Source organism: Vigna unguiculata, chromosome 3 (assembly GCF_004118075.2).
Source record: "Vigna unguiculata cultivar IT97K-499-35 chromosome 3, ASM411807v1, whole genome shotgun sequence".
NCBI classification, from domain to species: Eukaryota; Viridiplantae; Streptophyta; class Magnoliopsida; order Fabales; family Fabaceae; genus Vigna; species Vigna unguiculata.
The window spans coordinates 17,321,775-17,393,863 of record NC_040281.1 but is presented as its reverse complement, the minus strand read 5'-3'; the positions used below and the strand labels follow the sequence as shown (position 1 = coordinate 17,393,863).

Below are 72,089 nucleotides of genomic sequence, written 5' to 3'. Positions count from 1 at the left end.
ACTATAGAACCAATATTGAATGACCATTAAGCTAAATTTAATTGAATTTTCGTTTTATTTTCATTAAGGCTAATTAAGCATAGTTAAGTGAGCAGTTAAGGGTGAGGGAGTGTTTTTTTTTTGGACTGCCATTGGTGCATACAGAGAGCAGAGAGGTTTTAGAGTAAACACTATATTAGTAAGTGAGATAAGGAGCTGAAAGGAAGGGAAAGCAAAAGGAGACCATTATTGACCAAGAAGGAACTCTAGAATTCTTGAAGTGTAGCAAGGAATCAAGGTTAGGGGTGTTGAACTCGCATTTTGTAATGATTAAAATAATTATATGAATTGCATGGACTGTATGAATATCTTGCTATGCTATTTTGGATTCTGTTTTGGCTTTTTGGAAATTTTCCAGAAACTGCTTGGCGACGTTGAAGGCTCGCTAGGCGACGCATGCTAATATATGGATGTTTATGGGTTTCTGCAAGAAATCGCCTGGCTGGCAATTCGTGGGTTTTGACATGAACTGCCTGGCGGCGAAACCCAACTACTAGGCGACGCGAATCATATTGACTAGTTTTTGCTATTTTGGGTTTTCTGGGTTGATTTTGATCAGGGGGAAAAGTAACTTTAACTATGAGTTGAATATTAGATGTATTTGGTTGTTAAATTTTGCAGCGGGTTAAGAGAATTGAGTAAATAATGATATGGATATATTTTAGGGTTTGGAAAGGATTGGAATGTTGCGTTTAGGATTAAAGGATGCAGGAATTACCCTAAGGAAACTGGAATTTCATAATTAAATTAGTATTAGACCTCCTTGGCAGCCTAATTGATGGTTGGATCGTGGAAATACTCAGAGGGATGGATTTTAGGGCTGTTGTGGTCTTCACAGGTGTTGGAAATTCTGGGAATTTCCCATAATACTATGCATCACCTAGTAGTACTAATGGAGTCGTCAAGCGCCAACACAATGAATTTAGCAATGCGTGGCTGTGAGATGCAACGAGGACCTGGGGACTCGGTGGTGATATGTTACTTACGTCAATGGAATTAGGAAATTTGGAGTAGGGGAAAATGGAGAATAAAATACATGGCAACTATTATGAATTAATCTATGATTGCATGATAATTGGGAGAAATTGTGATATTAATCATAGTCCAGAATATTAATTAAACCAGTAGTATGAAATGGATTGGCAATAACACAAGACTTAGGAATTGTGGTATCTCTTGGGTGGCCGAGTTAGTCATGGTTCAATTCAAGTAGTAAAAATGTGGTACAATGTGGCAAGAGACTAAGAAAGAATGTAGTAGGGTGGAAATAATGATGTAGTTATGTTTAGAAGGAAGAGGGAATTGTGTATCAGTAATGAATGAAAAGATGAGAATGAATACATGGAAATTTCATAGGTGACTCATTTAATGAATGGGGTATGTGAAGATGAAGTATGATAGTTGTAATTACTTCTTGCTTTTCAACACTCTTGCATCTCGCCTGGTCTCCCATTTTACTATTGTTAAATTATTTTCTTGACTTTATAATAAAAATCTTCTAAATCAACTAGAGGATTGGATTTAGATGATCCTTCTTTTGAGTCATTTTTGTCATATCCATGTATTGATGCTACTTTTGAAAGATTTTTTTCAAATCTTCTTTTGAAGAGGTCGTAACAAGTTCTTCCATTAATTTTTGCTTTTCTGATAAAAATGGAGATTCTTCATTGAGTTGTCATATATGAAGTTCTTTCATTACTCCATTTGTCTTTAACCAAATTGTGATCTTATCTTTACTAATAAGATTAAGATTAAACTTTTTCCATCATCTCAATTTTATTTGTCTTGACTATTCTTTTATATCCACTCCTTCATGTATTTGCATAATTACATATTGCCGTGCTAGTATATATGTGATTGATTGAGATGCTACAGGAGATATTAGTTTGTATCCTTGTTTGAATGACGAATTTTCTTTGAAATACGTATAAATGTCTTGAATAGGCTTGGAAAATATTGTCGTGAGAAGTCGAAAATATACAAACCATTTAATGATCCGTTTTGAAAACTTTAAAAGGATTTCTATTCTAAACCAAATAAACCATGAGTGTTTTTTTGGAAATAGATACAAAGTATTGTACCATGCATCTATATAATCATAATAATGATATTCTTGGGGATTAAAGATTCTGGACAAGGACTGGGTTTGATGCAAAGGTTTTCCCCATTCTTGTGGTGATACTATTTTTAGAATTTTCATTTTGGAAAAAAGGATGATATTTTTTAGTTTTGTCATTTTGGTGTAAGATTTCTACTGAATCGGTATCTATGAGTATAAACTCATATAATCTTCTTGTCTTTAATGTTAGTGCAAGTGGCCTTGATGCAAGGATTTGATGAAGTAAGTGCATCAGATCACATGAGGTTGATGAAGAATTGATCATCAAGCTTCTGGTTTATTAAATATGGAAATTATGTGAAGACCATGAAGTTTATGTGTTGTATTATATTTGTAGACAATATGACATAGGTTAGATGTCGTTTTGTCTTAGGTTTGTCCTTATTAATCTGTTAAAAAGGTTTTTAACAAGTTAAAAGGCATGGTGCATATAGTTATGGTATGAATGTATTCAATTAGTTGAATTGTTATTCAATCAACTGATTTCACTTATGGTAAGTGAAATCAATAGATTGTACGGACAAATCAATTTGTTGAATTCACTTATGATCAAGCTATATAAGATGGTTTTTAAAGAGATGAGGTACGAATTGAGATTTTCTAAGCGCGAAAAACAGTCATACATATGTGGAAAAATCTCCCTCTGAATCACACAGTTGTAGTTGTAGATTGAACTTGGTTGAACTTGGAGGCATTTTAGCTTGGTTGGAGCTTGAAGAACACATGTTTGGTTGCCTAGGAAGATCCTTCATCAGGTTTTGTTGTTCTTGTGCCTCTGTAGTGTTCCTGGTGTGATTCCAAGTCTGTGAGTGGGATTCTTACAGTGTTAGGGATAGGATTTTTGTGGGATTCAAAAATATTGGTGTTTGTTGTATTCAAAGGTGTAATATTTGTGTGATTTTTGTAAAACTTTTGATAATAGTGGAAAATAAGACTCAAGTTATTCTGGTAACCTGAATGTAGCTCCTTGAGTGAACCAGTATAAAATCAAATTTGTGATCTTCTTTTCCTTATCTTGTTCATGATTTAAATCTCAAGAAAACCAAACAAATCAAACTTTTTTAGGTGTGCATGCATTTTTACGTTATCTGATAGTGTAATCAAGTTATATTGATTAGAACGTATCTTGTTGAAAAAGCATGTTGTTTGAGTGAGTTTCATGCATTTCGCATTTCTGCATAATTTTCCAGAATATTAGCCAATTGATTTCATATTTTAATTTGTTGAGTCATAATGTATGATCAAATTAGCCTGCTGCTTTTTATTTTAATCAATTGAAAGTGTACTCTCCTGCAACATTTGTTTACTGATTTTGTGGTCAGTTTGATTCAACGAAAATGATTCTTTAATTTTTTTAAAGTTTTATAAAGCCAATTCAACTCTCCTTCTTGGCTCAACCAACCATTTCAATAATTACATTTAAAAGGTCTCTTGGAAGATAATGAAAGTCTTAGGGAAATATATGTTCTATTATTTGGTTGGAATTTCTCCTATCCATTCTTTATCTAAAGGGATGATTGTCATTTTGTCGGGTTTTGTCGTGTATTTTGTATAATTGGAAGTATTGGTAGTTTGAGTGGTGAAATCTTTTAGTCCAATAAGAGTATTGACATATTGGAAAGGGGTACACTAGTGTAAAAGTAGGATTTGACATCGCCTAATATGCTCCGCTTTTAAGAAAAATGAAGCCTATAGTGATGTGATGACATTTTTTAATATATTTTCACAAATATAGGCAATGATTCAAGGATAACAGAAACTTGTACCCCGACCGCATAAGTATAAGCTTTGATGCTTTGGTTCTTTAAATAATCAAATTCTATAATGACGCGTGGCATTTTTAAAAATATTTGCATAACTATAGGCTACATTTCTTTAAAGAATCGAAGCATATAACTCTGTAAATATTTTTAAAAATGCCACTACGTTTTTTAAAGGCTTTACCTAGATGTCAAAGTATAGGCTTCGATTTAATCTAGAACCAAAGGCTATACCCATTTGCATAGGATAAATTTGTGAATTTTTACAAGTTGCAAAAGGTCTTATTGAATAATGTCGTTTCATTCTTCTCCTTCGTCACTACAATTTCACGTTTTCCTCCATTATAGCCTTCATTGAGGTTGATTTTTGTCTTCATTATCGTTTATCTTCCTTTTCATTTCTCGTTTATCTCTTCCTTTCGTTCTTGTTTCTCTATTCCTTCTCCCAACTTCGTTTTTCTTCTCTCTTTGGTTCTACCGTTGCATTTTGGTGGTCATTGTCATCTTTTTGCGTTGGGGCATAGCAGCATTGTAGGTTTGTGTTGGTCTTGGTCTATTGCGTTTGGGACACCACAACATTTTTATTGTCTTGGTTGTTGGTTCGCATTTGAGCGGTTGGTCTTGGTCCCTCTTGCTCTCATTCTCACTCGTGTTTAACTGAAGCCTATTGCTTTAATTAATTAATTAATTTATTTATATTTTTAATCATTTTATGCTTCGGTTGTCTTACCAACCAAAGCCTATTTCTAAAGTATAGGCTTCGGTTAGAAAAAAAATTCAATGACAAAACCTTTTTTACTTTACTTATATATGCTTTGGTTTTAGAATCGAAGTATAATGATATAAAAAATGGGTGCCAAAACCCTTGATTGTACTAGTGGTATATCTATTTTTGGCTAATGTCAAGGGAGTTTTAAGAGTATTGGCTAAAGTGTGGTAAATATTTATCTTTTCCTTTAATATCTTCTATTTCGAAATCAAAAAATTATAAAAGAGCTTCCCATCTTGCAAAAATATGTTTCGAAACCAATATTTGAACATCTTTTGTCAAAACACTAGGTGTTAGATTTGCAGTCAGTTCTAATTAAATTCTTTTTATTAAATAAAGCATAGGTTAAATATGTAATTATCCATGTACTTTTAGTGAAAATTGAAATTAGTTCTTTTTCAAATCTTTGGTCCAATTTAGTACCCAACTTTAGAAATACATGGATTTAGTCATTTTAACCAAATTTTGTTAAGTTTATTTGATGCCTCAAACATGTTTTCTCAACTAACATTGAAACAGAAATGTGTCAAACAGCGTAAAAAACTCAGATGCTATCATAAAATGCGTTTGAAACGTTAAATAAATGTAACCAAATTTAGTTAAAAAGACTAAATCCACCTATTTCTAAAATTGGGGAACTAAATTGAGCAAAATTTCGAAAATGGACTAATTTCAATTTTCACTAAAAGTTAAGAGATCAATAACGTATTTAACCCATAAATCATCTTGAAACTTCTGCAAGAATAAAATGAAAATTTTCTTTTTTGACAGTAGAATATTTTTGTTGGGCAGAATGTGAAATTCCAGAGTAATAACGAATTATTTGTTCTTTTGAAGATCCTGGTATTTTTTGTTTTAAAACTATATTCTAATTCTGAAATATCTATTTCTACTATTGAAAAGGCTTCTGGATCTTGTATTCCTAAATAGGTAATTTTTTAACTAATTCTTTAACTTTTACTATTGCCTGTGCCATTTCGTCATTCCAAGGTTTTGAATTTTTTTTAAGTCTTGTAAATAGTGGTGCATAAATTGTTCTAATATTAGGAATACAATTTTCTACATAATTGACACATCTAAAAATATTTGTAATTCTTGTTTATCTTTCATTTCATTTGGAAATTTCTCTGCAGATTCAATTAATCTTTGTATTGGTGTAATTGTTACATGATATATTTCATATCCTGAAAATATTATTTTAGTTTGAAAATTTTGTATTTTCTTGACTGAAACTACTAATCCATTTTCTCTTATTAATTTTATAAATATATCTAAATGTTCTCTATGTTCATTTAAATTTCTCAAAAATAATAATACATCATCTACATATTATATATATATATATATATATATATATATATATATATATATATATATATATATATATATATATATAATATGTCATTCATAATATTTTGAAATTCACTTGGAATATTTTTCAGTCCCTAGGACATTATGCTCCATTCATAATGTCCAAATGGTACAACAAAGGTAATTTATATCTATCTTTTTCTTCTGCTTCTATTTGATAATATCCTGATTTCATATCAAAATTTGAAAATATTGCAGCATTATGTGTTGTCTTAATTAAGTAATTTTTATTAGGTAAAGGATATGTAAACCATTTTAATAATTTATTTAATGGTTTATAATTAATTACCAATTCTTGTATTTCATTTTTACAATATCCCAAATATTCTTGATTCATCTACATTGGTTTATAATATCTTGTAAACTAGTATTTTTAAATTGTTCTTAATTATATCTTTTTGTGCTTAATTTCTTTATTCAACATATTAATTTGTTTTCTTTTATTTCTTGATATGATTCCATTAACAAATTTAATTCTATTTCCATAGGTGGTTTTAAAAATTCAAAACATATTTCTCTTCCCATTGTATTGGTTATTAACCCCTTGTCAGTTAAGCCAAAAAGGATATAATATGGTTAAAATAGGTGTTCCTAAAATCGTAGGTATTGTAATATTTTTTTATTAATACAAAAGAGGTATTTAACAAATTTTATTTTTACATATCTTAGCGCTAGATCATTTATATCTAATATTCATTTTGGATTCATTTTTGCACCACTAACTTTTTGGTTTAATTAGTCGGATGGTACCTATTTTTATTCACATGTGTCAGTTTGATATCCGCTTTTAAAAATATGTCAATCAAGTCCAACTTTTGTAAAAGTGTCTTAATCAGGTCTCTTTCAAACAAAAATTATTAAAGTCATTAACTTATTTAATGACTTTTACCACTAAATTTTAATATAAATATCAATACTTAAATTTGTAAGTCATTTTAAATATCAATACCGTTAACGGTGTTAATAATTTTTTACTGAAAAGGACCTAATTGAGACATCTTTTCAAAAGTTAAGACTCAATTGACATTTTTTTAAAAGAGAGTACCAAACTGACACATCTAAACTAAACGAAAGTGGGTACCATCCGATTAATTAAACTTAACTTTTTCTACTAACTTTCCATAGTATTTTGTGGGTATTAATCTTTCTTGAATACAATTAATATCATGAATATGTTAATGTTAATATTTCAAATCGTTCTTCTTTAATTATTAATGTATTCTGGTAAGTTGTTATTAAATATAATAAATTAATATAACTGTTACTTGGATTAGCCTCTTCATTATTTTTTATATTTTCTTTTTTGGTTTTCGTTATTTCTTTTCCTTTTAATTCTAATAATTTATACTCTAATGCTATGTCATTTTCTTTTAATTATTGAATTTCTTTTTTATAATTTTTAATTTCTTCATTGTAAATTATTCATAGTTATATGATGATTCAGGCCTTTAAATTATTATAAATTTCTTTATTTATTTTTTATTAAATTACTTAATTGTTGTAAGAATTCATTTCTAACCTGAAGAATCTTCTAATTTATCTATTTTTGATATAATTGTATTAGTTTGTTCTCAAGTTATCATATCGATAGTTTCACTACATTTCTCTATATCCTATAAAATAGGTTGGATTTATAATCTACATCCATTACACCTAAATCAATTAGATTTGATTTTTTTTTTCAATCCAATTTAAATTAGATTAACTTGATTGAATCTACTTTATCAATTAGATTAAATCTAATCATATCAACTTATTAGGCTTGATTATTAGGTCTATTAGACATGGACAGAGCTGACTTGACTAGACATGGGCCCGATTCAACTTGGCTAAACATGTGCCTTATGTTGACTTGGCTCAACTACGATTTTGGCCAACTTAGCCTGGCTTGGACTTTAGTCGACTCGACTTGACTTAGAATTGAGTCGACTCGGCTTGACCTAGATTGTGTAAGCTCGGCTTGACTTGGACTTAGGTAGACTCCACTTGACCTAGACCAAGGCAAACTTGTGTTGACCTATGTCTATTTCAATTTGCTTGCCTTGGGTTTGGATCACCTCACTTCAACCTTGGCCAAAGTTAACTTAAGTAAACATGGGCTCGGACCAACTAGACTCGACCTGAACTAAGATTGACTCAACTCGACTTTGGCCTAGAACAAGACCGAATAAACTCAACCTAAACCGAAATCGACTTGACTCAACTTGGGCTTCTACTACTAACTAATCTCGACCTTGGTCACGAGATAGCTCAGCATAACCTTTCAACCAAGTCAACTCAACTTAATTCTTTAGCTTGTGTTACCTTCGATTGACTCTTGGTTGACACAGCTCGACCTTCAACCCTATTGATTTGACTCTATTCTTTAGCTCGAATAGACTCTTCATCTTGGATGACTTTACACTACTTGTCAACTTTGGCCTAACTTGACTCAGTATAATGTGGACCTACTGTAGGCTTAACTTGACTCGATATAACGTGGGCTCGAATCCATTAGGTCTAAGGTGGACCCAACTTGATTGAGCCAAACAAGGGACAAACCTGATTTAATTAGGTTTAAATGGCCATACTCAACTTGGTCTAAGGTGCTTCTAACCCGCCTTAGCTAAGATGCACCCAACTCAACTTGATATGGGTCCGACTCAAATTGACCTTTTTGTTGGTCTGACTCAACTCGGTCAAATGTCGGCCCAACTCAACTATATCCAAAGTGGGCTCAATTTAACTTATAACAATATGGACTCTATCAACCTTGACTTAACTTGGATGCAGCGTAACCCGAATCCAACTCAAACGATGTACATGACTATCCTATCTATCTTGATGTGAGATTGACTCACACCTATTAATTCACATATCGACCTTAACCCATCAGACTTTTTTGCTTCTTTTTTAACCCTATAAACTTTTTGACCCTATAGTATTTTTTTTTTTCACTTTGACCCATATAGATTAAATATATTAGGACTAAGTCATGCATACTAGGCCAAATTGACTGGTTTACTTAAATATCACAATCTTCACCTTTTTTTTTACTTTAATTTTTTCTCTATGTACACTACTATATAAACTTTTCCATATATCTTTGCATTAAAAAATTAGTAAACCTTGAGTCCATTTTTTTTACTAGGACAATTTATATACTACAAGAAAATGGCCATTAATAACCAATTTTAGTGACCAAAAGTTATTAGTCACTATAATTGATTAATTTAGATACCAATTTACAAAATAAAAAATTATAATTGATCTCTAAATTAATTTCTAAAATTTAGCTATCAAGGTTTTAGCTACTAAAAAAAATTATTCACTAAGTATTAGCTACCAAGGTTTTTATTACCAAAGGAAATGGTTTCTATGTAAGGCCCACTTATTTTTCTGTCCTAAAGTTTAAGGGCCTTCCCTAATCTGTTGGGTCTAAGGCTGGCCCATAGGGTGTCCAAAACCCCTAAACCAGCCCTAACCCTCTAATTCTATCACTTCTCAGAAAATAGCTTCCCCACTATCTCTTAGAACTGCAGCAACTGCTAGGGTTTGGCTTCTACTTCCTTGTCCAGCTAGCTCGTCTTGGTGAACTCGTTTTAAATATGTTTCGCTATTTTCCAACTCTCGAATATGCTCCTGGAGTTGTAGTGCTCGTTGGCTTAGGTGTCGGTGTCTTTGGCTAGCATTTTCCAGGTAAGGGAAGCTAGGGTTTGCTTGTTTCTTTCGATTTTTTGCTTGCTTTGGTTATGTTTCGGGATTGTATGGCTTGGTTGCTGTTATAATTGCTTGGGAATATGTTAAAACATTGTTTGGCTTCAAATGCCTGGCTGTTGCAAGCGAGCTTGGTGTTTTTGCCTGGTGTTTTTGCCCAAGCGAGCAAGTCTCGCCCAAGCAAGAGTACCAGAAGTGCTCCTTGGGACTTGCGCGAGCTGTCGCTCAAGCGACAAGCTCCAGTTTTGAGCGAGAGTCCATCTCGCTCAAGCGAGGAGGTCTCACCTAAGGGAGAAAACGTGAAAGTGCCATTGTTCCATTGTTCGAGCTCTCGCCTAGGTGAAAGGAGCTCGCTTGATCGAGGGCTTCTAGCCTAAGCGAGAATTGGACAAGGATGTGCTCATGTGTTGTTTTCTCCTCTATTCTTGGTTAATGGTCACATGTTTGATTGAATTACTTTGTTAAAGCATGAATTGGGTGATTATGCATGTATTAAATGGTTCATGGGCTAAAATTGATAAGATTGTATGATTATGCGTATGAAACATGATTGGATGGTTGGTTATAAATTGGCATGAGATTGGTATGCATGATTATTTTGTGATTGGTTGGTGAGACATGGCTATGGTATGGTTTAGGACGTAATTCCATGAACCTCTTGGTGAGATCTCACGGTGGTGCCTCATGGTTTAGGACGTAATTCCATGAATTTCTTGGTGATGTCTCATGGTGGTGCCTCATGGTTTAGGACGTAATTCCATGACCCTCTTGGTAAGGTTTCGTGGTGGTGCCTCAGTATATAATTAAGTAAGGATTCAAGTAAGGATTGCATCTTGAAACTCTAAAGAGTCAGTTAGTCTCATGTAGAGCGTACTGACTCAAGTGGTGAGAGTAGTAGGAGGCCCTATTCTTTGGCAGCATAATGACCTTAGATGTTTGAAGGCTAACCTTATGCATGGTAGGGTGAAACCCATTGACAATGGCTCTGCAAAGCAGTAAAGGCCACCACAAGTGGAAACATCCGGTGAATCCGACTTATTATATGTATCCGGATAATTGAGTCTTAGAGTCTTTCATTGTCTACTATCACATGTTTGGTTGATTTATGTATCTTTGGCTTTTAAATTGTATGCTCAATTGTATGATAAACCCTTTTCACTCTAGCTTACCCTTTCTGATTGCTCTTGTGCTTTGTGTGTGGTTTCTCCCTTTGCTATGATCATCAATTTATTGATGTCAGCAGATGTAGGAACCCCTCGTGGTCATCAGGGTGATGGAAACTCCGCTGCGTAGCTTATCTTGAGTTAGATCCCCTTACTCTGAGTTTTCTTTTAGGGTTGTGGCCTATGTATTATCTTACTCCTTGAGCATATATTTTGGATACTGTTAAACTTTTATCCCGTTTTGTTAATGGCATCGTGGTGTGCCTTGGTTTCTTTCCTAGAAACTTTTGGATAACTGTAAAGAGTGACACGTATACTCCATGACTTTGCTCTTTATATTATTTTCCGTGATGTTTCATTTAATTAAGTTTATTTATTAAATGGGACGTTACGTTCTACATTATCTCTAATTAATTGGTGATAAATTTAGCAATCAATTATAATTTTTTAATGATAATAATGACTATTTTACTAACCAATAATTTTTTATTTTGTAAATTGGTATTTAAATTGGTCACTATAGTGACTAACAACTTAAACTCACTAAAATTCATTGTTAATGAAGTATTTTTTTTTTGTATTAATAACATTGAAATTATTTTCTTTTTATCATATTTTAAAGACTTTATTACTGTATTTCTTAAATGTTTACATTCTCATATTAATAATTATTTTAATCTAATTAATTATTTTATTTTTCCACGTTGTAACATTTTATTTATTTAACTATTTTTATGTTATATATATTATGCTAATAAAAGAAACATCTATGTTAAAATATTTATGGTAATATTAATTCCATGAAGTACATATAGAGATATAAACAAGTCCTTGTGGGTATTGTTCGAACCCGTCCTCATTTTGATAGGGAATCCCCGCATTGACTGGGTATGGGTATGGGTATGGAGAATCTCCGACTTTTTTAATTGGTATGGGGATGGTTATAGGTATGTACATATCCCCGCCATAATACCCGTCCCCGCCATATCTCCGTCATCATTTAAATTATTAAAATATTCACAATTAATTAAGTAACCTTATATATATATATATATATATATATATATATTTATTTATTTATTTCTCAATTTTTTATTTCTTCTAATTATTTGGTTTGTCATGAAACTCATTCGCATCTCCAATATATTTTTCATCTTATCATAACATTTATGTAATTATGTTAAAATGATGTATGTCAATTAAAAAAGAACTATATCTCATATTTGAATATTTCTATTATTTTTTAATATTTTTATTTATTGTATATTTTCCTTTCACATGAGTATGTTCAATACTCTCAATTTAAGTGTTTAATAGCCTAAATCTTTCATTTACTAGGTAATATAAAAAAAATTCTTTACTTATTTTTATTAATTTTTGTTTCATTTGAAAAACTTTTTTTTTTCGCTAAAACAATTATTTTTCAACCATTGAGTATATATGTTGATATTTGAAAAGTGTTCTTAGATGTCTAAGGTATTTTTCATCTTATCATACCCTTAATTATACATTCGTTCTCCTTTGTGTGATTTCTTTCAATAGTTTCTCAAATTGTTTCTAAGACATACATTCGTTAATTTTTTAATATTTTTATTTGTTGTTTATTTTCATCATGTAAAATACTATTTCAGTATATTTTATCTAATTATTTTTATTTTCTAACTCATTATATCAATCATACTGTAATTTTTTACTATAATTGTATAAATAATTTTTATTTACTACAATATCAAAGTTTAATGTAATTGCCATGAATATTTTTTTATCACCATCCAACATATATTGGAGTTCAAAAGATACAATAATCATGTTAAATTTGTTTTATTATGTTTATTATTTGTTATTTATGTCATTTTGATTAAGTGATGTATTATCATTTTTATTAGTGTATAAAAAATAGATTAATTAGAATTTAAAAAATTAAAGTAAACAAACATTTAAAATATATTTTAATTTGAATATTTGTTTTCCTTTAAATTTTTTAAAAATATTTTTAAATTTTATCAACTAGGTTTCATTAATTTTTGCAGTTTGCAAATTTAATAAATGTTTTAGTTCTCATGAAATTTTATTTGGTATTCCAATCTAAAATGTAAACAATTATAATTTATTTCAAAGTATTTGATATCAAAGAAACAATCATCCTCCTAATATTGAATATTTGATAATATTATGTTTCCTTTACCGTATTTTTTTATTATTTTATAAAAATTAATTAAAATTTATATTGAAGTTAGTAAGGAAACGGGTACGAGTATGGGTACAAGATTATACCCGTTACCCGGTGGGGATGGGGATGAGATAAAACTTTGATATCCAGTAAATTTGGGTATGAGGATGAGGATGATTTTTTTTTACGGAAATAAATATGGAATATTGAAACTCGTTCCCGTTCTGTCCCGCTCCACCCCGCCCTGTTGCCATCCCTAGCTGCATATGATTTGGCGAGATGTTAAAAGAAAATTGACATGATTTTTGCTGGGTGAGATGATGCTATCATCTTTCTTTTGCGCAAAAAGCCTCAACCTGCGGCGTAACAAAGCTACGACAGGCAACTTTTATCGGGTTTGATGTATGTTTCTCATTCATTTAACGTCAATCCAAAACTTAACATCGCCTTCATTAGAAAACGTCATTAGCAAGAATCTAAATCAACAACAACACACCCTTAATCATCGAAATTATAAGACATCACAAATAGTTTAGGCGCCCAAATTTCTCTGGATCTTAGTAAGATTAAAGAAAAATACGAAGTTATCCAATTTTAAATATTACACTATTAAAAATACTATATTATATGAGATCTTTTTCACAAATTTGTTAAAAAGAAAACTTTTTCTTATTATTTCTTCTAAAAATCTTAATTGACAAATAATTCTTTCGTAAGTAATTATTTTTTACAAAATTATAAGATTAGTAAGTATTTTCTACTAAATTTGTTATGAAAAATATTTTATACGAAATATTTTGAAAAAATAAATTGACATTAATTTTTTGCAAATTTTTTTCATAATAAAATTTATAATTATTTCTTACAAAAATAAAAAATTCAAAACAAAATTAACAGGAAATATAATTTTTTTAGTAGTGTTAGGTAAAAAAAATGCAATCAGATCCTACATTGAAAAAGTTATTTATCTTAATTAAAATTTATTTAAAATACAAAAAGATCATGTGATTTATCTACTTTTTAATTGATATTAAAATTAGTTGAGAACTAAGACACAGGGCGGAGCCAAAAGTTTTACGGGACCAATTTAAAAAAAAATGATGATTATGAGAAAAAAAAATTATATGGATTCTATTTGTAAGAAACTTAATATTTTTATGAAAGAAAAGATAAAGTATTATCTTTAAAATAAAATATTAAATAAAACTTTTTTTTTTGAAATATTAAATGAGTCCTATTATATTCTATACATAATACAATAAAAATTAAAAAATAGTAGAAATAGCCATCACCCTTGGTCTCTCTGGTTATATTACTACTATCTAATGAAAATATATTTAATGTTAGGAAAAAATTCAGAGTTAATATAGTAATAAGAGAAAAATATAAATAATATTCTTTTAAAAAACCTAAATATACAATATGTAAATATTTTAAGGATTAAAACTTTAGAAAAAAATATAGAATTAAATGCAAAATTGATAAAACTTAAAAAAAAATGTCAAAGTGAGTCGACTTAATTTACATATAGGTTGTCTCATTCCAAATTGAGTTAAAAACAAGTCAGTTTCACCAGATAAACTCTTTAGTAGATTAAAACTTTGAACTAGATAAACTCTTCATTAGATTAAAAATTTTATAATGGTTCACTCTGTTATGGGTTAGTGGATTAACACATTTTAAAATATTTTATTCTTCAAATTTATTTTATATATTTATTACAACATAATTAAGTTGAATTGACTCAAATCACTCTTTCAACGCAATAAAATAAAATTATCACTTATCTCATCAAACATTATTATAAAAATATTTATTACAATATAATCAAAGAGGCTTTACTCAACTAAGTTTACTTTTTAATAGTAGTACAATAAAATGTGCACTTATTTCACCAAACATTATTATAAAGATAGTAGGTGGATATTAAAATGTCAACCTACATAATTTTACAAACAAATGAATTAAACATCAAAACTATTCAAATATTTGTTAACAACATTTTTATATTTAAAATTATCAAACTATCAATCTATATAACTAGAAGTAGTAAATAGTTATAATAAAAAAATTACTAAAAAATAGTAAAAAAATAATAAAGGATTGTTATTAATGGGTAGTCAACCCATTTTCAACCCAACTCAAATTCGTTTAAGCATGAATTAAGTAAGTTGTGTTCAATTTAATCTACATTTTGAAAAAAAAAAACTACTTTTTTCCAACCCAATCCAAGTCAAACTCGTGGTAACTCCCAAACTTCACAATCATCATCTCAACATGCATACATTATGTACACCATAACACACATTCAATTTCATAATATTTACTATCAACCTTCCACATAAATCACAATCACGTCATTAAAATATTGCATTGAATATACCATTTAGACGACGCCTAACGTCTCTAACTTAGCACATAATCGCACCAAAATTTCAAAGAAAAAGTATCATTATAACTCAATAAAACAACAATCGTGCGTGGCATTTATCTTTAACTTCATATCTCCAATCTACGATCAAAATGGTCAAACTGAAGATCTACATGTTATAGATATGCTTTCAAAATTTCAGCTCCATACAATGACTAACAAAGCAAGGAACTCAATTCTACCGCAACTGCGCAAACTAGAAAACATACGTAGTTTCCCAGTGACTAGATTTTTTTTTGCCCAACAAGAACCAGATTCGAAAAATACTATTTTCTTCTTGTCCAACGAATATATACCTAGGAACTCACTTTATTCTAGTCGGTCAATGACAAATAAACTCGCCCCATGTAATCCAAATACAGTCCAAAACGTAAACTCTACAAAATTTGGCCTATCGACTTGGTTTTCTCAAGGTTCTTGCACTGAAAAGTATCCATTCATGATTCCAATCATTAAAATACTATAAGTTGTCAAATTAAACTCTAAAATCTCAATTTCCTTAAAAAAAACCCATTTGAGTGATAAAATCGCCAATCACCAAATTAAATCATTTACTCCAAATTTATCCTACCAAAACCAGAATTTTTCCTTTCATATCATAGTTATGTTCATAGCACCCTTTCTATTAATGAAAAAAGAAACCTTTTGTTAGGGATCATGATCCTCCGTGATGATATTCGCACCAGGGAAAAAGAAGATGATAATAGATGAAAGCAACAGAGAATTTGTGAAGGTGAAAAGGTATTGTATTGATTAAAGTTGAATGTTACAAAGGGGAAATAAAACTCCTTTATATAAGAGCAATACAAAAAAAGCTAACTCAGCATTAGGCACAAGGAAAAGCGGACACATGTAAAGCAAGAAGCAAACAAAGAACTTCTAAACTAAACTCTAAGACCCCCCGCAAGCTGGCAGAACAAGTTGTATATGCCAAGCTTGGAGTTGAGTTTTGTGAATAAACCAAGAGGGAGAGCCTTTGTAAGGATGTCAACAAGTTGGTGATTGGTCTTGATAGAGAGGAGCTTCACTAATCCTTGTTGGATCTTCTCTCTGATGGTGTGACAATCTATCTCTATGTGCTTGTATGCTTATGGAAAACTGGATTGTTGGCTACTTTTATTGCTAAGGCATTGTCACAGAAAATCACAGCAGGTTGGAGCATGGGTATGTTGAGATCATGCATAAGGTAGGCAAACCACTAGACCTCACAAACAGTTTGGGATAAGGCCAGATACTCAGCTTTAGAAGAACTTCTTGATATGGTATTCTGATTCTTTAATTTCCAATTGATAAGAGTGTTTCCAAAGTAAATCAAATACCTTGTGACAGACCTGCGGGTGTCTATGCAACCTGCCTTCCATATTGTGTATAAACAATGAATGGTCAGCAAAAGATGATTTGAAATTATTTTTAAGAAGGAACGAGGCAAGTTGAGCATACAATTGTCGGCTAGCTTGGCACAAACCATAAAGAAATTTATGCAAAAGACAAACCTGTCCAGGCTTTGTATTGAGCAATCCAAGAGGAATATCCATATAAATGGTTTCATCCAGCTCTCCATGTAGAAAAGCGTTGTGGACATTCAATTGAGTCAACTTCCAAATTATAATAGCAGCAATGACAAGAATAAAACGTATCGTGGCAATCTTCGCAACTAGTGCAAAAGTGTCATGGAAATCTAAACCTTCAAGTTGTGTGAATCCCTATGCTACCAATCGCGCTTTATATCTTTCTATGGATTTGTCAGCTTTGTGCTTTAATTTGTAGAACCATTTACATACCACAGTATTGTTGTTGGTTGGAAGACCAACAATGGTCCATGTCTTGTTATGGTCAAGAGCTGCTAGTTCCTCACCCATGGCAGTCTTCCAGTTGAGAACAGCTTCTTTGTATGTTTTAGTTTCATGATTACTGTCAATGCTAATAGTGACTTGCTGAAAACGAGTTGATAGTCTAGACAAAGATATATATGATTGAGTAGGGTATTTAGTTATCTTTATGCAAGCCAAATCAATGTGATAATCCTTAAGATATGAAGGTATGCTCTTAGTTCTAGTAGACTTCCTTTGAGGTATTTCAGGACAGGTGGTTTGTTCAGTAGAAATATTGTTATCAGATTGTTCACAATTGTCATAGTTTTTAATATGGTCATCACAATCAAAAATAGAATTACATGGCTCATTAACATGGAGACAAATATTAGCATCATTGATGGTATCATTAATGTTGTAACAACTAGGAAAGACATCCTCGTAGAATAAAACATTACGGGAAACTTTAATAGCATGACTTTTCAGATAAAAAACAATATAACCTTTTGTATGAGGCGAAAAACCAAGGAAGATTCTAGATCTGGCACGAGGCTCAAATCTGGACAACCAATGGTAACCACCAATATGTCCTCACACCCTTGGGGAGTGAAAGATCCCTATGTGCTTTGCTCCACCAACTAATCCTACAACCCAAACATTTAAAGTTAAGATTAGAAAAATATGTTGATAAACATTCAAAAAGTAGATTAGTTCGAGTTCCTTACCATGTGTCTATCTACGCTCTACGCTTCCTCAAATGTGTAATCTCTTGATGGTCTTGTTGGCACAAATAGTCTGGATGATTTGGTGCTTGAAGATTTTATAAAGGTACATGAAGGCAATGCCTTAGAACATGTTGGAACCCAATGTCATTCACACGATCATATACTTGTAATCCACTTAAAGCCATTAGAGCTAATTCATTTTCTTAACACCCATTAAATGCTTTCTTTAATTTATAGTATGCATAGTTTGTACTAAGAAATCTCTGATGTCCAAAGAATATTGTTTTCCTTCTAGGTTGTAATTGATGGTGACATATGCCTTCTTCATATATAGGGCATGTTTTGTAACCCTTAGTATTGTAGCCACTTCAATTGTCATATGCTGGAAAGTCATTGATTTACAAAATAACATGGCATGCAACTTGAAGGAATCAACAATGTACCTGTAACACCCTAGGTGGATATTACTAGATAAAGCAATTATCATATAATTGCTTTGGAATTGAAATAATATATAAAGTTCCAAAATGCGGGAAAATTTAAAACTTATAGCGCAAAAGTTCAAACACGTGCAATTCATCCTCGCTACGAATCCTTAATAGAAAATAAAACATAAATAAGACCCATTACAAAATGTCTATAATTCAAACATAAAGGAAACCCCCATGGTTTTCCTTGCTCCATCTCTAAGCGTCAACGTTCTCACCTGGATTCTCATCTGCTCCCGTGTGACAAGTCACACGATCATCGCCAAACACAAACAAGAAGGGTGAGTCGAGAAAGAAAAATAACACAATAAATAAATAATAAGAATTTAACCCTCACCCAGTTATGTTAACCAATTTTAGTTCATCAACTCCTTTATGAAGTTTCACCCCAATCTCATAACTTATATGAGAAAGATTGATGATTCATTATTTTTCCTTATTTCATTGCCTTTTTGTGCCCATCTTGAGGGTTGTTTAATGCTTAATTATCTTTTGTTAGTGCATTTTTCACAATTGAGCTTCATTGGTTCATTATTATGAATTTTGAGTAATTTGACATTAATTGGTCTAATTTTTGTTTCTAATTGTTTTTAGGTATTTTGTGGAGCAAATTTTGTAGCTTGAACATTAATCTTAAGATGAAGATAGAGTTTTCACATCATTGCCACGTCTATGCCTTGTCATTTAGCTTGTCCACATCACTAGGCCACCATTTTTCAGCCCATAGTGACATTTTTGTAATTCTGAGTGGTATAATGGCCGTTTTGTAATTATGAGCAATTGTGGTGATGTGACCACGTGTTTTTAGGTTTTCTTAGAGTAGTAGCAACTCTCTCTTCTCCCACAATCTGATTTTGCGTTTTGGCAGAGCACCATTGTTAGGGTTTATGCATTTTGTTGAATCTTCCACACATTGGAGCAAATAGTAACATTTTCTGCACATTCTCTCTTTAAATTTGTGTTTTTTGTCTTCTTCTCTTCCCCTTCATGGGCAACTAATTTTAGTATGCATTGATTCCTTGCATTGAATGAAATGAAACCTTGAGATTAATGTTTTGTTCGGTTGGGTTTTGTTATTTCTTCGTTTTGGATTTGCGTTTGCGTTTAAAGAATCCAATTTGTTTTTGCTTAATTTTCAGAGTGAGAAATTTGTTGATTGTGTTCATGCTTAATTGTGACATATTCATGAATGTATCCACTGCTTAATTGCATGTTGAAGTCGTGGTTAACGTTTGCTTAGCTAGTTAATGACGAGTTTCATGAGGGATAACAAAACCAATTTAGTTTATAATCTGGGATGGGTGAAGTTCTATTTAGTGCAAGGAATAAATGTCGTTTTTGCTACTGTTTAATCAAATTTGCAATTACGTTTTAATCGTGTGTTGAAGTTGTAAAACAGCCAAACCCCCCACCGCATGTTGAATTGTAATTCTGAAAGGCTTTGAATGAGAGGTTGATCACTAAGAGACAACATTGGTTCAACTACTAAGTATTACATTTACATGTTTAATTTGGTCGAGTACGATCTCGATCAAAGATCCATTCACAACCTTGGTCCTTAGGGATTATCATGCTTCCACGAACCTACCAGCTCGTGGTCTAACTCTACGAATCTCCCCACCCGTAGTCCAACTCTACGAACCTGCCCGCTCGTAGTCCAACATGCGTGAACACCTGCTATAAACCTCCCCGCTCATAGTAGCCTCAGGTGTGAGCACGGAACATACAAACCTCCCCGCTCGTATCCCCACACAAGAGTACAAAAGATATGGACCTCCCCGCCCGCATAAAACATGCATTTCCAATCTCTGTTATGAACCTTCCTACTCGTAACTAATCCAGCATATCCTTGACCAACTATCAAGACCATCCATGCAAATTCATCTACAATGGACCCCTACCCCTACATTGTCGCTTGGCGCTGCCTAAGCGCCGCCAGGCAAAATCGTACTCCAGATCGCCTGATGGTGTTCTTCTACCGCCAGGTGCTATGCACCTAGTGACCCTGTTATTTGTGGCTTATCGCCTGCATCTTATTTTAATTTCAAGTATATTCAATTATCCAATTACATGAATCTCACTTCATATCAAAAGGTAACACTCCTAGTTACCAATTATATTATTTTACTTTTCTTATATATACATATATGAAATATATTAATTGTTCCATTGTTAAAACAACACAAGAAAAATAGCAACCTAAGTAGTCAACTACATGCAGCCAATACATAATAAAACATGCCCCTGTAACTTTTTTTATGCCACCACATAATAAATTAACTAAAACACTAATCCTAAATATCAAAACCACACTTTCATATTAGTCACCTAAATTGTATATTTATGAGACAAAAATATAACGTTAAATATATATATATATATATATATATATATATATATATATATATATATATATATATATATATATATATATATATATATATAATATTTTAATATAATTTATACCCCTCTAAAATAAATTTTGAATATTTAAGTTTAACCTTTTATATAATATCACCACCTTTATTTTTTTTATCACTTAATAACCCAAAGATAACTCAACTATAATTATAAAATCAACAAACCAATTCTTGAAATCACCCCATAAAAAAACTAAAGAAAGGAATGGCTACACCCCAAAAATCACGTGATGTAATTTGTCCAAAGGAATGAAGACTACCTCTATAAGGAGTGGGACCCATGGATAAAGATTCTCTAATAAAGAGTGGGACCCACGACTAAAGAAACAATGCCATGCACTTACGTAAGAACCATACCACCAAATCAAACATATCAACAACTTCCTCTCATAATATCTTTAAATCTTCAACTAATGGGGTTAAATAAACATTAATGTCATTTTCTTGTTGTCTTGGACTTGAGATCATCAAGGATAACATCACATATTTGCGTTTCATGCACAATCACGTAGGTAAATTGTAAATCACTAACAAGACAGGCCATGAATTATGTTTACTGCTTAAGTTACCATATGGATTCATTCCATATATAGCAAGTCAAAAGTTAATGTTCCTTGAATCATCAGAGAAAATCGGGAACATGAAATCACTTTTTTTTCCATTGCAAAACCATTTGATGGTACATCCATATGCATTACAAAATAATCATTTCAACTATGGAACTACAAGAAGATACCACTAGATTTTCGCAAAAGGACCCTTATTATTATATTCAAAATTTTCATCTTTCTCTTTGTATCTTGATACCCCACATTGTGGACATTGATCTAACTTAGCATATTCCTTCTTGTACAAGACGCAAATGATTAAGCATGCATGCATTTTTTTTTACTACATACCCATCAAACACAATATCTTATTTGCATCATAATTGTGTGTTTACAATGTGTTACCTTCAGGAATCATATCTCTCAACAACTCAAGTAATTATGTGAAGCTTTTATTAGTCCACCCATTTCATGCTTTCACATTGAACAATTTTAATATCACTAACAATCGAATATATTGAGTGCATTCAGAGGTTTTTCCGTGTCACTACACAAATTGGCATACACATGAGCACGTTAAGGAATGATCGCCAACATCACGAGTCATTTCCTCTAGCCGACATCGATCTCCAAATCAACTTTTTATAGTTATGCTTTAAACACATGTACACTCGGCATGTTTATTAATTCACAATACCATGTCCATTTTGTGTAGCTCTTTAGGAAACCATCACAAAGAACATGCTTCCGAATAACTTCAGTTGGTAGTTTTCGCTCATTCAAACAATTAACACATGAGAAATAGAATCTTCCATTATTGTTCGAAACATTCATCTTTGCAAATTCAAGAAATTGTTCTACTCCACTCTTGATATTCATTTGTTGTGTGTATAAAATTTATCCAACTCCAATCCATTGATGCGTGCATAAACCAACACCTCTGCTTTTAGTTAGTGTTAAGAAATAGCCAAACACACAATCCTTCAATTATGAACTCAACATTACCACCACACGACAACCCAAACAATTAATCCATGTATTGAGGTGTTTACACCTCAATTCAAAATATTTAAATGGAATCCCAGATTTCAATTTTATGCAGGGATGGGGAGAGGTGAAGTTTGAAAGAAATAGAAGTGAGCGAGGTGAGGCTAAGTGTTGCGTTTTATTTACACTCCATTATTTGACTCATGCGAGGGCAACAATGGTGGCAACTTCACATACAACCTTTTGAGGCCAACAAGTTCTCCGAAGTTCATTGTCATTATATTCTATGTTGCTAACAAGTTAAAAGTCATAAGACTTGAAAAGATGAATATCTCATTGGGTACTTCACAATGGATGAGAATCTAATATGTTATATATTCTTTAGGAAGATGAATATCTTCCTAGACTTTAAATTCCCTCACCCTATATGACATACACTGTGGCACATTTGTTCAATAAGTGTTGGAGTATGTGAAAATGGAATGAAGAAGACAATGAAATGCAACTGCAACCTAATCTTCTGAGAATGAGATCACTCTTGCAAGAGTTAGAAGATGTCTTCTAAAGAGGCTTCACAATATATACAACTTCTCAACAAAGATAAGTTGCATTCATTCAAGAACTAAAATATAGTAGATTCTCATTCAAGTAGGATTGAAATACATATAAGACATCTATGAATAAGTAAGTCAAGTACATATTTAAATCATCATTATATACGGAAGAATCTCGTCTCATAAAAGATCTAAAGTTATGATTATTCTAACTAAGTTTGTTTGTGAGAACTAAAAATAAACCAATTAAAAAAATTGAAAATAGAAATAAACAATACTTTTTTCTTGCCTCTTAGTATTTTTCTCTCTATTAACTATTCTAATAGAAGGAAAACACAAGAGAAGGCTCAAGAATGTTGCAACCCAAGCCTACATTATGTTACCCTTTTCTTTAGTTCTACAATGCAAAATTCAAAATTCCAATACAATGGGTAATGAGTAATGAACTCACAAATCAAAGTATTGGCTTAGGAAAGACTCTATACAAAGCTTGAATATCTCTTGCTACTGAATATGGTCAAATTTGTGTTTAACCTCAATAGCTTCTTCAACCAAGCTTTAACACTCACTCTTGTTGTTACTAAGTCCTGCAAAGGAATCAAAAGTTGACCTGGTATAAAAACTCGCTATAAAAAGTGATTTTCACTAGTATATCTATGTGATGATGGTTTGATAATAGATCATATATTGAAACACATTGAAGAAACTTCATTGTTAATTACAAGGTCTTTCCCTCGCAAACTTTTTTTCATAAACAAAAAATAGTATATAAATAAAAGTATTTTTTTAATTTTACTAAATTTCAATATATTTGATCCTTCCAAACTTATATATACTTATAAAAAAATTATGACACCCCAATATATCTTTTTAACGATATGCGACTTTTGAAACGAATACATTAGGAAAGACGTCCTAAAAGTAGAGTATCTCATACAACATCTACATGAAATTACATTTTATTCTTATCTTAAGGTTAAGGAGGTGTATGCTCTCATTGCTTCCTGAATTCATTTTTGTTTTTCAACTTAACCTTAATGTATATTCTTTTATGTTTAATGAGAGCTTCTCTTTCATGGTTGAAGCTTGAAGATGTTCAAAGTATTCCTGAGTTAATACTATACATGTTCAAAAGAATAGTACATAATAAGCTGTAGCTTGACATTGAAACTGTTACATGATACGTACTACTTTATGAATGTTACATGCATCGAAATAAACGAACGGCTACTTCAAAAGTGTGAAGACTAAAGTCATGGCAATGACGCGATATTTTTGCTTTCGGCTCTCGCTTTCTCTTTCTCCACATCTCATTTTCTAAGCTTTGATTTTGCTCTTTACGATGGGTGTAATGTAACTTAGCAGCAAGCACAAAATCTGTAGGTTATTTGCTTCTTGCAATATCCAAGTAAAGCAGAAAGTGTGTGTGGGATAGAGAGAGAAACTGAGAGAGAGACACCAACATTTTCAACCCAACTACACTGCTACCCTTCTTAAAAAGCAGCAAAGCAGAAAAGAAAAGCCATGCCTCTGATTCGCCAAGAGACAAGGACCCATATGAAAATTAAAAAAATGAAATAAAAATAAAAGAAAGCGAAAGGTTAAAATTTTAAAAGCAGTAGCAAAATCCCAATGGGAATCTTTCTTCCCCTTCAACTGTACAAGGTGATCCCACATTGCCACCTCTCTCTCTCTTTCATTCTGCTCTATTACACCTTTTTATGCTGTCTTTCTCTTTTCCTATCTTTTTCTCTTTCTCTCGCTCTCACAGACACAAACACACACAACAGACAGACAAACCAACATTTTCTCAGCTTCTGGCATGAGCTCATATGTTGATGGGATTTTCATTTGGGGATCATTTTGTAAGTGCTCTTAAACCTTCTCTCTCTCCAACCTATTCCCTCATAAAATGGTATTTGGAGAATGTGTTAATGGTGAAGAATCTTTGCTCTTTTTTTTTCTTCCTTTCTTCTTCCATATTCTTGTGACACTCAGCATGTGGTGCTTACGCAAAACAACTTTTTAAATATTAGGACCAAAAGGAGAGCGAGTTTCGCTTGATAGATGAAGCCAGTGCAACACAACAACAAAATAGTATCATCATGGAAGTTCATCATCTTCAAGGGGTTGAAAAAAGCACTGATTTTTTCCCAGTTGAACACCCTATGGAGCCACCAGATGAAGATCGTCCGGTAAAATGCCCAATGCCGGAGTCTTCCGTTATTAATGTAAGCATACATGTTTTTTGGTTCTTTAGTATTTTATCATATGATGGCATGACAAACAGGGATTTTGCATGGTAAGGAAAAACAATGCAGCTTCGCTTTAATGTTTGTTTTGTGCCCATGTTGATTCCTTGTTTCTGCATTTGTCTTATAGTTTTGTGCTCGTAATAGTCTCTTGCTTGCTAAGGGACCGACATGTAAAGTTTCTGGAGATGTACTTTATATATCGCAAGAATTTGGTATACTAAACATAAAATTTTTTGGCCTGAAATATTTGGAAGACGTATATACTAGAGTAGGGGTACACCCTTCTGAGCTTCTCTTTCTAGCTCTGAATACAGATGTGGAGAATGTCTTTTAAGGGTTTAGTACGGCGAAGACAAAAACAGGAAGCTAGAAGCTTTTGAAAGAAAAGAACTTGTATCTTAATTGACCCTTAGTACGTGCAGATATTTCTCATAATGTATCACAGGTGTTTGCTTTGAAACATAAAAGAAAAATAAAGGAAAAGAAGGAGAAAAATCTTGTATACGGAGATAATGTATTTCTCATCTAGCAAGATGTTCGTCAAAGGTATATTTGACCTTTATCAAATAAATTTCAGTTGTCCTAAAACATTTTTAATATTGATTCTCTCAAGATAGTTATAACATTTTTAAAAAATTAGTAAGAAAGTATTATACAACATTTCTCAATTTTATTTTCTAAATATCCATGTCAAGTGGAAAAGATTTAGAGGTTTATTTTAGTTAGAGAAGGGCTGTATATTTTCGAGTATTAAATAAATAAATAAAACACATTTAGTTATTCATTTATTAAAACACATCCAGAATTATTCTGCAAACGATAAATAATTGAAGTTAATGAAAACTAGATATATCCTGATGAATCTAATTATTGGTTTCTGTAGAAAAGGTTAAAAAAGGAAGTTAAGAACCAGAATGTTTTAATTTTTATGTTTGGTTTCACTGATTGTTCCAAAGGCCCTCAGGAAACGCGGAGCATGAGGAGTACTTCCATATTTGAAGTTGAATGGGAAGTTGAGGGAAGAAACTGACATAAATGTGATTTTTGTAGGATGAAAGGATGCATGAAAAGAGGTTTGCAGAAAGCTTAAAGAAGAGAACAGAAACAACAAGGGTCGTCGGAGATGGGGAAAGAACAACTTCCATGGAAGCAGAACCTCCAGCTCGAGGGGTACGAAAGAGGCATCATAACCTCACAAACGGAGGCGGAGATCTTGTGATGACTCCATTGATGAGAATGCCACCTCTCCCTCCCCTACCATCCCAGAATATCACCATCTTTCAGGTGCTGCAACAGGTGGACAAGTTTGAGTCTTAACAGAGAAATAAATTCTATCACAACAATCCGTGAAACTAAGGATGCATTTTGGTTATAAGCTGAGTAAGATTCAATAGAGCAAGAGGAAAAACGTTGAAGCAAGATCCCAAGTATTCATCTTGTGTGGGTCGTGAAAAAAAATGTACCTCGTTTTCTACTATATCCAGATATTTTTATACTTCAGTGTTTGCAAATGTGCATATCATACAATTCCTCGTCCAGTGGCATGTTGGATAAGTTCTTCCTAATCTTCATACCAGTTAAAATTTATGGAAGACTACGAAATCGAAAATGAAATTCTAAATCATGAATAAAACATACACTATTCTGTGATTTCTAACAGATCTGTTGAAAGTGTGTTATACTACTGATATTTGTAAAGAAAATTGTCCATAACTAGGCACGTCAATAACTGCAAATCAAAAGTCTTCAGCTTAAGAATTCAAAATACCTACATACTTACTACCCATCATAACATGTGCAGTGAACTTTATAAAGATCAACCACCCTTGTCCAAATGAAGGCGTGCAGGCTCTATTTCCGTTGAATGAGAATAAAGTCAAAAGACAACATAAACCAAAAATATAAAGACAAGGATGGAAAATGGTACAATATCAATCAGACACAATTAGTGTCTTCATCTTATGTGCATCGGAAAGAGTAAAGCATTTTGACTGCTATACAGCTCAAAAGAGAGAAAAATGTCACAAAATACAGTTTGACAAAGACAATCGGCTTGTGATAGGTTAGTATTAATGACGATAGAAAATTACATCTACTGTACAAAGTTTACACTATGTTAGGGAGTAAGGAATCATTTGGTGTTAAAGCCTGACCATCTGATTGATGCATCATTTTCTCAATTCGCCTTCCTTACAAAGCCTTTTCTTTCTTGCTTCACCGTTTAGCATAAAGCAAAATATAAAGAAAACATTTGTAGCTCGGTCACATTTTTTTAAAAATAATTGGCACATCAGGAATGAAGAGGTGAAAGTCCTAAAGTGACAACATTTCGTTCATTCTATAAGAGAAATACCTAGGGCAACAGCCATGCCCATTGCCAGCGAGATTATTTGGACAACTGTACTTGAAAATTTTGTATTCCCATTGCTATTCATTTCTGCAAGTACTCCAGCAATTGCGATGTATATAAATCCACCTGCTGTAAATCCCTGTCAAAAGAGAGACAAGTTATTGCTAAAATCAATGAAATTTGAAATCAACCTGCAAATACGTTACTAGACATTCCTTACCTCAATTAGAGATGACTGTCCAGGATCTTTCCCCCACAGCAGCGCCTGCACCAAGAACAGTGAGTTTTTCTATTTCATTCTATGTTCATTGTGGATAAAAATAAAGGGAACTGGGGATTTGAAATGTATGGTAGAAACTATACTGACAATTATCCAAGACCTAACTCAATCAGCAAATTCCTCAACAGCACGATTCAGCAGAATTATAGTACATAAAAGTTCGACAGCTTTAACGTTACTGTACAGAAATCTAAGGCATAATGAATCTCTCTATTCGATTTTAGCTCATTTTAATTTAGTAAGAGAAATAAATAGAACTTTTTATTTCAGAAATATGTAATTAGCCAGTCCTTTTGTTTCTCCTGTGCTTATTTACTTCTATGCTCTCTTCTAATCGCCAATTCAGTACAGACTATATAATCTTTAGTGAGACTTAGTTACAACAACAACAAAAAATCAATGTTAATTATGTGGAAAAGATGTCTGAGGATCCACAAAATAATTCACTCATGACAAATATTAATGAAGACAACACTCACCAATGCAGTCCCCGCAAGTGCTACAAGTGCTGACAGAAAGTTGAAGAACAAAGCTTTTGGTATGCTGAAACCAGATCTAATGAGAATGCCAAAATCACCAATCTGTATGTGAAAGAAAGTAAAAGCATAAAACTTTTGGGTGACAAAAGTAAAATCTCAAACCAATAATACCAATGAAATGTAGATATGAACAATAAATAAAACCAAAACAGAAAAAGAAAAACTAAGCTGAAAGCATTATAAAATGACAATAACAAAGCATGAAACTCAAAATTGCAGAAATATGATCATTTGCATCAGTTTTGTTTCACCAATTAGGAAATGTTTATACTGAATGCTCAACTTATATTTCCCTAAATGTGTCATTGATGGATGATGCTTAAGATCTGAGTATGTAAATTTGTAACTGTTGGAAGTTCCACATCAACTAGAGATAAAGCCAATTCACAATATATTAGTGGGTACAATAATCACCTTACAAGCCGTTTTTATAGGGTTGAGTTAGGCTTGAAGCCCAATCCTTAACATGGTATCAGAACCTGATTAGAGCTTATCTTAGCGAGATTTCTTGGACATTCTGTTATACTCGCTATCAGATCACAAGCAGACCACCTATTTCTAGTCCCACACACGAAATATATATACCTCGGTGTGAGGGGGTACATTGAAAGTTCTACGTCAACTAGAGATAAGGCAAATTCACAATATATAAGTGGGTATAATCTACACCTTACAAGCCGGTTTTGTGGGATTGAGTTAGACTTAAAGTCCAATTCTTAACAATCACTAATGGTTAAGCAGCGAGAATGATCCGAGTAAGCAATAGCAAGCACTAGGCCTGCTAATCTATGTAAAAACGGATCTGTTATAGAGAAGGAAGTTGGCCAGCAAAGCAAGGAAAATATTCAACCATTCACAGGAAAAAAAGCAACTATTTTTCATCAACTTTAATAAAACTCAGAAGTTGGAAGAAAATATATTTTACAAAATACACTTCTTTTTAGTTTTTAACTTCTGAAGAGAACCCTAGAAGCTTTAAAAAAAGGGTTTCACCGAAATTATGTGTTCATTGTGTGCCACAAACAAGAGGAATAAAATTGCTATAGTTCGAAGTTCACAGAACAAAAATGCATCAGAAATGCTTTTCTCTCCGTGGCCACAAGTTAAGCAGTACACATATACGAGCAACATTAAAATATGCCTTTGATGTGCCCAGCAAGGATGTGCAATATTTAGTGCACCTCCTTGGCATGAAGAAGCCAGCTTCATATTTTCTCTTAATTTTCTTCAAAGCTGACAGCATCAGTAAGTAATGCTCAATATAAACACATTTAAATTGAAATTATACAAAGAATCTTCTTCTTTAGCCCTTTACAAAATGGATCACAGGGATAAAATAAGTAAACAAAACAAGCCGACATGAACAGAGTGAATAAAATCGAGTCAACATAAGATCAAGAATGAAGAGCTAATAAACATTGGAGCTATTTCAAGACTTGTAACTGCTTTAAAGAGATAAACTAGAAAAGGTAATCATTATTTGACAATAATATGGAACTCCGTAAAGAGCATTGCAAAACAACAATGAATAATGCATCTGATGTCCCCAAATTATTTTTCCCAATTAGTATGAGTATTTCTCACAGTTTATACTGGCACCTAGTTAGCTCTTGAACTTGTTCATAGACTCAAACAGTTTGAAGACTCCCGAGAAACTAGAATGTCAACATTGCTTAAAAATGTCCAAGATTCAAGTAAACACTAGTTTAAAAGAATCATATAAGAAACAGAATCATAACATGGAACTGAATAGTATTGAATAACAATGCACAGCAAGTCAAATGACACATATATTTCATAAAAGTAACCAGATGAATATTGACAAGGACTATAGGTGAGAAATTTAGACATATATTTCAAATCTGAATATAAACCGGCAATGTATATTTATGCACACATATATGTGCATGTATATCCCCAGGTAAAATATGTATAACATTTTTCAAAAAAATTTATAGTACCTTGTGCCTGTAAGAAATACAAAACAGTGAAGATTATAAAAAAATATATAATTTAATTTAGTGCGATGATGTGAATCATGTGTTTTGGCTATTTTGAGCCAATAATCTTGCAGGTTTTAGCACGTAAATCCTAAATTTTTCTTATTAAAATCGAGTAATAAAATGAATTAATCACCTCTAGCCAATATTAGGCAATAAGAAAAATAAACTCCATCAACAAAAATAAATTCCATAAACAAACAATAAACCGCACATTACAATTTAAAGTTATGGCTAAAAATGAGATGAAAATATTATGCAGATAACATAATACTGAACATGTGACAGAACAAAGATGATTTTGCACCTCTTGAGGAAGCTCATGTGCCAACAAAAACAGAGTTCTAGACCAGCCACCAACAGATCCATAAAGCAAGAATGCACTTCCTAAAGCCATTCCATCTGTGAAATTATGCTGCAATATTAACATATTTTACATAAATACACTTGAAAGCTTTCCTTCATTTTACAGCCAATAAAAGGTCACTATATAGCTTACCACTCCATCTGAGAAAAGATTGAGATAACCAAACACAAGGCTTGTTGGTAATCTAACTGGTTCCTCAACATTTGAAGATTTTATATCATCTGAGGAACTATCAACAGTACTTTTGGTCACATTGCTTCCAGTTCTCTGTGATACAAGTTTGTGTATGTCAACTATTAGACGAAATTTTCCCGTTCAAGCTAAATGTGTAATACAGAATTATACAAGAGTAAACAAACTATTACAGCTGTTCAGGTTTTGCATATTTATTATCTTATTCCCTTTACAAATTGCATTGCCAGCCCAACTGGTCAAACATCTGAAGAGTAAAACATCAATGTCTCCAAATAAAAGTAATAGCGTGTGTGACATCAAAATGCTTCAAACCAAACCAATGGTGCTGAAGTGACATTCCATTGCTCATCTTACCTTTCTGAGCAAGGTTTCAGATTGAGAAGGATTATCTCCCTTTAAAACATCAGATGACACTTGATCATCTTTTCTCTCATCTAGCAATCTGTCCTCCTTTGCATCATTAGAGAAGTTATCGTCTTTCAATTTTTTCTTGCTATTGTGGTTATGGTGATGGTGTCCATGTGTCCATGAATTAGCTTCTCCCGAGTTTTCTTCAACATACCTCACTACCTTCTCGACAAGAAGAAAGAGTACAATTCCAGCTGCAAGAACCATAAAACATTGTAAGAAACAGTGGTTCTTAAAGAACCCATCTACATAACCCCAATTTTTTAACACTAAAAATTACTAGAGAGAAATATATAGATGAAAGAAAAAGAGAATAATATGAAAACAGACGTAAAGAAAGTGATCAATCACAGCTACACGCATAGCTTTAAGCAGAAAATTCAACCTAGAATTCCCCATCCAAACCCTTTTCCTCACAGCTATGGAAGTTGTTTGTTTTTACTGTTTCTGTTAGCAACAGACCTCCCATTTGTAGAGTTTAAGTAAGAAGAGGCAGAAAGGCAAGGCATTCAGGCCCAAAAAGCCCAAAGTCCAGTAATTAGTAAAACCAACTGTATATAATAATAGGGAGGAGGAGAAATGAAAGTTTGGAGAGGGAGGTATTCTTTTGTTGTAAGGGAGACATTAGGCTCCCAAGTTCCTATAAAACATTCGACAATCTTTTTACTGCAGTAGGGATATTTTGTTCCCAACTGAGTAAAATAATAAAGATTAGTTCTTTATTAAATACTTTCCTTTATATTCAACTCATTCTTTACATTTGAATCATAGCCGACGAATTTGGGATGCGATTGATGGTGCACCCAAGAATGCAAACTTCAGATAAAGATTTCAAGAATATAATGGAGAGATTCAAGAATGATAGATAAGATGCTACAGGAAAGTTTGATGAACTACATGAGAATATCAATTGTAAAACACAGCAAAATGAGAATTCTAGCAAGTTTGGGAAAGCTTGCAAATCTTTTGCAATACCTGTGGTCCAGCATGGTGGCTCATGAAAAAAGAGCTGGCTAATTTTGCTTCCAACAGTGGGATCTGGGAGAAGACAACTATTTTCAAATCCTACTGTATTGGAAGAAACTATTCCGAGTTACAACCTTGAGAGCAAGGTTGATTATGAGGGAGTGGTATTTTTAGCATATAGAATAAAGGGAATTATAGTAGTTAACATTTAGAGGGATATCAAGGTCAGGCCCGTCATATCATAAATAGGAGGATGCTATGGTAAATGCAGGAGAGTTGTTACTATAAATTAAGCATTGGCTTTTTGTGAAAGGAAACATCCTTTGTGAAGGAGAAACCCTTGGAGAAGATAGTGCTCTCATCCTATCCAATATAATTTTTCTTTCTTTCCCTTTTCAATTCTTGGTTCCTAACACAACCATCATTTTAAAAGGCTACAAGAAGCTTTCTTTCACTCAAACAAAAATTATTAGTTATTTGAACAAGATAAAATACACACTTAATCGCAAGGTAGTCAAAATCGTGTTTTGAAGGGGCATTCCTTGTGAGTGTGTGAGTGATGTTCCTAGTGGGCTTCGGACCAATGTTCCTTGCAAGCATGGGACTAGTGTTTCATGCGGCAGTCCTCATGGCATTCCTCACAGAGGCGCTCCTAGTAATGCTTCCTGCAGCCATTCTCTGTTTTTAGGTTATTGCATGGTTGGGTCACATGACCAAATTTTATAACTCGAAACTTAAGCCCGAGCTTTTATTCCTTCAAAACCCAAATACTTAACCCCATGCTCACAGTTGCCTAAAAACACCACATAACCTCATGCACCCGTTAGCCAAAAAATGTCATGTTTGTCGCTCTCCCTGTACCCAAAGAAAAGAGACTTTTGCTCTCCATTTGGCTATTTAATAACACTTCCACTCACTCTCATCTTTCTCCTTTTATTTATTCCCATCTCACTGTGATGCTCTTCCTTCACAATAATCTGCACTGCATCACCAATTACTTATCCCTGTCAGATTTTCAGTTTGCCCAGTCATTAAAATGACTTCAAATCCATTTCAAACTGCTGTTCTCATGGTCCCATCTAGGAAATAGGAGTGATATAGCTGGGAAGCATTGTATTTTAGTCAATGGGGATACAAGGAAACTTCAATGAAAATACTGCCAGAAATAACAGGGGGAGTTTATCATTATCCCTTGGCTGTATTCGGTTTGGAAGTAGACAACATGGATTTGGATGAAAATTGAGCTTAAGTACCAAGTTGAGGAGGGTGAACCTATAGACAAACATGGTTTAGACATTATTGAGTTGAATGGTGAAGTAGATGGAATTAGAAAGAAATGAGTTAAAGGTCTCTATTGCGATTATGATTTTAACTTGCAAGATTATTTGCCTTAGATGGATTATTGTTTTGCAACTAGAATAGTATTCCTATTTTGGAAGTAGGATGGAGCTATCGATTTACCTTTTGTAACTAGGAAGGGGTCACTCTTTACATAACTAAGATGGGGCAGTTACATATACTGACTTAGTGTTTTATATGTTTATTCTATTGTTTTTTGTTTGTCATGTTGAATTGATGTTCAAATACGAGTTTCAAGTGAGATATAACGATATAGTGTGTGTATATATGAATTTTATAAATTTTCTGGGATCTTACTATCCATGTTATGATCACCCAATTTATAATGCATACTTCCATTTCCGGTCTTAAGTAAGATCTCAATTTTGACTACATTGCTTAACTAATTTGTCAAAGAAAAAGAAGACCAATAATTTAAAGTGAATAATAATCAACGTTATCGATAAGAACATCAAGCATATCATTACTAACCAAGGATTGATAATCCTATGGAGAGATCGGCCAAAGAATGTGAATGACCATGTCCAGAACTCCCATGATGGTCATGATCTTCATGGTTGTGATGGGAATGGGAGTGTTCTCCACCTACAATAAAAGAATCATATCTTGTCAAAGAATAATAATAGTTTACACAAAAAATATTACAAAGAGAAAGGGACAGATGAATTAGGTAAAGGATGAGATATCCTTATAAAAACAAAAAGAAAAAACAAGATAACCGAAAGGAATTAAATCAACCAACAACACAACAAGCCTAGGCATCTCTATGCAAATCATAAAATAGAAACTTGCTTCTAAAGTCAAGTGCACAATAAATTATGGACTAAAGTAAACAACATCAAATATCTTACATCCTTAATCTGTTCATTCAAAACCTTTAAAATGAAGAAATTTGTCGTACACGGAACAAGCACAACTAATATCTATCAACTAACGTTCACCCCATTAAATAAATTACATTACATTAGTAAACACACCAAATAATGAAAGGTACAAAAAGTTGTCTTGTAACTTGGTATTCGTTTTGTGCTATTCTCCTTGTATTGTACCTTAATGTATCAAACACATCCACAAGTACAAAGGAGAGTGCAGAACTTTTGAATTTGAATGTCATCACATCCTACAAGGACCAAAGACTAAATATGATAAAAAGAGCCTAAGAGATTTATTATTTATGGATGAAGATTACATCAAGAATACCCATAGGTACAAGAAAAAGGCTATATCTAGGTAATTAATGCTAATAAGTAAACAACTCATAGTACAACATATTTTCCAATACAACTACTAACTACCTATATTTTATACCAATTCTAACACTCTCCCTAGATCATACAAATTATATGTACCAAGCTTAGAACAAATAAATTCAATCTGAGGTCCCTCTAAGGATTTTGTTAACACATCTGCAAGTTGATCATTGGATCTAACACACTCAGTACAATTTTTTCTAGAAAAAATGGCAATCGAGTTGTGTTTAATTCCCTCATGGAACACTAGATTAGAAGCAATGTGGAGGGCAGCTTCATTTGTTAGATCTCACAAAATTTTAATTCTTGAAGAAATTGTTTCACCCATACAAGTTCATGAGTGAGAGATCCCATTGCCCTATATACAGCTTCAACACTAGATTAGGAAACCACATTTTGTTTCTTGCTTTTCCATGAAACAACGTTCCTCCAATGAGAGCACAATACCTTGTAGTGGAGCGTCTATCCATAAAAGATCCTTCCTAATCAGCACCACAATAGCCAAAAGTTTGGGTATTCCATTTATCTTCATGAAGCAAACTTTGTCTTAGAGCCTTTCTAAGGTATCCAAAGATGTGGGTCATAGCATTGCAATGATCAATACAAGGATTTTTCATAAACTAACTAACAACACCCAAAGCAAAATATAGATTAGGTCTTGTAATAGTGAGATAATAAGTTTCCAAACTAGTATTCTATATCTCTCTGAGGCTGAGAGAGGTTCACCTTGGTCTACTATTTATTTTATATTTGGATCCATAGGGTTATCTGTTGGTCTATAGTTAGTCATACTTGTTTCTTCCAAGATATCTAAAGCATCTTTCCTTTGAGAAACTACAATGCCTTCCTTTGATTGAGCCACTTCAATGCCTAGAAATTATTTGAGACATCTAATCTAAAAGTGATTACATAAGCATTCCTTGAGCTGCAAGATTCTAATAGCATCATTTCCTATGATAATTTTGTCATCAACATAGAGAATTAAGCAAACACATTTTTAAAAGAGGTATGACAATAAAAAATTGAATGATCTGACTCACTATGTTACATTCCAAAGTTTGAACAATGAGACTAATTTTCCAAACCAAGCATAAGGAGATTGCTTGAAATCATAAAGACCAATGTAACTTACAAACCAAGTTAAACAATCCCTGAGCAACACAACCAAGAAGTTGCTCTATGAAAATCTCCTCTTCTAGAACACCATGAAAGAAAATATTTTTTATATTAATTAATAGAGGGGCCAATGACGTATAACTATCATGACAAAGAAGAAACACATAGTAGTCATTTGGCTACAAGAGAAAACATATCACCATGATCAAGGTCACATATCTGAGTATATCCTTTGGCCACCAATCTAGCTTTGAGGAGATCAACTTCACCATTGCCTCTGTCACATCATCATGTTGCCACCATCCACCCATTATTGTTTGTCTTCCCTTTTTATCTTTATTTTCTTTACTATGTTTTTGCCTTGCTCCCACAACTTTTTTTCTTCTTTTATGCTCAATAACTATTAAGCAACCCAAATAGTCACATTTATTTTCCAACAGGCCTATGCATATTTATTTTCAAACAAGCAATCCCAATAGCAACTGAAAGAGGCAATTCAAGAACGTCCAATAGAAATGAACAAAGATGGAAGTATTATCATCTATTAGATGACTTGAAAAGGATTAACTATATGAGGGGAAAGAGACCTTGATTGAATTGATTCGTGTAAACTCTTAGAAGTGGACTTAAAGCCTAACTCAACCCCATAAAACCGGCTTGTAAGGTGAGGTTTTCACTCCACTTATATATTATGAAATTTCTTATCTCTAGTCGATGTGGGACTTCCAACAACCCCCTAACGCCGAGGTATATACATCTCGTACGTGGGTCTAGAAATGGGTGGCATGTTAGCGGTTCGATAGCGGGTGGAACAGAATGTCCAAGAAATCTCGCTAGGATAAGCTTTTTAAACAGTGGCTCTGATACCATCTTAGAAGTGGGCTTAAAGCCTAACTCAATCCCACAAAACTGGCTTGTAAGGTGAGTTTTGCACACCACTTATATACTATGAAATTTCCTTATCTCTAGTCGATGTGAGACTTCCAACATAAACCAATAAAAGAGGACATATAGAGAGAACTCTATCCCATTGACTAATGATTACAATGATTTCTAATATCTTACAACACCACACTTTTAATAATTTAAAATGTCCTTGTAATTCAATAAAATATTTTCTTCTAACTCAACACTCATCCTCAAGTTGTTTAATGAATGTCTATAGTTCCCAACTAGCATCTAAGATTACGAAACCCTTTCGGGGTAACCCTTTGTAAACATATCTCCTAGCTAAAACCCAAATAGGACTTAAGAAGTAATAATAAGGCCAATATCTCATTTTTTTCTTTAATGAAGTCTCCATATATCTCTATGTGCTTAGTCCTGTCATGTTGGATTGGAGTGAAAGCATGCAAATAACTTATAATTGTAACAATAAAGAGTCATATGTTCTTCACATTTCACTTTAAAATCATTCAAATAATTTTCAACCACAACAATTCACATACCCCCAGTTGTCATGGCTTCTCTAAATCACCAAGTTTCCCCCCAAATACATTCAATATCCTAAGGTAGACCTCCTATATGTAACAGACATTGTATAATTTGCATCATTATAGATCTCCATATTTAATTGTCCACTCCTCTTTAACAACAATTCCTTTCTTGGACTTGTCTTCAAATATTGAAGGATTATGTTCATAGCCTATGAAAGTTGCTCCCTTGGATCATGCATGAACCGGCAAACTACACTCAGCATAAGATATGTTAGGTGTGGTGTGGGCTAAGTTTCCCCACTACTTGTGGTTGGCCCTTATTCATCACTTTTCATATTATGACTTTGTTATGTGGGACCTTCTAGTGGCCTTGCAATCAATCTTACTTGTTTCTTTGAGAAGATCAATAACATACTTTTTTTTGGGAGATAAAGATGTCTTTCTTTGAATAGGCAACTTCTATCCTAAGAAAGTACTTTAATTTTCTTAGATCTATTATCTCAAATTGAGCAACAAATTTTCTTTCAAGAGTAGAGTAAGTTTTCCTTCTAAGAAATGCTTGATGGATTGGGTACGGTATCTTGACTTTGTCCACTCCTCTTTAACAACAATTCCTTTCTTGGACTTGTCTTCAAATATTGAAGGATTATGTTCATAGCCTATGAATGTTGGTCCCTTGGATCATGCATGAACTGGCAAACTACACTCAGCATAAGATATGTTAGGTGTGGTGTGGGCTAAGTTTCCCCACTACTTGTGGTTGGCCCTTATTCATCACTTTTCATATTATGACTTTGTTATGTGGGACCTTCTAGTGGCCTTGCAATCAATCTTACTTGTTTCTTTGAGAAGATCAATAACATACTTTTTTTTGGGAGATAAAGATGTCTTTCTTTGAATAGGCAACTTCTATCCTAAGAAAGTACTTTAATTTTCTTAGATCTATTATCTCAAATTGAGCAACAAATTTTCTTTCAAGAGTAGAGTAAGTTTTCCTTCTAAGAAATGCTTGATGGATTGGGTACGGTATCTTGACTTTGTCCACTCCTCTTTAACAACAATTCCTTTCTTGGACTTGTCTTCAAATATTGAAGGATTATGTTCATAGCCTATGAATGTTGGTCCCTTGGATCATGCATGAACTGGCAAACTACACTCAGCATAAGATATGTTAGGTGTGGTGTGGGCTAAGTTTCCCCACTACTTGTGGTTGGCCCTTATTCATCACTTTTCATATTATGACTTTGTTATGTGGGACCTTCTAGTGGCCTTGCAATCAATCTTACTTGTTTCTTTGAGAAGATCAATAACATACTTTTTTTTGGGAGATAAAGATGTCTTTCTTTGAGTAGGCAACTTCTATCCTAAGAAAGTACTTTAATTTTCTTAGATTTGTTATCTCAAATTGAGCAACAAATTTTCTTTCAAGAGTAGAGTAAGTTTTCCTTCTAAGAAATGCTTGATGGATTGGGTACAGTTATCTTGACTTTGTCGGTAACCATAGGAGATCATAGCTTGAGTAAGTCTATCAAACAAAGCATAAGGTAACTACTTCAATTCATACAAAGCTTTCCCTAACTTGCACACTTTATTCCCTTCCAAGAGATCAAAAAACTAGAGGAATCTCCATGTAAACTTCTTCCTTTAGATGTTTATGCAAGAAATCAATTTTCACATCAAATCATTTCAATTGCCGACCAAAATAAGCTATCAATAAGAGAATGATCCTAATGGTATTTATCTTTTTTGTTTGAGCAAATGTCTCCTCGTACTAACATCGTTTTTCTAATGATTCAATGTGCCTTCAAATGTATACTTTACATTAGAAATATGTATGCATCCTACTACCTTTCTATCTTGTCCAATTTCACAATTATATTTTAAGGAATCTTCAGAAGGTTCTAAAGCATCAAAAGTATGAATGCTTACCCTTGACTCAAACAATTGAAGTTGTCTTTGGATCAAGTTAGGTTGTTTCTATCTCATCCAACATTGTATATGGAAGAAATTCTTTGGACGACTAATTTCTAGAGTTGATCCTCACTTAGGAACAAAGTTACCCTTATCAAGAGTAGCATCAAAAGCATCCATGTGAGACACGTGAAGACAAAACATAGACAAATGTAACACACCCAACAACCCTTCTATACAACCAAGATAGAAAGGGAACATGCGCGCAAGAAAGAAGAAATATATTTAATAGGACTAACTCCATCTAGAACATGAGACGATAACCGGATTCATACGATAATGACAAAAACCAGACCCCAATAAGATTTAGGGATAAACATTTGAAAGAAAAGGTTTCTAACAGTCAGCAATGTCATTTAGGGACAAACAAATAGTCAGCAATGTCATTTTGTTGTGATGTATACACACATGTGAATTCATGAACAATGTTTTCAAAAGGAATTTAGGCATGTCATGGCTTACATATTCCCTCCATTTTTAGAACATAAACATTTAATTGACTTTCCAAATTGACTTTATCATGAAAAATAGTTGACAAATATAACAAAAACTTCAATTTTTTCTGTGAGAAAAATCCATGTGGCACAAGTATATTATCAATAAAAGTGACAAACTATTTCATGCTAAATATTATAGAATTTTATGCTAACCCCCATACAACATAATGAACCAAATCAAAAGGATCTTTTTGTATTATTAGGATGATATGAGGCTCAGTGATGCTTTGCAAATTGACATACATTACATTTGAATGACTCAACAAACTTTCTGAAATAAAGAAATAGACTTTAGAATATAAAATGATGGATGTCTTAGACTTCGAAGGAGAAGTCAGATTTGAGAGGACTAAAAAATAGTGCAAGATTGGAGATACGAGGAAGTCATTTGTCTACTGATATTGTCCTTGGTTTCCAAGTTCTTAAGGCAATATAACCCTACTTGTTCCTTCGCAATTTCAGTCGTCCTACTCATGGCAAAATCTTGAAAAACATAGTGAGATGAACAGAAAAAGGTTCTAAAATAGTTTGACACATAAGTTTTGGTACATGAAGTACATCTTTAAGGACAATGGCAGACATGGCAACAACTGAGGCAGCAGAAACAAACCCCCCAAGATTAGGAGTTTTGGTACCAACTTGAATAATGAGAAGACATAAAGAAATATAATATTAATAACAATTATGCTAATTACATTCTCAACTCCTCTATTTGTAATAATCACATCTATTGAAAAAGGAAATAAAATCTGGTGAAATGAATGTGAAGATTCTAAGGATATTTTTTTCCTAATTACTTAAGAGACTTTTAAAATATTTTTATTCTAATGATCCCCCTATGTACAACACAAAACCAATCAACAAAGACAAAAACTTGAACAGAAGACAGGTTCTGATGTGTTTTATACCAAAAGCATGTGGTAATTGGTGAAGAAATGCATCCCCCAACATAGCTCCTGCCTGCAAAAGATATGGACAATGAGAATCAAATGAATCAGAAACAAAGAAGATATTTAACAAAGTTATTGACAGAAGGTGATTTAGTAACTTTTCCATTGTGCTGGCAGTCACAATTTCCAAACCATACAAAAGTATAAAATATCATGACAAGGAAATAAGGAAGAATAATACCAAAGATAACCAGAAACAAAAAAAAGTGTCATTTGCAGATTTTTCAAGAATTTAAACACAAAAACCATGAGATGTGCCATAACAACCACATATCATGCATCTAGAAAGTAGAGTACTGTAGCAGAAATGTCATCAACAACACCACAGAGAAAGATGTGCAGTAAACATAGAAAACACACACTAAGATGTCCTTTAACGTAGTAGGCATGTATATAAGAATGCATGAACTGAATGAAATAGGAATGTAAATGTTATGGAGAATACATCGGGATGATTAGATTTGTTTCTTATAGAATAAATTTGGGCAGGATGCACTTAATGCGAACATAATTATTATATATTTGCTTTGGAAAACAGGTAATTATTGTCATTGTTGTGAAAAAGAAAACAAAAAAAGCAAATGGTTCATAATTTCTAGCAGCCCAAATAAACCTTTAAGGCCCAAAGACCGGTATCTTTTCCTCAAATTGCTAGTAAGTCTATTATTTGGACAATGTATGAAACGAGGAATGACAGAGTGAGGTAATGATGAGCTGGCTGGGGAGAGTGATGCACACATTGTATGTGGGACCAATTAGCTGGAAAGGGAGTGTAACGACAGAGAGGAATCCAATCATTTATTTGGAGTTGGTTACGGATTGAGAGAAATACCTATATGTAGAAGCTTTGCTCTACATATAGGAATTTTGTTTCCTGCATTTTCCCTTCTGCCTTTTGATCCAATCCAATAATACAGTATTACCATATTTCATATGTTCTATGTTCCTTTTTGCAATTTCAGTTTTGGTTTGCCATCAATTACAGTCCTTGTTTCATGTGGTGAAGTAGCCAAGATTCAAAGTTCCAGGCTCCAGTCATATCAAGCACAGAAATAACATAATGAATAGTGTCAATGTAGAATTCAGGAAAATAGTTTTCATTGGGGACAGCTTAAAGGAGCTTTCTAGAATGATGACATAACTCTAAGGGACTACTTTAATAGATAAAATAAGAAACAAGCAATAATTAGAAAGAAAAGGAAAAGTAGAAGAGATCAAGCTAACTAGTTATAGTAAAACTAAAGCTTGTCAGCCTTTTTGTTTTTTCAGTGACAATCAAGAAAGGCATCCAGCTAGCCAAAGCTTGTCAGCCTTTATGTATGTTCAATGAAACCCCTCTCAATAGCCAAAAGCAGATCCCCCCATGTAGGAAGTAAGAACATCAATATATTCTTCAAATAGAGCTGAAAAATCTGATCTATCAAAATAGTGACACCCTTCTATACATGAAATCATAAAATAACAGCATACAAGATTAGCACAATGCCAAATAATGCAACCCCAAGCCCAGGCAGTAACAAATGTTAAGTTAAGCATATAGTAATTGTACGAAGGTTTTGTTCTCAGGTAAATCAAAGAATTTTTTTGTTTTGTTTAGCTAAAAAAATAAAGAATATCCTATCAAATTTATATTTGCAGAATATTTCATCATTTTAAATTTTAACATGTAAAGAATTATAGTAGGACCTTGATGAGTTCCCAAGTGCTAGGATTTTTCCAAGTTAAAATCAGTTCTTTAAGGGCTTGATAGTGAGTCTTAGTGTTTAAGGACATTTTTTTGTGTAGATTAGATAGATAGACTTTTATTTGTATTCTCTCGTAATTGGTAGTTTTTAGGCTTAGTTTAGCGGTAATCTAGAGTAGAGTAGTATCATCCTTAACTTTCTTAGTTTAATTTGTTATAGTCAAATCTTTAATTAATAGAATAGGTTGTTTCCTTAAGTTTTCTTGTCTTTGTATTAGTTTTACTAAATTTGCATTATTAGTCTAGTTTTAGTTAATCCTAGCATAGCCTATAGTAGTTTAAGCAGTGTTTGTTTGGTTTAGTGCAGATTTATTTTCTCATTTTAATTGCTGTTTTGAATATATAGTAGTTAAATCCGTTTGCTGTTTCTAGATTAGGGTTTTATCGAGCTTTACGTAGTTAAATGTGAATTCTAGTTTTGGTAATAGTTGCTGTTAAATAAGTTTTAGTATCTTTTACTCTTTTACAGGTTATGCTGTTATCCTTTTAGTATTATGTAGCATATTTCCTTAGTTAATACTTCCTTTTATATTATTATTACATAATTACAGCAGCATGTTTAGTCCTTATCACAAGAATTTCTTCTAACATTTGCCAAGTCTTCAGGTGCATTTAAGCTAGAAAAGTGACCTACAATTGAAAGTGAACAAGGCACTTAAGCTGATAGGAATCCAGGACGTAAACCTGCACCTACGTGAAGAAGTACCAGCTGCTGAACCTGCTGTTATATGCCCTGTAAAGGGCTGGACCGAAAGATGCTACCTGCTGCAACAAGTCAAGAACTCTAATGGTCATTTCTAAAAGTAGATAGCTGACCTAGGAACTCCTAACCTGCTGCAGCGAAAGAATAAGTTGAACTAAAGGGAGGAAATTGCACTAGAGCTGACCTGCTATAGGAAGTTTTAATTACTTGTAATTATAGATAGAACCAGTTTAGAGGTAGCTAGGTATATATAGGATTTTTCTGTACTTTGTAAGGAGCTTTTGGGAAGCTTGGACAAAAAGCTATATGCAAAGAGAGTTGGAACACGAAGACTAGAGCACACAACTCGCAGATTCCATTTTTTTCCTTCATCAGTGCATTTTTCTGAGTTTGCAAGAATGTCTGGAGTACACAGTTAGCTAGGAGGAATTGCAATTAAGGTTTGCTGTTTTTAACCTTTTTTTGCTGATTCATGATCTAAAGCCTACATAGTGAGTGATTAGATTGGGAATTCGGTGTTTGTTTCTGTATTTTTCGTGATGCAATCCATATATGATGTGTTTCCTTTATTTTACACCGATTAATCTCATCCAATCCAATGTCTAATCTTGTTTCTTATTCATTCCTTCATCACAACTCAGATTTAATCTTCAATTTGATAGTAAATGACACTTTTCTTTTGTAACATGCTGAATTATAGCACATGCATAGTCAATGCTATGATTCGGTGAGCACATAGTGGCCATTTCTTCATTCAAGATGTACAAAGAGACTCTTGAACAACAAAAGCAGAAATAAATTCGCAGTCAAATTGAAGATGAAAACTGGTTTGACAGTTATTACAGTTAACGTGCACTGTTATATTCATGATTTATGTTTTTCGTTGTTTCATGTATTCTATCTGCGAAATTGTGTTGTTCCTAGGCTTTGCAAGGTTTCACATGCTTCTAAAACTCAATACGAACAAGTTAAGATTAGGAATTGATAAATTTCAGTTTGGTACTTAATTCAATTAATTTGGGTTCTGGAATTAGGGATCTTTTATTTACATGTTATTTTCTTATATTTCCAGTTCTAATTTGTGATTGTGTTCGTACCAAAGTGTTCCTCATCATTCATTCCACCTATTTGACCATTCATACATAGGAAATTGCATCCCGTTCATGCACGAGCCATACCATAGCTCATTTTCATATTTGTGTCTGCACTTTAGTTCGAATTCAGTGATGTATATATGTTTCAGTGGTTTTGAATTTGGGTCTTAGTTGCATTTAGTGTTGTGAATAGTCTTGTAGCTCAGCACTGTAAAATTCCATTTAAATTCTCATAAACATTTCATCGAAAACTTGCATTGAATTAGGTCTTCTTTTAAAACTTTTATCAAACCGTTTGTAAAATTTACTTTTCTATATATTTTAGGTGCTGTTAGAGGCTAGAACAACTTAGGAATAGTTCATATAAATATAAATATTCTATACATTCATATCATTATTTTATACATTGTGTTAGATAATGTAGTATTTCCTAGTAGTTGGGCTCAGCCCATTCTGTATTTTTGGGCTTGGCCCACTCATTATAAATAAAACTATGCTTTGTGTATGTTTTACACAAGGGAATTTGATCCCAACCAATTTTCATGTTATTCAACATGGTATCTAGAGCTTAGGTTAGTTTCACAACAGTCGTTTCCACCGTCACCACCGCCGCCGGAGTTGTTGTTCCGACCGTCGACCACACGATTTTGTTCGTCACAGCCAGGCGACCCCAACGCCCTTGAGATCGTCGCCATCAAAGCCTTCACACACCTCTATGCGCCGCCGCAAGCTTCACTAGCCGTCGCTTCTCCGCCGCACATGACAACGTGTCGCAGGACATTTGCCCTCTTTCTAGATATGTGGTTGTTGTGTCAATCGAAGAACCTTGAATTTTTAGGGTTTCTCTCTCAATGGCTTTTTCACTGCCACTTCCGGTGTCTCGTCTTCAAGCACCCATTTGTCTAACCCCTCCATCTATACAAATTAAGTCAATGTACATTTGTCCATTGACAAGTTGGATAGCCCGAATTATTCAATGTGGGCGTCTGACATCAAATTGTGGCTCAAGAGTCTGAGGTATGAAGATCATCTCACCCAAACTGTGACTACTGTTGTTGCAAACAAAGTTTTCCACAGGACAAAATTGATGCCTAATTATGCATCGTTATCAAGTCCACCATTAACTCTTTGTTGAAACAAATGTTTCGCTCATATGAAACATGTTCAGTCGTATGGGCATAGACAAAGTTATTATACACCAATGACACTCAGCGTCTTTATGGTGTTTCTCAGGATCTTCTCACTGTTGTTGCTCCGCGAAATCCTGGTCCCATGGCTGAATATTTGGGTAAAATTCATGCCCTTCTTTATGATTTTAGTAAGTTCTTACCTCTTGCCTCCACTCCAACTGAAGAACTTGAGCAACAGTCAAAGTTTTTCATGTTGTTAGCATTACATGGACTTTCTGATGAATATGCCCATGTTCGCGACCAAATTTTGGGTTCTCCTATTGTGTCCAACTTTACTTCTACTAGTTCTGCACTTTTGCATGTGCCAAGAAAACAAGTCATTGATATACCTGCTCATGCTGATGATTCCTTAGTCTTGGGCTCTCAATGGGGAGGATCGCATTCGTTCTTGCAAGCCGGGAAAGGGACATCACAAGTGTGATCATTGTGGCAAGTTAGGCCACAAGATTGACAAGTGTTATGCTCTTTATTGAATAACATAAAAATAGGTTTAGGGATTAATCTCCCTTATGTAAAACATGCACAAAGGATAGTTTATTTATAACGATAATGGGCCATGCCCAGAAATACAGAATGGGTTGAGCCCCAACTACTAGGGAAAATACTACATTATCTAACACTCCCCCTCAAGCTAGTGCATATAAATCGTATGTACCAAGCTTGTTACAAAGATAGTCAATTTTAGGTCCTCGAAGAGACTTAGTGAAAATCTGTGCTAATTGATCACTTAAGTTGACAAACTCAGTCTTGATATCTCCAGATAGAATTTTTTCTCGAATGAAATGGCAGACAATTTCAATGTGTTTGGTCCTCTTATGAAAGACAGGATTAGAGCTAATATAAAGAGCAGCCTGATTGTCACATATGAGTGGCATTTGAGTGACATCTCCAAATTGCAATTCTTAAAGCAATTGCTTAAGCGAAACAAGTTCACAAGTGGCTAAAGTCATAACTATATATTCCGCTTCTACACTTGTCAATCTTGTGGCCTAACTTGCCGTAATGGTCACACTTGGGGCGTCCCTTCCCTGATTAGCGAGAAACATTGCAATCATCCCGCTGAGAGGCCAAGACTGAGGAATCATCAGCGTAAGCAAGTATATCAATGACTTGATTTCTTGGCACACGCAAGAAAGGCAGAACTAGTAGCGGTAAAGTTGGGCACAACAGGAGAACCCAAAATCAGCTCACGAACATGGGAATATTCATCAAAAAGTCTATGTAATGCCAACAACATGAATAACTTTGATTGTTGCTCAAGTTCTTCGACTGGAGTGGAGATAGGAGGTAATAGCTAATTAAACTCATGAAGAATGGCATGAATTTTGCCCAAATATTCAGCCACAGGACTAGGACTTCACGGAGCAACAACAGTGAGAAGATCCTCACAAACACCATAAAGACGTTGAGTGTCATTGGTACATAATAACTTTGCCTGTGTCCATACATCTGAACATATTTCATATGAACGAAACATTTGTTTCAACAAAGAGTTAATGGTGGACTTGATAATGATGCATAACTGGGCATCAATTTTCGTCTAGTGGGAAACTTCATCTGCAGCAATAGTAGTCACACCTGGGTGAGATGATCTTCATACCCCTGATTCTAGAGCCAAAGTTTGATGTCGGACACCCACGTCACATAATACGTGCCATCCAACTTGTCAATGGATAAATGTACATTGACGTAATTGGTATAGACGAAAGGGTCAAACACAGGGGTGCTTGAAGACAAGACACTGGAAGAGGCAGTGGAAGAAGCCATTGAGAGGCAAACGGCCAGTGACACGCCGTCATGCGTGGCAAAGAAGCGATTGCTGACAAAGCTTGCGGCGGCGCGTGAGAGCTTAATGGCAGCAATCTCAACAGCATTGGGGTTGCCTGGCCAAGACGAATAGAACCATGTGGTCATCGGAAGAAACAGAAACTCCGAAGGACAGCAACGGCGGCGGCAACAGTGGCGTCGGCGGCAGCGACAGCAGAAACAGCAACGATGAGTGTTAGGAAAACGATTACAGTAGTAAACTAACCTAAGCTCTAGATACCATGTTGAATAACATGAAAATGGGTTTAGGGATTAATCTCCCTTATGTAAAACATACACAAAGGATAGTGTCTTTATAATGATAATGGGCCAAGCCCAAAAATACAGAATGGGCTAAGCCCCAACTACTAGGGAAAATACTACATTAACTAACACTCTTCATGGACATCCTACTCGGTCTATTACGATGATCCACTCTGATCCTCCTCCTAGATCAGCAACTGTGGATCGTATTTCATCTGATACCACAGGAAACTTTGTTATTTTCAACGAATTTCTCAGATGGTATGAGGATTGTCAGAATTCTAATTCCACTACATTTGTCTCTGTTGCACGCACAGGTACATCATTCGTTGGCCTAACTCACTCTGATTCTACTTCCGGATATTGTGTCTCAATTGGTGGTAATTTGATCTCTTGGAAGAGCAAAAAACAAAGTGTTGTGGCAAGATCCAATACAGAAACAGAATATAGAGCTATGGCTTCAGCCACTTATGAACTTGTTTGGCTTAAGCAATTGCTTCAAGAATTACAATTTGGAGATGTCACTCAAATGACACTCATATGTGACAATCAAGTTGCTCTTCACATTAGCTCCAATCCTGTCTTTCATGAGATGACCAAATACATTGAATTGATTGTCATTTCATTCGAGAAAAAATTCTATCTGGGAACATCAAGACTAGGTTTGTCAATTTGAGTGATCAATTAGCAGATGTTTTCACTAAGTCTCTTCAAGGACCTAGAATTGACTATCTTTGTAACAAGCTTCGTAGATACGATTTATATGCACCAGCTTGAGAAAGAATGTTAGATAATGTAGTATTTCTTAGTAGTTGGGCTCAGCCCATTATGTATTTCTGGGTTTGGCCCATTGATTATAAATAAAACTATCCTTTGTGTATGTTTTACACAAGGGAAATTAATCCTAACCTATTTTCATGTTATTCAACACATTGCATTCGCATTGGAATTAGAATAGAAGAAATTAGTTCATCTAGAATTTTGGACAGTAGCATAGGTCAGATTTAGTTTGCATTCATTTCTATCATTCTTAGGATATCATCCACTATGCATTTAGATAGTATATGGTTCAGTTATATTAGATTTAGCTAATTTTCCCCACTCAAGTCACATCACGTACACTTTGATTACTTAATTGCTTGTTATATCCTTGGATTGATTCTTGGTTGACTCTATACTACACTAGAGAGGAAACCCATTATTTGTATAGGCTTGAGGCAACTACAATAGCTTATCAGGCCTAATTTTACCCCCAAATTGCTCCCATGACATACTTGAAAGAAAATCAATCTTCAGTTTAAAATCCAACATGTTTGAAATCTGAAGTACCAAGGCTCTTCTTGTTTTTCCAAAATTCTGCTAAAATAGAGATAATATTCAGAAGTTATTAAGCATCAAAAGAGTTTCCATTGATCTCCCAAAAACAGGGCCTTTTGTGGTGCAGTTTAATGATTAGTAAGTATCCTATCTGCCACAGGGTAAAACAAATACATTTCTTCAGCAGACTGTCTATAACAGGCATAACACAGGAAGAAAGGACGACAAAACAGAGGATTAGAAGCTGACATGAGAAATGCAACTGGTGGGAAAGGGAATAACCACCTGCACATGAGGCAGGCAGCATAAGATACCCAGGGGGAGAATTCTGTAAGAAGGAAATGAGACAATGAAAGGGGAAACGAGGAGAAAGAATGAAGTCAAGAAAGAACTATGTAGAGAGAATTGGAGGGATTAAGGTCCCTTGATTGACTAGTAGCTATCTGTATTTCTTTCCATAGATTGTGTCATTTTTTTGTTAACCTGAATTGATGATACTGACTTCAGTCAGAAGCAATAAATATACATCGTATACAGTTTTTTTCTTTCTTAGATCTGATCCAGTTTCAATCAATTTACAAACTAGACAGTAGACACTTAACTGAAAGTGACAATTGATATACATAGTAAAAGAAAAGTAATAAAAGAGAATTCAAGATAATGAAACCAAAGAAAGAGGTAGAAGAAACCTGACCCCAAATAAAGCCAATGAATCAACAACAGCCTTTGATGGTTTCCCTTGTACTGAAATAGATGAATGATCCAGAGCATTCAGTTTTGTTTACTGTAGATAAGCCTTTCATATTGAGAAATAAATAATTTATACTGTACAAAAGGAAAAATACAAAAGCTACTTACCAAAAATTACAGGCAGGACAATGAGGCAAGTAAGAGAAGCCATGCTCACCAGAAATGAACAGCCCAACGCATTCAACCAAAGGCCTACAACAAAAATAAATGAACTACATAAACATCAAATTTGAAACAATCTGAATATTCAACCTTCCAGAAATACCATGAATGGGACTTTTCTTTTCCTGTTACTGAGATGACAAGTTAGCTAAAAGAAATCTGTTTTTAATAGACAGAACTATGCACTTCTATGTGTATTGAAAAAGTGTATGTGTCTCAAGTTGAACTGATCCAATTACACTTCTATGTGCATTGCAAAAGTGTATGTGTCTCAACTTGAACTGATCCAATTGCACTTCTGTCGAACATGTGAAACCATACTGATCTGCCATAACAGGACTGAGATAAACAGACAGTTTTCCCCTAATTGGAGGTCTCGGCTGGTAGTCCCTCATCCCATAAAGTCATTTCTCACTGAATAACCACACTATACAACATAAATTAAACAAACAAAAAAAAATTCCAAGTTTCGTAGGGAAATATTTACGTTAACTTGGTGACTTTTATACATGTTATTTAAGCCTCTGCCGTACATTTGTTGAATCCCAATTGCGTCATTCTAATTAAAAATACTATCACAAGTTGCACTAAACACAGGCTTCATCATTTCAACTCTACAATGACAACAAAGCATTCTACATCAGTCTATAAACCCTCTATACTCTCTGCACGTAAAAAAGCTACATCAGCTAGGACAACATCTCCCCTCGAAGCTTCTAAGATCTAATTCCTTTAATCTGGCAATCAAATAATCTCACTGACCTACTTCACACGAGTTGCCTTTGAAATTACGAATGTTCAAATCGTCACATAGGGCTTATCGCACAGCAGAAAACACCCAAAAAAAAAAGTAACGGAAGGGTGAGAAAGACGTGAGTTAAAATCCATAAACATACTCAAACCCGATAGTTCTGAAGTATCGAGATGGTCATGGTCATGGTCATGTTGATGCGGAAAGCCAAAACCGTATAGTTTCATATCCTCCTCCTCCGCTAACTCTTCGGGAAGCTTCGACCTGCCTTCAATCTTGTCCTTATGGTCATGCGCATGGTCATGGTGATGATGATGGTCATGGTCATGGTGCTCTTCACAGTGATGATGGACATCGGATCCACAGAACCCGGAATGGGAATGGGAGTGAGACTGATGCGCTATTCCCAGATCCAAACACGATAGAAGAGCCAAACAGAGGAAAAGGAATGCCAAATAATCCACACTCTTCTTACCCAATGCCATGGAATCGGAAAGAATTGAAGAAGAGAACGTTAGTATAGAGTTGAATTAGGAGCGGGACTTGCAAGTGCCTTCGATTGTGATGAAGCAAACAATGACTAAAAAAAGGATTATAATGCCCACTATGATTCCGAACGTTACGACATCCATATTTAGAGTGTGTGCTACCAATCTAACATTTTCTTTTTCTTTTCAAAATTTTAGGCATTAATTTCAGGTTCCCTTCCCTTCCTGATTCAGGTTGAGGCTGCAGGGGACAACGCATCGGTGCACCGTAGACTGCCCTGCCCCTACCTTTATTTATTTTTTACTGTCTTGTGTCTTTGTTATAAGTTACCTTAAGTTTTAAGTGGTAATTCTAGAAGACATTTTATACTTTTATATGGGTAAAATAGGTAAATCGGTATTTTTTTTTCTTAAAAATTAGGTTAAAATAGTCCGTTGGTTCTCGTTTTTGTAGTAAAATCTCAATTTGATTCTCGTATTTTTATTAGTTTCAAAGGTCCTCATTTTTGTAAATTAGTATCAATTAAGTCATTTCCATTAGTAGAGAACTAAGGTGTAACGTGTCACCTTCTCGGTTTTTTCAATTTTTTTAATTTTTTTTAATTTCTTTTTTAATTTTTTTAAAAAAATATTTATGCCACGTGTCAGGTTTGTAGTGTGTCACGTGTCAATCTAATATGGTGACACGTGTCAAATTATTGTATGAATCTCAATTTGGTCCTCATATTTGTTAATTTGATTTGATTTCAGTCCCAAATTTTTTTAAAATAATTTTAATTTTATGTGCTCCAAATTTAGAACAAATTTAATTTTTTTATAGATCTAATGATGATACTTTTATTACAAGTGATATTTCTATTACATATTTTTAACAAAATTTAATTTATTTAAATTTATATTTTACATTAAACTTTATTTAAATTTTATTTTAAAATTATAAATATATAGATTAATAAATTTATATTCGAAATATTTGTATAATATTCAATATCAACAATATTTTAGAGTTGGCTTAAAAATAACAATTTTATAAATTCAAATGTAAAATTTTAAAATAATTTTATAAAAAATTAAAATAAATATATTTAATATTAAATATAATTAATATTATTAAAATATTTAATAAAAATATCAATTTTAATAAAAATAATCATAACATTATATAAAAGTAAAATTTGGTCTAAATTTGGAGTGCCTAAAATTGAAATTTTTTTAAAAAAATTGGGACTCAAATCAAATCAATTTAACAAATATAAGGACCAAATTGAGATTCATATAATAATTTGACACGTGTCACTATATTAGATTGACACGTGGCACACTAATAAGTGACATGTGGCATAAATATTTTTTAAAAAAAAATTTAAAAAAAATTCAAAAAAGATTCAAAAAATTCAAAAAAACAAGGAGCTAACACGTGGCACCTACTTAATGGTGTTAGTTATCTACTAACGGAAAGGACTTAATTGATACTAATTTACAAAAATGAGGACCTAATTGAGACTAATAAAAATACGAGGACCAAATTGAGATTCTGCAACAAAAACGAGGACCAACGGAGTATTTTAACCTAAAAATTATAAAACATTAACTAACTTGTCTATTTATTTTTGCCGGGTAAATATTATTTTAAAGATTGTGTCTCTAAATAAATAAAAGTAAGGTGTATCTCACAAGATTGTGGATTGTAACTATGACTAATCATAAGATAAGATATTGGGATGAAGAAAATAACATGTATTGAAAAGTCTCACATTGTATAGGATAGAATAATTTAGGGGTGGGTGTTAGTGACTATATAATGGGTTTTAAGTTCAAAATGTTCTTTACCCAAAGTCAAAGACACTTCGAGCTAGTATTTGGCATTTTTTATTTTCTTGTAATACAGTGTTGTAAGGCATAGCTAAATTCTTGCTCTGGAGAGTATGGGTGTACTTGGAGTAAAAGGGTTGAGAGTATTTTTTTTGTGTTGTACAAATTTACACATTATGATTATTCTCTACTGTTGTGGTTTTTCTCCATATTTGGAGTTTTCACGATATATTCTTGTGTTCTTTGTGTTAATCTTATTTCTCTATTAATAGGGTGATTCTTGAAGGTAAAGACGGTAATATTCTTAATTGATGATGTGTTTTTCCCAACAAGTGGTATCAATAGTTATGGTTCGGTAGGATTTTTTCTTAGTATGCTCTATGGTTGTAGCTTACTTTAATCTTCCACATCAAAAAAGATTAATTCTTTGTTGTTGGAAAATCATCTTGAAGTTGCAACAAGAAATTTGATGGAAGGATCATTGTCAGTGTTGTGTTGACACACTGAATCTGCAGTTGGGTTCGTGGAGGTGCAAGGACTGTGAGTCGTGTTGGATTTGCAATGGAGTTTATGTGTGGTGAGATGTTCCTAGATCTGCGGAGGAGGTCGTAGTTGGTGTAACATCTCGACCGGATATTACGGATTTAATTAACATAATAAAGAAATAAAAATTAAAATTTCATTTATTATAACTTAGATTCCCAAAAACGTGGAAAAATTAAAACTTTATTATGATATAATGTAACTCAAACTTCATAATTCATAAAATTCCAAAATATATAAAAACCATGCTCAAATACTCCAAATGTTTACAAAATTCTTAAAATACATAATTAGTAAAACTCTGATAAAATATTATCCCAATATTAGCCCTGCTCCGTCTCTAGGCCTCACCAGATCCACCTACAATATCATTTGCTCCCGTGTACCACGTACACGACCATCGTTAAACACAAGCAGATAGGGTGAGCTAACAGAATAAACAAATATATATAACAGATACATATCACAACCTCACCAAAGGAAATCCATCCTTTGATTTCACACACATGGCCACTACCATGTCAACCATGTTCTACATGTTCTAGGAAGTACCTCAAGATGTCTTGCTGCCACACCTATCAGCCACAACTGATAGAGCACGTACGGGAAACCATGCTACGGATCACACACTGTAACGCTAGGTGGAGTTTCCAATAAGAATTACATTTGTAACGTCCCAAGACTACCAAACTCGTCAGTTAATTACTGAGGAGGGCAATCTAACTGGACCCATTCGTACACGTCATTATCTCGAGCCACAACTCAAGGGATATGTTCCGAGCCACCACTCAATGAACACCAACAAGCCGACCTTTAAGATATCTTATAAGCCTTGTAGACCACGCACATCAAAATAAGCAAAACATGATTCTGCTGCGACAATATCACTTGGCACTGTTCATGAGACGCCATGCACTTTCCACTTCCAAACCGTTTGAAGGGTGTGATGAGTTTGAACTTTTGCCCTCATTAAGTGTTTAAATTTTAGGGATTTAATATCATTTTTGCGCTTAAGAATTCATTTTAGTTGCATAATATATTATTGGATATTCTTATCATTTAATAATGCAACTAAAATTTAATTAAGTCCTTAAGAGTGTGAATTTGGAATATTTCAAGTTACAAAATAAGACCCAAATCAGAAATTTGGAAAGGAATGATTCAAGAGCTAAATGCACCCCCAATTTTCATTTTTACACACCCCTTTTACAATTGGGCCATCTAATTCTGGAAAAGAAGATTTCAGGAGCTCAATACACCTCCAATTTTCATTTTACACACCCCTCCTGCAATTGGGTCATCTAACTCTGTTTTGCACCCCTACTTTGACTAATTTGCACCCCTCATACCACTTACTCTCCACTCAACCAGATTACGCCACATGGCAATCCTCCATTCATTAAAATAACCACTAAAAATTGTCACATCATCAATCCTCCACTCACTAAAATAACCAATTACAACTTGACACCTCATAACCTTCTCTTCCTTACACACTCAGAAACCCTAACCCTAATATTCCTTCTCTCCCACCATCTCCATGTCGCAGCTGTCGCCCTTGCCGTCGGTCGCCACCGCACCTTCGTTGACCTGCCTCCTTCGCGCCAACCACCATCTTATCGCACAACATCTCTGGCACGCGAACCTCCGGCAGCACCTTTGCGCCAACCACCATCTTCTCGCATGACATCTCCGGCACGAGAACCTTTAGCAGCCCTGCACTCGCGCCTCATCTTCCCCGTTCATCACGTTGCCACCATCGTCGTTCTCCCGCCTGAATCACCATGGCTGCACCATCATCGCACCACGTCGAGGCCCACCACTGCGACACCAAGATTGCTCACGATACGTGCAGCGACCAACGCGGAGCTACATTGCGTCGTCTTCGCGCCACCACCGTCTTCGTTCAGCACGCTGTCGAAGCCACCATTCACGGTCTGCACCTTCGTCATCGCAGCAACGTTCATGGCAACACCATGCTCGAACACGAAGTCATGAACTCAAAGTCACGAACGCGCTCATGCCAGCACCTGCATTCACGAATATGAAGTCACCCTGCTCGATCCTTCAATGGCAGCACCACCGTGACTTGTAGCCACGAGCCCCTCGTGCAACCACCATCCCTACTTGAGAACGCGAACTTGAAGCCACTTCTTTGCGACAACCGCGAACCTGGTAACACCTTCTGCGTCAACTTTGTAGCCACTGCGACAACCGCCATAATTTCGCCTGAACCACTCACGACAGCCAAACCCTAATGGAGAGAGAGAGAGAGAGAGACTACTCTAACACGTGGCAGCCTCTCAATGGACTGTCAAAGAGTCAAAACTAGTCAGTAGTCAACTATGGGCAAGGGCGGGTCAATGTTGGTCAAAAAGGCTATTTAACGATAATTGTTGGTAGACGGTTCCTTTACAAGAACCCAGAATGGCCTAGAAAAAGAAGGAGTAGTCTAGCGGCAGTTCATCGCCGGCCAGGCAGTTTCTGGAAATTTCCAAAAATACTAGCTTAAACGGAATAAAATAATTCAAGCATAATCATACTATATTTACATGCCAATCAGACTTAAACATAATCTTAACGCGTAAAGCTCCCCTAACATGGATTCCTTCGCTTAAACTTGGTGTTCTTGGTTTCTTCTTTGATAAGAATGGACGCCCTTTGTTTTCCCACATTAGCTCTCCTTCTCACTCAATTATCACATAACACTCTCCAATTTCGTACTCTTTTCACTATGGCAGCATAGAAAACCTTCCTTCCCACTCAAAATTTGACTTTTAATGGTGCCTTAATGGTAGTTTAATGTGCTAAAACGAAAATGGCTTAATGTTCATGATAATTGTCATTCAATTAGTCATTATGGACTATTTTTCCAGCCTCCCTTGGAGGCTCATTTAGCTAGGGTTTTCTCTACCCTTTCACCTTCATGCCAAAACTAATTTTAGCAAAATTAAATAGCATATAAACGACACACATAGGACTTGAACCCAAGTCCTCTCACACAATCAAGTACTCTCAACCATTTGAGCTAGTACTTTTCCACATCATACTTGTCAAAATTAAATGTCATAAAGACTCCCTCTACCCGCATTTATTAATTAATTAAATTTAGCGGATCTTATAGTTGGTGCTTGCATGGCCCGGTGAGTGATGTACAATAGAGATGATTTGTGTGAGTCACAGTTTACGACATATGTGTGGAGGAAGTGCTTTGCGGTTTATAGATCCGCTCTGGTGGGAGTCAATAGTGGTGCTATGTCAATAAGTGTTACGTCGACAGGTGTTGCGTCTCTGGCGAGGGAGTCAAACGGCACGGTGGTTGTGAAATGCAAACGTTCAATCTGTGGGATTTTGCAAGGTTCTGTGGTTTTGCGTCGTGGTATGTGGCATGGTTCCAACGAAGGGTATATGGTGTTTATGCGTAGTGATTATACACGAGCATTAGTTAGAATTGATGCAAGGTACATGAAAATTCTTGGGATGACTTAATTCGAAGTGGAAATTCTTGAGATGGTTTAACTCCAAGTGGAAATTCTTTGGATGGTTTGATTCCAAGTGGAAATTCTTGGGATGATTTGGTTCCAAGTGAAAATTCTTTGAATGGTTTTATTCCAAGTGGAAATTCTTGGGATGGTTTGATTCCGAGTGGAAATTCTTGGGATGATTTGATTACAAGTGAAAATTCTTGGGATAGTTTGATTCCAAATGAAAATTCTTGGGACGATTTGATTCCAAGTGATACTCTATATAGTGGAGTATGATTGTTGATATATGCAATGAAGATGTGTTTATTTTAATCAAAGTGGAGAATGTTGAGATGATGAAAATAACATGTCTTGATAAGTCTCATATCACCTAGGATAACCTAGGGGATGGGTCTTAGTGACTATATAATGAACTTTAAGTCCATGATGTTCCTTGCCCCAAGTCAAAGACACTTTGAGCTAGTGTTTGGCTTTTCTTATTCTCTTGTAATAGAGTGTTGTGAGGTGTAGCTAAATTCTTGCTCTGGAGGGTGTGGGTGTACTTGGGGTCAAAAGGTTGAGAGTGTTTTTTATGTGTTGTACAAATTTACACATAGTGATTATTTTCTACGATTGTGGTTTTTCTTTGTATTCGGAGTTTCCAAATTATATTCTTGTGTTCTTTTTATTAATCTTATTTCTCTATTAATAGGTGATTCTTGGGGGTAAAGACGGTAGTATTCTTAATTGATGATGCGTTTTTCCCAACATAAGATAACATCATCTTTCTCATCATAAGAATATTATCTTTTGAAGACATAGAACTTGTTTGACTAGATGATGATTCACATCCAATCATAAGACAACTTTGTCTCTTCATCTTCATCTTGTGATGAACAACTTATTGAATCATTATTATCCCCCGTACTATAAAGGCTCTCTTTGTTAGGAAAATATTAATAAAAATAACAATTATTATTATTATTATATATGATAATAAGAATAAGAAAGAGATATGGATAACAAAAAATTCATAAAATTAAACAACAATTAATAATATTAATAACAATAATAATAATGATAATAATAATAATAATAATAACAATAATGTAGTGAATGATATCTGAACCTTATGAAAACCAATGTCTTAAAAGACAATATAGAGCATAAAACTAAAAACAATTTTTAATGAGCTAGCGTGTTTGTTGTGTCTTTTTCCTATGCAAATAAGTGGTATTATTGGTATAAGAGAGATATTTGCGAGTCAATTGGAATAAATCTGATTTAAAACAAAATAAATTAATAAAGTTAATTTTTTTTACCCATAAATGACATTTATCCATAAAATCAATAGTCCATAAAATCATGAGTAACAATATGATTTTATTTTAATTATTTATTTTTTAAATTATATTGAATATTTCCAACACCATTTTCTCTTATCTTAGTTTCTTGTCTCTTGTCAACATTCATATCTTTTGTTTGGTTAAAGTTTCGACGCTCAACTCTAACGTATCCCTGTTTTCCACAATTATAACAAGTAAAATTTGAAGTACTAGCATATGTTCTTTAAGAAATATACTTATTTGGATTACCTCTATCTTAACCTTTCTCCCTTTGGGATTTCCCAAATTTTCTGACTAGGAGATTCAACTTCTCACTGTCATTGATTTTTGCTATTTCCTCATCAGAACCCACATTTTTAAGAGCACTAATTTTCAAGGCTATGCTCTTCATTTTCTTCTCATGACTCCCATGCTCATTTAGTTATTCATTTCAATTTCATGCTCTTTGAGTTTGCCAAACAATGAAGTTGTAATCATGGTGGAAAGATCCTTGGACTTTGAAATGGTTGTGACTTTCAGCTACCAGCTTTTATCAAGACATTTCAACACTTTAATATTTAGTTCCTCCTTATCAAAGTCTTTCCCTAGACCAATAAAATGATTTACAATATGTGTAAATTTCTTTTACACATTCACTACAAGAAAATGTCTTATTAGTAACCAATTTTAGTGACTAAAAGTTGTTAGTCACTGTAGTGACTAATTTAGATACCAATTTACAAAATTAAAATTTATTGGTTACTAAAATAGTCACTAATATAAATAAAAAATTATAATTGGTCACTAAATTTGTCACTAATCAATTAGAGAACAATTTAGTAACTAAGTTATTTTGGTAGCCAAAACTTAGGTAGCTAATTTTTAGTGACCAGTTTTCTTTGGTAGCCAAAACTATGGTAGCTAATTTTAAAAACCAATTTAGTGACCAATTATAATTTTTTATCCATAATAGTAACTATTTTAGTAACCAATACTTTTCTTGCTTTGTAAACTTGTATCTCAATTAGTAATTATAGTAACTAACAACTTTTGGTCACTAAAATTGGTTACTAATGAAGAATTTTCTTATAGTGATTAGTAATGTTTTCTCCAAATTGCATCTTGAATAACTCATATTCTTGAATCAATGCATTCTTTCTTGCTTTTTTTCACGTCACCCATGCCTTCATGAGTTACCTCTAACATGTCCCACTTTTTTTTTTGTTGGCACAAATGTAAGATACTATGAAAACCCCATTTATATTCAGTGTAGACATGATGATGTTCTTTGTAGTGCAACCATATTGTGCTTTCTTTTTCTCCTCCTCGGTCCAAAGGTTCCACGAGTTGCATCCTTGCTTATTATTGACTATATTTTGAAACAAATGTCATATTCATAATAGCATCTCAAATTTCTTGGTCAATAGATTAAATAAAGACTTTCATCCTTAATTTCCAAAATGTGTAATTAACATAACTAAACATAGGATGTCAATGAATAAAGACACCTTCAACAAAAAGGAGTTTATTCTCGACTATGGTTTTGAAAACAAATTTTTAGGATCTATTCTTGAGCAAATTACAAGAACTAATAACTCATATTCTTGAATTAGTGCATGCTTTCTTGCTTTTTTTCACATCACCCATGCCTTCATGAGTTACCTCTAGCATGTCCCACTTTTTTTTTGGCACAAATGTATTAAGATACTATGAAAAACCCATTTATATTAAGTGTAAACATGACGATGTTCTTTGTAGTGCAACCATATTGTGCTTTCTTTTTCTCCTCCTTGGTCCAAAGGTTCCACGAGTTGCATCCTTGCTTATTATTGATTATGTTTTGGAACAAATGTCCTATTCATAATAGCATCTCAAATTCCTTGGTCAATAGATTAAATAAAAAATTTCATCCTTAATTTCCAAAATGTGTAATTAACATCACTAAACATAGGATGTCAATGAATAAAGACACATTCAACAAAAAGGAGTTTATTCTCGACTATGGTTTTGAAAACAAATTTTTAGGATTTATTCTTGAGAAAATTACAAGAACTAGCTCTAGAAACCAATTATTGAATTAAAATGTTTAAGGCAAAAAAAGGGTGGTTGAATTTTGACTTGATAAATCAATTGTTTATTGAAAAAATTTACAAACTTTTGTTCAATCCAATTGATCAATGGAATTCCAGAACCTTTGTTATAAAGTATGAACATTTTAATTGATTCCAAAATACAATCACTAGATTAAAAGGTTGGACCAATATCACACTTTTCATGTTATTCAAACTTTAAACAGTCAAAGCTCTACCACTTAATGCAGATTGATAAAAAAACAATAACAATGAACTATTTTTTCAATTTGTATTTATACAACTACGCTAAACATCATTGAATGTGGTAAAATGAAAGTCTTGATTTAAACCAAGGGAGATAAAAGAACTTGATCAATTAACAAAAGAAAATATTAAGACATGTGAATTTTTATATTGGTTCACTCTTGCGACCTAAATCCGGTTAACTATGTAATTAGCATAGCTTTCCACTAAACAAGAAACACAATTACACAATATCTTGCAATATCGAACACAATTCTTGAAACCTACAAGCACCGACACAAAAGTTTTCTTCCACGTCACCAAGTTTACATATGACATTAAGGCATTAGACATAAAAGAAAATATGCGATGACATTTTTGTAATTAATTGGACAATATTTACGTATGATTTGTGCACATTTGACATACAAGAGATTTTCTTATGTCTAACATATGCATGTCATACATAAATTTACATTTGACTAATCATGACAAGTGTAAACTTACGTTTGATGTACATAGGTCAAACATAAAAAAGTTTCTTTTATGTTTGATGTCAACAGATAAGACATAAATTTGTTTACTTTAGCATTGTAGTACCACCTAGAAATCACTTTCTCCCTTGCGATTTTTTCTTCATCCCTCTCAACAACAACGATCCAACACTCTGATGAAGAAAATATTTGCATCAAAGACGTTTGGGTTTGCCTTTGTGATACTCATCGTTGTAGCTTTGTGTTTGGGCTTCTTGTTGCAGACTTTCAATCACAAGGTACATTTTTTATTTCTCTATCATTGCAACTTTGCATTTTGCTTGGAGATACGCCCTACCAATAGCCACCAAACCACACAACCCCTCCATGCTCAACACCATGCAACTTCATTGCAAAAAGGTGTGAACCACTGTGTCCCACACCTAAACCAAACTAGATGCATCACAAAGCAACCACCAAAAATGTTATCCCACAATCACAAAGCTCATTGAAACATCTCCATCAAACCACAATAAGTTACAACAAACACCAAACTTCACCATTACGAACTAATAGTGATGCAAAGAATGGAGGAGGAAGAAAGAAGATCTGGTATGGGTTATTTGAAGAGGAAGAAAGGGACGATCACGTGTTATCATTTTTTTTAATTTGGTCAATTTTTACGTTTTTTGGTCAAACAACAAACATAAATTTACATCTCCTTTATTTAAGTTTGATCTTGGTCTAACGTAAAAAGCCAAAAATAATAGACATAAAAAGCATGTTTCATGTTAGTGAAGAAGCACTCTACCCCTGCAACACCATGTTGCAGTTTAGACACCCTTTAGAAAAAGGAAACACAACACAATACAAGAAAGAAACAATCAAACCTAAAAATCCCCCTAACTTTTTCAAGATATGTGATCTTACCTAAAGAAACTAGTTGTGTGAGCCACCACAACCTCATACAATCACAAACACCCACTAGATCAGAGAAAAAAGGTTTCTCAATATAAAATAACTTCATGGAGTTGCTAAAAGTGTTTTTCAAAATTTGCACTTTTCATTCAGCCAAGGTTTTGATTTAAGGATACGTCAACTAACATATTTAATCAATTTTTTAATTACCTATCAATTGTTTTACTTAACTGGTGAAATAAGTTGATTGTTAGTTAATTCAACCAATTGATATGATCTTGGTCTAACGTAAAAAGCCAAAAATAATAGACGTAAAAAGCATGTTTCGTGTTAGTGAAGAAGCACTCTACCTATGCAACACCATGTTGCAATTTGGACACCCTCTAGAAAAGGGAAACATAACACAATACAAGAAAGAAATGATCAAACCTAAAAATCCCCCTAACTTTTTCAAGATATGTGATCTTACCTAAAGAAACTAGTTATGTAAGCCACCACAACCTCATACAATCACAAACACCCACTAGATCAGAGAAAAAAGGTTTCTCAATATTAAAGAACTTCATGGAATTGCTAAAAGTGTTTTTCAAAATTTGCACTTTTCATTCAGCCAAGGTTCTAATTTAGGGATACGTCAACTAGCATATTTAATCAATTTTTTGACTACCTATCAATTGTTTTACTTAACTGGTGAAATAAGTTGATTGTTAGTTAATTCAACCGATTGATATGATCTTGGTTTAACGTAAAAAGCCAAAAATAATAGACGTAAAAAGCATGTTTCGTGTTAGTGAAGAAGCAGTCTACCTATGCAACACCATGTTGCAATTTGGACACCCTCTAGAAAAGGGAAACATAACACAATACAAGAAAGAAACGATCAAACCTAAAAATTCCCCTAAATTTTTCAAGATATGTGATCTTACCTAAAGAAACTAGTTGTGTGAGCAACCACAACCTCATACAATCACAAACACCCCCTAGATCAGAGAACAAAGGTTTCTCAATATAAAAGTACTTCATAAAATTTCTAAAAGTGTTTTTCAAAATTTTCACTTTTCATTGAGCCAAGGTTCTAATTTAGGGATACGTCAACTGGCATATTTAATCAATTTTTTGACTACCTATCAATTGTTTTACTTAACTGGTGAAATAAGTTGATTGTTAGTTAATTCAACTGATTGATATGATCATTACATATCTTATTTAGAGAATAGAATTAATCTTTTGAAAAAAAACCTTTTTAGCATATTAATAGACCCTAATACATTTTCAAGGACCTAAATAGAGTTGAATCACCAACGAGCCTTCTACCATTGGTCTTTAAAAAGTCTTCAAGTGCTGCTCATGGATTCATCAAATCAAATCTTTATAGACTCTTCATGATAACAATCTCATCATTCATAGCTTTCTCCTAACGACGATAATTGAAAGCTTCATGATAAGTTTTAGGTTCACGACCAATATCAATAGCAAGAATAACATGTTTAAACTTCAATCATAACCTTTCATAAGTCATGAAATCATATATGAGGTATGTATTATGAATAGTCTTTCAATTGTTAACAAAACTTATAGGGAACTAATGATCTTTAATATGTGAAAGAGGACTTCTCACCCGAGCAACACGATAATTAACAAGAACCAAATCATTAACATTGTTATGATTAGTATGGACAACTTGTTGATCATTATTATAAAAAATAATAGAAAATGGATCATTATGCAACATATTGTTAAAATTGTCAAACAAAGGCAACATACTTTATTATCATTCTTTTGATTATGAATTTGATAAGGTAAAACATTCTCATATAAGAAAAATTTTTTAGAAACATCTATGGTGTGATTAACCAGATTGAACACTAATATCCCTTTGTAATTATAGCCCAAGCTTTTCTAGTGAGTATTGATAATGCTAATAAGAAAACAAAAACCTTAATATTAGAAAGTCATGATTTTTTTTTTTCAAAAAGGAGAAGTTTCATTTAGATAAGTAGTTGGGATTCTATTGATAAGGTACACAACATGCTTGACAAAAAAACACCAAAATTGTTCACTTAAGTTAGCAAGATAAAGTAAAGTCCTCGCAACATTCATGATATATTGGCGTTTTCTCTCCATGATAGCATTTTACTTAGGGGGTTTCAATGCAAGTTGTTTGATGAACAATGCCACGAGACTCATAAAAGTTAAATTCTAGGCCATTGTCAGACTGAATGCATTTAATAGTTTTATGATACTGAGTCATAACATATGCAATGAAATCAACCAAGCAATTCCTAGCTTTAAATTTATTTTTCTAAATAAATATCCAAGTAAAATGGGTGTTGTAGTAAAGGAAAAAAAATCTATTATCGTTCATAAAAATGTGAGAACATATATAAGGTTAAATTTACACTCAATTTGAGAGCTACTACTATTGAAAGAAAATTTTCTTTGTTTCGCCAAATGGCAAGTCTTACAAACTAAATTACTTATACTATCAATAAAAGGATATTGTCTTTTCATAATACATAGTCTTTCACCAAATAAATGCCCCAATCTTAGATGTCAAATATCAATGATGTTACTTAGAGCAGTAGTATTCAAACACCATGAAAGATTATTATCTAAACATATAGCATACCACATCAACTACACCAATCCTTTCTTTGGTGTAATCATGAATAATACAAGTTTTTGAAAAGAAGATAAGTCGAAGATTGTGAGAAGAGGTTAATTGATAGAAATAAATCAAATTATAATCAAAATTAGGATATGCAACACAATTTTCCACTAATTTTAACATCTCCTTTACGAGTAGTGTTAACATATTTTCCATTAGTAATTTAACAATGATAGGTTCAACAACATCAAAAGATAAGAAATTATCTAAAAAATAAGAAACATGGTCAAAAGCCCTCGAATACAAAATCCAACAATGTTTATTTCTATTAAATGTATTGACAAAGAGGATTTTACCTCTATGCTTACCTTTGACACATGTGTTCATTGACTCAACTTGTTCAAGAACTAAATGTTATTATCAGATTCAAATTTTTGTATTAGGTTGATGAGAGTTTGATATTATTGTTACGACAATCTAAAAGTATTGAAATCATTGGCACTGTGCAACATAGAATTTCTAGCATTCTCGTTGGTATTTTTACAAATAGTTTCAATGTTGTTTGTGTTACTTCCTACATGTTTTATGGCGTTGCTGAATTTCAACCTAAGGGGAAATCCATGTTTCTTGTAACAAACATCAACCGTGAGGCCATTCTTTCCCTAATTCACACACGTCTTCTTGCTTTTACCACTTTTATTTTCTTGATGAAGAAGACCATGTTTGTTGAAATGAACTGCCTCCATGTGTCCTGCACGCCAAGAAAAATTACAGTTATTCGATTGAGAGTTAAGATAATTGATAGAACCAACACCATTAATCTTTATATAATTTGAAGAACACTTCCACTGATTTTCCTTTCTTGTTACAAGACATAGGAAATATTTTTGGCTATGATGGGTATAGGATCCATCAATAACACATGTTCACATTGGAATATTGCTCATTAAGGTCATTCAGAAGTTGCAAAACTTCGTCTTCACGTTTCCTTCAAGCAATGACAATAAAATATACCATAAGAACATTTGGTCGAGTATATACACACAGGATTTGGCAGCAAATTGTCTAATTCATCCCATTTAACACACAATTTTGTCAAATACTAAGTAATAGTGAAATTGCCTTGTCTAAGCGCAACAACACTCGTGTTTAATTTAGAAATGCGGAACAAGTTTAGAAATATTTGGACTTGAAATCATTGCATATGTTCACCACCCTATCCATCCACAAGACATTTTTAATGAATGTGTTTAGAAATTGAGTGAAGAATTCAAGAAGCAACCATCTTATTATACCTCTACCAAGCCACATATGTTTTATCAACTTTTCTTGGCTCAGACATGGATATATCAACAAGCTTTAGCTTATTCTTAGCACTTAATGCAATTTTCATATATATGCTCTATCAGTGGTACATAATTATTCTCATCAAGGATGGATAAGACAAGGCAGGTAACTAGATTCTCGCTGAGATAGAAATACATACAAATATTTACGAGAGGTAGTTCTTCTGCCACGGAAGAAAGTAGAAAAGAAAGCTTAGAACGGAAGAAAGAAAACAAGAAAAAGAAGTAGAGGTCGCATAACTCTTTAAGAAGAGCTCTGGTACCATAACATAGAGGTAACATCCATCTTCAAGAAAAGAAAACAAGAGATCACAAAGAAAGCTAATGAAAATAGAAAAGAGAAAGAAGAAAAAATGTATAATTAATCAATCAAATCATGATGTACAAAAGTAAAGAAAGAGTATACATGTATACTCTATACAAGACAAAAGAAACAGAAACAAAAAAGGCCAAGAAAAAATGGTTCCTAAAAACAACTTTGATATCATAATAGAGAGGGAATTTCCATCTTCAAGAAATTAAAACAAGATATCACATAGAAAACTGAAAAAAAGAAAGAAAAAGAAATGTATGCTAGCGAAAGAAGAAAGAAAGAAAAAAAAAGAAATCATTGACAATTAAATACTGATGTACCAAGGTAAAGCAAGAGTATAACATGTATGCTTTTCACAAGACAAAAAACTAGAAACAAAAAAGCTAACTAAAATTTATTAATTTGTAATATCATCTAAATAAATAAAAAATCTTAGAATTAATAGTCCGATAAAAGAAAAAACTCACAAATAATATTTATTTTAGATAAATAAAATTCACAAACCAATGTCCACCATAAACAAATCTCTATTCTAATTTTCACTCTGAAAAATAATATAATGTCTGATAATTGTGATGACATAAAAGCTTATCATTCATATAGTAGTCAAAGGTATCATAAGTTATTATGTGCGAAACACACATGAAACTAAAAAAGTATAGCAGAAACTCAATAAATATGCATGCAGCAGAAGCTATTGTGTACTTTTCATATGTTTGTGGAATGTGTGTGTTTGGAATCAAAACAATGAGAAGAGGTTTTGTGATCGTTGTTTGGGATCCTCATGGTATCAAGGTATGATCTCCCTTTGAGTTCTCTGGAGAGGTATCCTGCGTAGTATTCGGTTACTTTAATTGACCTGAAAAGTGGTGGTGTTTTGGGAGTAACAAGACTTGGTGCAGGACCTAAAGTTACTTCCATGCCAGGGTTGTAAAATGTAGCTATGGAAATTCTTTCCTTCTCTGAGTTCACTGTTGCTCGGTGCTCGATGCTTCGATAAATCCCGTTTGTCATTATCTACACACAATTGTTTCATAATAAGGTTAAGATCAAACATGTTTGCGAAAACTTAGTTATCATTAATTAATTGAATTAGCTTTGATTCGTTAAACGCTAAAAGGATTTATTGAATTTTGAGAAATAATGAAAGATTCGTCAAAAGTTAATAAGGTTAAAGTCATAAATTTGATTTTTTTTATTAAGTTCTAAGAAGTAAATTTAGATACTTTTACACAAGTTGTTATTAGTTTTTTTTATCTATTATATTAAAAAAATTATATTTTTATATTAAGTTTATGTTAGTTGACCTGTCTCTTTTGTCATCTTTTCTGCTTAACTTCAAATGTTAAAAGTGTGAGATTTTTTAAATAATATAAGATATTGTGAATGATATAAAATGATGAATGACTTATATTATTTTTATTATAAATATGTTATTTAAATAGGAAATGACACTAACACTCATATTAATAGTGATGAGGACGATGCCATTTGGTCGCTGTAAGTCAACATGAAAGACATAATCTTGTCATAAGATAGAAATCACAACACTCGCTCAATTATAAAATATAATTTTTTTAAAATATTTAATCGATAAAATCAATGTAATAAGAACTTAATTAATTTAAAGTATTCAAATTGAAGTTACTTTAATTAAGTATTTTTGTTATAAAATATAATAACAACTTAATTGAAAATATTAAAATTAAAATTATTTTAATTAAATCTTTTAATTATCTACACCTATCTATAAAGAGAAAATTTATCTTTGGTGTCCAAATTTTCTTTCTAGTTTTGCCCTTTAAATAAAATTTTAAAAATTAAAATTATTATTTTATCAATTTTACCTTTCAAATAACCGTTTTTTCTAACGTTTTTTCTCACTTTAACCATTTTTTTGAAACTTAATAATTTCTTAATTAAAAAGTTAACTACAAAATATTTATACTTTTTCGGTATTCACATCTTCTTTTCCGGTTTCTCCCTTTAAATAAAATTTTTTAAAAATTAAAATTGTTATTTTACCAATTTTATCCTTCAAATCAAATAACCATTTTTTTTTAATTTAACAATTTTTCTCAATTTAACCTATTTTTTAAACTTAATATTTTTTTAATTAAAAAAATTATCTATGACAAAATTATTTCTATTTAATTTTATAATTATAATAATAAAAAGATTATTATTAATTTATTATTTTTTTACTATAAAAAAGTGAATACACATGCATTACACATGTATTTTCACCTATATAGTATAATAACGATTTAGTTCAAAATATTTAAATTAAAGTTATTTTAATTAACCTTTCTTATGTTTTATAATTTTGTATAGATGAATATATTTGTAAATGGAGTAGTTGACAAGGATAGATTGTTTTGGTGATGAATGAGTTAAGTACCTCAAGCATGTCTCCAAGGTTGATGATGAAAGAATTGGGGAGGGGTTTTACAGGGATCCACATTCCATCTTTGTTGATCTGAAGACCTTCCATTTCGTTGGCTTGGAGAAGGATAGTGAGGCCTCCACCATCAGAATGTGGATTCAGTCCCATAACTACCTCTGGTTCGGGACATGGAGGATAGTAATTCATCCTCATTGATTGAACCCCTTCACCAAACAACTCTCTAATTTCCTTTCTCTCCACACTCAATGCACTTCCCATAAGCTCAATGATTTTCATAGCAAGCTTTTTCAACTCGCCACAATACCTCTCTAAATCATCTCTGCAATCAACACCCACACAAAAAACATCTTCAAGGTAGTAAAATGCGACGCCATTATCAACAACTTAGTCACATTCATTTGGCCTCTAGTTTTTGGTTTGCCCTATCAGTTTTTTATATTTTACTTTTAATATAAAAAAAAGTACACTATTAATGAAAGTGAGTTGTATTAAATTAATTCAAAACGACCCAAAGTTATTATGACAAAAAATGTTATGAAAGTGATCTGCCTCCAACTTCCAACCATACACGACCAAAGTATAGTCAACTTATAAATCCTAACCTAATTTTTTTAACACCCATTTCTTGTAATGCATACATCGTTATTATAAACTTTATTTTTATATTAAAAAAATCTTTTTAAGTTAATAATTATGTTTGTTGTGAATTTATGGACAAAAACACCTATAAGTATGGATACCAAAAACGTTTCAAACAATAAATTTCATATATAACCAATAATAAGAAACAAGAAAAAAAGAAATAAGAGTACATAAGATGAACTTTATATTATAATCTAAGCCTACTCTCTCACACTAAATGATTGTCTAAATTCTAGGATAATTCAATCACGTTAACATAATACATGACACATGAGACATGTTCTTCATATTTATTCAATTTGTTAAAATAAAGTTAGGTTTATTACACTAAAATGCAATACAAAGTTATTTTACCATTTTTTAAAATTATGTGGGAGAATATGGTAATTATGATTAGAAAAATGCAAATTAGTATCTTCAATGTTCAATGAAAACAAAGTAACAATTCATTTACTATTTAGTTTATGTCGCATGTAGTTTCATATTTTGAAGTGACTATTAAGAGTGGGAAAAAGTAGGTATTATTGAGTCATAAAATAAATATTATCTTTCAAGAAAAAGTACCAAGATACATTAAAAAAAAAAAAACTTTAGTCCTCTCCTTATTTTTGCTATTTGAAAGACTTTGGTGTTTGTAAGATTTAAAAATTGTACTGGATTTATCTAATGAGTTTTTATCGGAGAGGAAAACACAATCATTTAATCACTCGTGTAATCGAGACATTTTTTCTCTAAAGATAACACCCTCCTTGCCTCAGCCTATATTATCTCTAATCTATTTTATCATATTAATTATGAGCAGTTTTTCTTTTATCTTTATCCATACAATTTTAAAATTATTTCATTTTCCCTAACAAACTTACATTTACATCTTATAACAAAGTAAATGAATTCAAATTCAAATTCCTTTATGTCAGAGAGCCAAAAAAACAAATGTTATTCTCTCTCATCATGATCAACCCTCAAGCAACCAAGGCTATTATTACATTCTAGATAACGCTGTTATATATAGAAAAAAATTGTAAATAATTACATAAATCAGGTTAAAAATTAATCTAAACGTATGACATTGACACTCTTTTTTTTTTTTTTACATTAATTCTGTTAGTTTAAAATATAGATATGGTTTATAAGACAATATATGTCCCTGCATATGACCCTTTCCATCAGACAATTCATAGAGTAAAAAACTAAGTAATATTAAACAAACTGGTTTATTGAAACCAATGTTAACATTTTTTAATGTTTCCTTGAACGTCAAGGTTTCGCCTCTTAAATCTTATTAAGTTTATCCGTGATGAAAACTAGAACTTGGCATAGACAGAATACAAATTTCCGGATTTGAAGTTGAACTTTGTTTATTCTTGATATCAGATCGTTAATAATTGTTTCTGCACTAAGTTACTGATTTAACATGATAATTCCAAAGATATAAACGGAGGAAAACAATTATAATGAACAAAAAGAAAAGCAGAAAGCATAACAGTGAACAGAGAAGGAGAGAGTGGAACCTGAATGGTAAGGGCAGTTTGGGGAATAAGTAGGGTTTCCTCACTTGCGGTGGCAAAGTGAGCATGAAAAACATATCTGCCCATTCTAATTTCTGCTCCTCAGAAACAACAAAGGCCTGACCATATCCCTCCACACCTTCTCCTTCTCTCTGCGCAAACATTTTTTTCTCTTCAATTGGAAGATTGAACAATTCATGCACACCTCTCTTCACTTTCTCCACCAATGAATTGCTCACTCCGTGATTAATCAACTGCATGTGGAACAAGGATTCTCCTATATGATCAATACGAGCAACCACTATGCACACATAATTAATCAAAACTCTTTAATCTGGACAATTCTTTGCACCAAATCGTTGATGACAAACCTGAAAGAAACCCCATTCTTTGCAGGCAGAGTGCAGGTTTTCCAGCTCAGATTCCTTGAGATCTTGCGAGAACAATTTGCTTAGGTCAATGACGGGAACTTGGGGTAAAGGGGTGGTGGTAGATGATAATGTTGGTCGTTCATGAAGTGGACGAACATAACGCTCTGGAACACTCGTCAACGCCTCCTTTGCAATTTCTTGGACAAAGGGCACTGTAAGAGAAGTTGAATCCATCACCAGAGCACACAGTTCAAGATGAATGTTTGGGTTGTTTTCTTACTTCACAACACAATAGAAGAAACCAGAATTCCTCAAGTTTACAAAATATATAGCGTAATTTTCTTTTTTATGAAATCACTTCTGTTCTTTACTTTTCATCAACGAATGAAAATAGTGTAATTAAATAATATATCTCCTTTAGAATAACTATGCCTCCTTGTGTAAGTTTGTGTGATGGCAAACCTAGGAATTTTAAACTAAATGTTTAAGCAGGCCAAATACTAGTATGTTCTGAAATTTCGAAAATAATCTAAACAAGCGTGCCGACAAGTTTCTTGTATGTATCTTGTTGTCCATATGCATATCCTTAATATGCTGCGAGCCATGAATGTGTCTTAAGGAAACTTTAATTGAATAACTTGTTAAAAAAATGTTTTACAAATAATTGTTTAAATTATATTTTTCGTACTTTAACTTTAGGATCAATTAGTCCCTTGTATATAATATTTGAACATAGTTGAATAAGTATTTATTTTAAGAGTTAAATATATTTCTTTAAATGTTTG

At 33.1% G+C, this 72,089-nt stretch overlaps 3 protein-coding genes across 4 annotated transcripts; 1 reads left to right on the top strand and 2 right to left on the bottom strand.

Annotated features, from left to right (window-relative positions):
• The first annotated feature begins 24,757 nt into the window (after positions 1-24,757).
• On the top strand, positions 24,758-26,806 carry LOC114178634. Of its 2 annotated transcripts, none has more exons than XM_028064650.1 (3): positions 24,758-24,916; positions 25,088-25,282; positions 26,357-26,806. In XM_028064650.1, the coding sequence occupies exons 1-3, from the start codon at positions 24,884-24,886 to the stop codon at positions 26,621-26,623; spliced, it is 495 nt and encodes a 164-aa protein (XP_027920451.1). In that variant the 5' UTR covers positions 24,758-24,883; the 3' UTR covers positions 26,624-26,806. The 2 variants fall into 2 exon arrangements, with proteins under 2 accessions (XP_027920451.1, XP_027920450.1); XM_028064649.1 differs by having other exon boundaries at positions 24,781-24,988.
• Positions 26,807-27,227: 421 nt separating this feature from the next.
• Positions 27,228-51,515, bottom strand: LOC114178633 (IAA-alanine resistance protein 1). Its single transcript, XM_028064648.1, has 11 exons — positions 50,917-51,515; positions 49,967-50,050; positions 49,803-49,852; positions 40,949-41,000; positions 34,242-34,355; positions 31,392-31,639; positions 30,975-31,109; positions 30,783-30,890; positions 28,416-28,517; positions 27,877-27,921; positions 27,228-27,795 (listed from the first exon to the last, which is right to left on the bottom strand). The coding sequence occupies exons 1-11, from the start codon at positions 51,254-51,256 to the stop codon at positions 27,640-27,642; spliced, it is 1,434 nt and encodes a 477-aa protein (XP_027920449.1). The 5' UTR covers positions 51,257-51,515; the 3' UTR covers positions 27,228-27,639.
• Positions 51,516-66,946: 15,431 nt separating this feature from the next.
• Positions 66,947-71,650, bottom strand: LOC114176567 (protein SRG1-like). The gene is made up of 4 exons (XM_028061646.1): positions 71,305-71,650; positions 70,937-71,187; positions 68,778-69,102; positions 66,947-67,393 (listed from the first exon to the last, which is right to left on the bottom strand). Exons 1-4 carry the CDS (start codon positions 71,536-71,538, stop codon positions 67,085-67,087), a joined length of 1,119 nt encoding a protein of 372 aa, XP_027917447.1. The 5' UTR covers positions 71,539-71,650; the 3' UTR covers positions 66,947-67,084.
• Positions 71,651-72,089: the final 439 nt, after the last annotated feature.

Coding starts and splice junctions, on each gene's coding strand:
- LOC114178633 (XM_028064648.1), bottom strand. CDS start 51,256: ATGGCATTGGGTAAGAAGAGTGTGGATTATTTGGCATTCCTTTTCCTC. Junction 34,356..40,948: donor CCAATTACCACATGCTTTTG/GTATAAAACACA, acceptor CTTTTATTGTAG/GTGGAGAACACTCCCATTCC. Junction 31,110..31,391: donor CTGAAACCTTGCTCAGAAAG/GTAAGATGAGCA, acceptor CTTGTATCACAG/AGAACTGGAAGCAATGTGAC.
- LOC114178634 (XM_028064649.1), top strand. CDS start 24,884: ATGTTGATGGGATTTTCATTTGGGGATCATTTTGTAAGTGCTCTTAAA. Junction 24,989..25,087: donor ATTTGGAGAATGTGTTAATG/GTGAAGAATCTT, acceptor TTTAAATATTAG/GACCAAAAGGAGAGCGAGTT. Junction 25,283..26,356: donor CGGAGTCTTCCGTTATTAAT/GTAAGCATACAT, acceptor TGATTTTTGTAG/GATGAAAGGATGCATGAAAA.
- LOC114176567 (XM_028061646.1), bottom strand. CDS start 71,538: ATGGATTCAACTTCTCTTACAGTGCCCTTTGTCCAAGAAATTGCAAAG. Junction 71,188..71,304: donor AAGAATGGGGTTTCTTTCAG/GTTTGTCATCAA, acceptor TTCCACATGCAG/TTGATTAATCACGGAGTGAG. Junction 67,394..68,777: donor ACCTTGGAGACATGCTTGAG/GTACTTAACTCA, acceptor AATTGTGTGTAG/ATAATGACAAACGGGATTTA.